Source organism: Halictus rubicundus, unplaced genomic scaffold (genome assembly GCF_050948215.1).
Source record: "Halictus rubicundus isolate RS-2024b unplaced genomic scaffold, iyHalRubi1_principal scaffold0050, whole genome shotgun sequence".
Taxonomy (NCBI): Eukaryota; Metazoa; Arthropoda; class Insecta; order Hymenoptera; family Halictidae; genus Halictus; species Halictus rubicundus.
The window spans coordinates 600,660-672,748 of NW_027488591.1; positions in this window are offsets into that span (position 1 = coordinate 600,660).

Below are 72,089 nucleotides of genomic sequence, written 5' to 3' on the forward strand. Positions count from 1 at the left end.
AGGATAGGATAGAGGATAGTATAGGATAGAGGATAGGATAGAGTAGAGGATAGGATAGGATAAAGGAGAGGATAGGATAGAGGATAGGATAGGATAGAGGATAGGATAGTATAGAGGATAGAATAGGATAGATGATATTATAGGATAGAGGATAGGATATGATAGAGTAAACGATATTCTAGAGGATAGGATAGGATAGAGGATCGGATAGATGATAGGATAGGATAGAGGATGGTATAGAGGATAGGATAGAGGATAGGATAGGATAGAGGATAGGATAGGATAGAGGATAGTATAGGATAGAGAATAGGATAGGATAGAGGATAGAGGATAGGATAGAGGATAGGATAGAACAGAGGATCGGATAGAAGATAGGATAGGATAGAGGAAAGGATAGGATAGAGGATAGGATAGGTAATTGGATAGGTTAGAGGATAGGATAAGGTAGAGGATAGTATAGGATAGAGGATAGGATAGGATAGAGGATAGGATAGGATAAAGGATAGGATAGGATAGAGGATAGGATAGGATAGAGGATAGGATAGGATAGAGGATCGGATAGAGGATAGTATAGGATAGAGGATCGGATAGAGGATAGGATAGGATAGAGGATAGGATAGAATAGAGGATAGGATAGGATAAAGGATAGGATAGGATAGGATAGGAAAGAGGATAGGATAGGATAGGATAGAGGATCGGATAGAGGATAGGATAGGATAGAGGAAAGGATAGGATAGAGGATATAATAGGTAATTGGATAGGATAGAGGATAGGATAAGGTAGAGGATAGTATAGGATAGAGGATAGGATAGGATAGAGGATAGGATAGGATAGAGGATAGGATAGGATAGGATAGAGGATAGGATAGGATAGAGGATAGGATAGGATAGAGGATCGGATAGAGGATAGGATAGGATAGAGGATCGGATAGAGGATAGGATAGGATAGAGGATAGAGTAGGATAGAGGATAGGATAGGGTAAAGGATAGGATTGGATAGAGGATCGGATAGAGGATAGAATAGGATAGAGGATAGGATAGGATAGAGGATAGTATAGGATAGAGGATAGGATAGGATAGGATAAAGGATAGGATAGGATAGAGGATAGGATAGGATAGGATAGAGGATAGGATAGGATAGGATAGAGGATAGGATAGAGGATAGGATAGGATAGAGGATCGGATAGAGGATAGGATAGGATAGAGGATAGGATAGGATAGGATAGAGGATAGAATAGGATTGAGAAGCGTTTAGGATAGAGGATAGGATATGATAGAGGATCGGATAGAGGATAGGATAGGATAGAGGATAGGATAGGATAGGATAGAGGATAGAATAGGATACGATAGAGGATAGGATAGGATAGGATAGAGGATAGGATAGGATAGAGGATAGAATAGGATACGATAGAGGATAGGATAGGATAGAGGATAGGATAGGATAGAGGATAGGATAGGATAGAGGATAGGATAGGATAGAGGATAGGATAGGATAAAGGATAGGATAGGATAGAGGATCGGATAGAGGATAGGATTGGATAGAGGATCGGATAGAGGATAGGATAGGATAGAGGATAGGATAGAATAGAGGATAGAGTAGGATAGAGGATAGGATAGGATAAAGGATAGGATTGGATAGAGGATCGGATAGAGGATAGAATAGGATAAAGGATAGGATAGGATAGAGGATAGTATAGGATAGAGGATAGGATAGAATAGAGGATAGGATAGGATAAAGGATAGGATAGGATAGAGGATCGGATAGAGGATAGGATAGGATAGAGGATCGGATAGAGGATAGGATAGGATAGAGGATAGGATAGGATAGAGGATAGAGTAGGATAGAGGATAGGATAGGATAAAGGATAGAGGATAGGATAGGATAGGATAGAGGATAGGATAGGATAGGATAGGATAGAGGATAGGATAGGATAGGATAGAGGATAGGATAGAGGATAGGATAGGACAGAGGATCGGATAGAGGATAGGATAGGATAGAGGATAGGATAGGATACAGGAAAGGATAGGATAGAAGATAGGATAGGATAGATGATAGGATAGGAAAGAGGGTAGGATAGGATAGAGGAGAGGATAGGATAGAGGATACGATAGGATAGAGGATAGGATAGGATAGAGGATAGAATAGGATAGATGATATTATAGGATAGAGGATAGGATATGATAGAGTAAACGATATTATAGAGGATAGGATAGGATAGAGGATCGGATAGAGGATAGGATAGGATAGAGGATGGTATAGAGGATAGGATAGAGGATAGGATACGATAGAGGATAGGATAGGAAAGAGGATAGGATAGGATACGATAGAGGATAGGATGGATGATAGGATAGGATAGGGGATCTGATAGAGGATACGATCGGATAGAGGATAGGATAGGATAGAGGATCGGATAGGTTATTGGATAGGATAGGGGAGAGGATAAGGTAGAGGCTAGTATAGGATAGAGGATCTGATAGAGGATAGGATAGGATGGAGGATAGGATAGGATCGAGGATAGGATAGGTAATTGGATAGGATAGAGGATAGGATATGGTAGAGGATAGTATAGGATAGAGGATAGGATAGAGGATCGGATTGGATAGGATAGATGATAGGATAGAGGATACGATAGAGGATCGGTTAGAGGATAGGATAGGATAGAGGAAAGGATAGGATAGAGGATAGGATAGGTAATTGGATAGGATAGAGGATAGGATAAGTTAGAGGATAGTATAGGATAGAGGATAGGATAGGATAGAGGATAGGATAGGATAAAGGATAGGATAGGATAGAGGATAGGATAGGATAGAGGATAGAATAGGATAGATGATAGGATAGGATAGAGAATAGGATAGGATAGAGGATAGGATAGGATAGAGGATAGGATAGAGGATAGGATAGGATAGAGGATAGGAAAGGATAGAGGATAGGATGGGATAGAGGATAGGATAGGATAGAGGATAGGATAGGATGGAGGATAGGATAGGATAGAGGATAGGATAGAGGATAGGATAGGATAGAGGATAGGATAGGTAATTGGATAGGATAGAGTATAGGATAAGGTAGAGGATAGGATAGGATAGGATAGAGGATAGGATAGGATAGAGGATAGGATAGGATAGAGGATAGGATAGGATAGAGGATAGGATAGAGGATCGGATAGAGGATGGGATAGAGGAAACGATAGGTAATTGGATAGGATAGAGGATAGGATAAGGTAGAGGATAGTATAAGATAGAGGATAGGATAGGATAGAGGATAGGATAGGATAGAGGAGAGGATAGGATAGAGGATACGATAGGATAGAGGATAGGATAGGATAGAGGATCGGATAGAGGATAGGATAGGATAGAGGATAGGATAGGATAGAGGATAGGATATGATAGAGTAAACGATATTATAGAGGATAGGATAGGATAGAGGATCGGATAGAGGATAGGATAGGATAGAGGATAGGATAGGATAGAGGATGGTATAGAGGATAGGATAGAGGATAGGATAGGATAGAGGATCGGATAGAGGATAGGATAGGATAGAGGATAGGATAGGATAGAGGATAGGATAGGATAGAGGAAAGGATAGGATAGAGGATAGGATAGGTAATTGGATAGGATAAAGGATAGGATAAGGTAGAGGATAGGATAGGATAGAGGATAGGATAGGATAGAGGATAGGATAGGATAGAGGATAGGATAGGATAGAAGATAGGATAGAGGACAGGATAGAGGATCGGATAGGTAATTGGATAGGATAGGGGAGAGGATAAGGTAGAGGCTAGTATAGGATAGAGGATCTGATAGAGGATAGGATAGGATGGAGGATAGGATAGGATCGAGGATAGGATAGGTAATTGGATAGGATAGAGGATAGGATATGGTAGAGGATAGTATAGGATAGAGGATAGTATAGAGGATCGGATAGGATAGGATAGGATAGAGGAAAGGATAGGATAGAGGATAGGATAGGTAATTGGATAGGATAGAGGATAGGATAAGTTAGAGGATAGTATAGGATAGAGGATAGGATAGGATAGAGGATAGGATAGGATAAAGGATAGGATAGGATAGAGGATAGGATAGGATAGAGGATAGAATAGGATAGATGATAGGATATGATAGAGAATAGGATAAGATAGGGAATAGGATAGGATAGGATAGAGGATAGGAAAGCATAGAGGATAGGATGGGATAGAGGATAGGATAGGATAGAGGATAGGATAGGATAGAGGATAGGATAGGATAGAGGATAGGATAGGATAGAGGATAGGATAGAGGATCGGATAGAGGATAGGATAGGATAGAGGATAGGATAGGATAGAGGATAGAGTAGGATAGAGGATAGGATAGGATAAAGGATAGGATTGGATAGAGGATAGGATAGGTAATTGGATAGGATAGAGGATAGGATAAGTTAGAGGATAGTATAGGATAGAGGATAGGATAGGATAGAGGATTGGATAGGATAAAAGATAGGATAGGATAGAGGATAGGATAGGATAGATGATATTATAGGATAGAGGATAGGATATGATAGAGTAAACGATATTATAGAGGATAGGATAAGATAGAGGATCGGATAGAGGATAGGAAAGCATAGAGGATAGGATGGGATAGAGGATAGGATAGGATAGAGGATAGGATAGGATAGAGGATAGGATAGGATAGAGGATAGGATAGGATAGAGGATAGGATAGAGGATCGGATAGAGGATAGGATAGGATAGAGGATAGGATAGGATAGAGGAAAGGATAGGATAGAAGATAGGATAGGATAGATGATAGGATAGGAAAGAGGGTAGGATAGGATAGATGATAGAGTATAGGATAGGATAGAGGATAGGATAGGATAGAGGATAGAATAGGATTGAGGAGCGTTTAGGATAGAGGATAGGATAGGATACGATAGAGGATATGATAGGATAGAGGATAGGATAGGATAGGATAGAGGATAGGATAGGATAGGATAGAGGATAGGATAGGATAGAGGATAGAGTATAGGATAGGAAAGAGGATAGGATAGGATAGAGTATAGGATAGGATAGAGGATAGAATAGGATACGATAGAGGATAGGATAGGATAGAGGATAGGATAGGATAGAGGATAGGATAGAGGATAGGATAGGATAGAGGATAGGATAGGTAATTGGATAGGATAGAGTATAGGATAAGGTAGAGGATAGGATAGGATAGGATAGAGGATAGGATAGGATAGAGGATAGGATAGGATAGAGGATAGGATAGAGGATCGGATAGAGGATAGGATAGGATAGAGGAAAGGATAGGATAGAGGATATAATAGGTAATTGGATAGGATAGAGGATAGGATAAGGTAGAGGATAGTATAGGATAGAGGATAGGATAGGATAGAGGATAGGATAGGATAAAGGATAGGATAGGATAGAGGATAGGATAGGATAGAGGATAGGATAGGATAGAGGATCGGATAGAGGATAGGATAGGATAGAGGATCGGATAGAGGATAGGATAGGATAGAGGATAGGATAGGATAGAGGATAGAGTAGGATAGAGGATAGGATAGGGTAAAGGATAGGATTGGATAGAGGATCGGATAGAGGATAGAATAGGATAGAGGATAGGATAGGATAGAGGATAGGATATGGTAGAGGATAGTATAGGATAGAGGATAGTATAGAGGATCGGATAGGATAGGATAGGATAGAGGAAAGGATAGGATAGAGGATAGGATAGGTAATTGGATAGGATAGAGGATAGGATAAGTTAGAGGATAGTATAGGATAGAGGATAGGATAGGATAGAGGATAGGATAGGATAAAGGATAGGATAGGATAGAGGATAGGATAGGATAGAGGATAGAATAGGATAGATGATAGGATATGATAGAGAATAGGATAAGATAGGGAATAGGATAGGATAGGATAGAGGATAGGAAAGCATAGAGGATAGGATGGGATAGAGGATAGGATAGGATAGAGGATAGGATAGGATAGAGGATAGGATAGGATAGAGGATAGGATAGAGGATCGGATAGAGGATAGGAAAGCATAGAGGATAGGATGGGATAGAGGATAGGATAGGATAGAGGATAGGATAGGATAGAGGATAGGATAGGATAGAGGATAGGATAGGATAGAGGATAGGATAGAGGATCGGATAGAGGATAGGATAGGATAGAGGATAGGATAGGATAGAGGAAAGGATAGGATAGAAGATAGGATAGGATAGATGATAGGATAGGAAAGAGGGTAGGATAGGATAGATGATAGAGTATAGGATAGGATAGAGGATAGGATAGGATAGAGGATAGAATAGGATTGAGGAGCGTTTAGGATAGAGGATAGGATAGGATACGATAGAGGATATGATAGGATAGAGGATAGGATAGGATAGGATAGAGGATAGGATAGGATAGGATAGAGGATAGGATAGGATAGAGGATAGAGTATAGGATAGGAAAGAGGATAGGATAGGATAGAGTATAGGATAGGATAGAGGATAGAATAGGATACGATAGAGGATAGGATAGGATAGAGGATAGGATAGGATAGAGGATAGGATAGGATAGAGGATAGGATAGGATAGAGGATAGGATAGGATAGAGGATAGGATAGGTAATTGGATAGGATAGAGTATAGGATAAGGTAGAGGATAGGATAGGATAGGATAGAGGATAGGATAGGATAGAGGATAGGATAGAGGATCGGATAGAGGATAGGATAGGATAGAGGAAAGGATAGGATAGAGGATATAATAGGTAATTGGATAGGATAGAGGATAGGATAAGGTAGAGGATAGTATAGGATAGAGGATAGGATAGGATAGAGGATAGGATAGGATAAAGGATAGGATAGGATAGAGGATAGGATAGGATAGAGGATAGGATAGGATAGAGGATCGGATAGAGGATAGGATAGGATAGAGGATCGGATAGAGGATAGGATAGGATAGAGGATAGGATAGGATAGAGGATAGAGTAGGATAGAGGATAGGATAGGGTAAAGGATAGGATTGGATAGAGGATCGGATAGAGGATAGAATAGGATAGAGGATAGGATAGGATAGAGGATAGTATAGGATAGAGGATAGGATAGGATAGGATAAAGGATAGGATAGGATAGAGGATAGGATAGGATAGGATAGAGGATAGGATAGGATAGGATAGAGGATATGATAGGATAGAGGATCGGATAGGTAATTGGATAGGATAGGGGAGAGGATAAGGTAGAGACTACTATAGGATAGAGGATCTGATAGAGGATAGGATAGGATGGAGGATAGGATAGGATCGAGGATAGGATAGTTAATTGGATAGGATAGAGGATAGGATATGGTAGAGGATAGTATAGGATAGAGGATAGGATAGAGGATCGGATAGGATAGGATAGAGGATAGGATAGGATAGGATAGGATAGAGGATAGGATAGGATAGGATAGAGGATAGGATAGAGGATCGGATAGGATAGGATAGAGGATAGGATAGGATAGGATAGGATAGAGGATAGGATAGGATAGGATAGAGGATAGGATAGAGGATAGGATAGGACAGAGGATCGGATAGAGGATAGGATAGGATAGAGGATAGGATAGGATACAGGAAAGGATAGGATAGAAGATAGGATAGGATAGATGATAGGATAGGAAAGAGGGTAGGATAGGATAGAGGAGAGGATAGGATAGAGGATACGATAGGATAGAGGATAGGATAGGATAGAGGATAGAATAGGATAGATGATATTATAGGATAGAGGATAGGATATGATAGAGTAAACGATATTATAGAGGATAGGATAGGATAGAGGATCGGATAGAGGATAGGATAGGATAGAGGATGGTATAGAGGATAGGATAGAGGATAGGATAGGATAGAGGATAGGATAGGAAAGAGGATAGGATAGGATACGATAGAGGATAGGATGGATGATAGGATAGGATAGGGGATCTGATAGAGGATACGATCGGATAGAGGATAGGATAGGATAGAGGATCGGATAGGTTATTGGATAGGATAGGGGAGAGGATAAGGTAGAGGCTAGTATAGGATAGAGGATCTGATAGAGGATAGGATAGGATGGAGGATAGGATAGGATCGAGGATAGGATAGGTAATTGGATAGGATAGAGGATAGGATATGGTAGAGGATAGTATAGGATAGAGGATAGGATAGAGGATCGGATAGGATAGGATAGATGATAGGATAGAGGATACGATAGAGGATCGGTTAGAGGATAGGATAGGATAGAGGAAAGGATAGGATAGAGGATAGGATAGGTAATTGGATAGGATAGAGGATAGGATAAGTTAGAGGATAGTATAGGATAGAGGATAGGATAGGATAGAGGATAGGATAGGATAAAGGATAGGATAGGATAGAGGATAGGATAGGATAGAGGATAGAATAGGATAGATGATAGGATAGGATAGAGAATAGGATAGGATAGAGGATAGGATAGGATAGAGGATAGGATAGAGGATAGGATAGGATAGAGGATAGGAAAGGATAGAGGATAGGATGGGATAGAGGATAGGATAGGATAGAGGATAGGATAGGATGGAGGATAGGATAGGATAGAGGATAGGATAGAGGATAGGATAGGATAGAGGATAGGATAGGTAATTGGATAGGATAGAGTATAGGATAAGGTAGAGGATAGGATAGGATAGGATAGAGGATAGGATAGGATAGAGGATAGGATAGAGGATCGGATAGAGGATGGGATAGAGGAAACGATAGGTAATTGGATAGGATAGAGGATAGGATAAGGTAGAGGATAGTATAAGATAGAGGATAGGATAGGATAGAGGATAGGATAGGATAGAGGAGAGGATAGGATAGAGGATACGATAGGATAGAGGATAGGATAGGATAGAGGATCGGATAGAGGATAGGATAGGATAGAGGATAGGATAGGATAGAGGATAGGATATGATAGAGTAAACGATATTATAGAGGATAGGATAGGATAGAGGATCGGATAGAGGATAGGATAGGATAGAGGATGGTATAGAGGATAGGATAGAGGATAGGATAGGATAGAGGATCGGATAGAGGATAGGATAGGATAGAGGATAGGATAGGATAGAGGATAGGATAGGATAGTGGAAAGGATAGGATAGAGGATAGGATAGGTAATTGGATAGGATAAAGGATAGGATAAGGTAGAGGATAGGATAGGATAGAGGATAGGATAGGATAGAGGATAGGATAGGATAGAGGATAGGATAGGATAGAAGATAGGATAGAGGACAGGATAGAGGATCGGATAGAGGATAGGATAGGATAGAGGAAAGGATAGGATAGAGGATAGGATAGGTAATTGGATAGGATAGAGGATAGGATAAGTTAGAGGATAGTATAGGATAGAGGATAGGATCGGATAGAGGATAGGATAGGATAGGGGAAAGGATAGGATAGAAGATAGGATAGGATAGATGATAGGATAGGAAAGAGGGTAGGATAGGATAGAGGATAGACTATAGGATAGGATAGAGGATAGGATAGGATAGAGGATAGGATAGGATAGAGGAGAGGATAGGATAGAGGATAGGATAGGATAAAGGATAGGATTGGATAGAGGATCGGATAGAGGATAGAATAGGATAGAGGATAGGATAGGATAGAGGATAGTATATGTTAGACGATAGGATAGAATAGAGGATAGGATATGATAGAGTAAACGATATTATAGAGGATACGATAGGATAGAGGATCGGATAGAGGATAGGATAGGATAGAGGATGGTATAGAGGATAGGATAGAGGATAGTATAGGATAGAGGACAGGATAGAGTAGAGGATAGGATAGGATAAAGGAGAGGATAGGATAGAGGATAGGATAGGATAGAGGATAGGATAGTATAGAGGATAGAATAGGATAGATGATATTATAGGATAGAGGATAGGATATGAAAGAGTAAACGATATTCTAGAGGATAGGATAGGATAGAGGATCGGATAGAGGATAGGATAGGATAGAGGATGGTATAGAGGATAGGATAGAGGATAGGATAGGATAGAGGATAGGATAGGAAAGAGGATAGGATAGGGTACGATAGAGGATAGGATAGATGATAGGATAGGATAGAGGATCTGATAGAGGATACGATCGGATAGAGGATTGGATAGGATAGAGGATCGGATAGGTAATTGGATAGGATAGGGGAGAGGATAAGGTAGATGCTAGTATAGGATAGAGGATCTGATAGAGGATAGGATAGGATGGAGGATCGGATAGGTAATTGGATAGTATAGGATAGAGGATAGGATAGGATAGAGGATAGAATAGGATAGATGATAGGATAGGATAGAGAATAGGATAGGATAGAGGATAGGATAGGACAGAGGATACGATAGAGGATAGGATAGGATAGAGGATAGGAAAGGATAGAGGATAGGATGGGATAGAGGATAGGATAGGATAGAGGATAGGATAGGATAGAGGATAGGATAGGATGGAGGATAGGATAGGATAGAGGATAGGATAGAGGATAGGATAGGATAGGTAATTGGATAGGATAGAGTATAGGATAAGGTAGAGGATAGGATAAGATAGGATAGAGGATAGGATAGGATAGAGGATAGGATAGAGGATCGGATAGAGGATAGGATAGGATAGAGGAAAGGATAGGATAGAGGATATAATAGGTAATTGGATAGGATAGAGGATAGGATAAGGTAGAGGATAGTATAGGATAGAGGATAGGATAGGATAGAGGATAGGATAGGATAAAGGATAGGATAGGATAGAGGATAGGATAGGATAGAGGATAGGATAGGATAGAGGATCGGATAGAGGATAGGATAGGATAGAGGATCGGATAGAGGATAGGATAGGATAGAGGATAGGCTAGGATAGAGGATAGAGTAGGATAGAGGATAGGATAGGGTAAAGGATAGGATTGGATAGAGGATCGGATAGAGGATAGAATAGGATAGAGGATAGGATAGGATAGAGGATAGTATAGGATAGAGGATAGGATAGTATAGAGGATAGAATAGGATAGATGATATTATAGGATAGAGGATAGGATATGATAGAGTAAACGATATTCTAGAGGATAGGATAGGATAGAGGATCGGATAGAGGATAGGATAGGATAGAGGATGGTATAGAGGATAGGATAGAGGATAGAGGATGGTATAGAGGATAGGATAGAGGATAGGATAGGATAGAGGATAGGATAGGAAAGAGGATAGGATAGGGTACGATAGAGGATAGGATAGATGATAGGATAGGATAGAGGATCTGATAGAGGATACGATCGGATAGAGGATTGGATAGGATAGAGGATCGGATAGGTAATTGGATAGGATAGGGGAGAGGATAAGGTAGATGCTAGTATAGGATAGAGGATCTGATAGAGGATAGGATAGGATGGAGGATCGGATAGGTAATTGGATAGTATAGGATAGAGGATAGGATAGGATAGAGGATAGGATAGTATAAAGGATAGGATAGGATAGAGGATAGGATAGGATAGAGGATAGAATAGGATAGATGATAGGATAGGATAGAGAATAGGATAGGATAGAGGATAGGATAGGACAGAGGATACGATAGAGGATAGGATAGGATAGAGGATAGGAAAGGATAGAGGATAGGATGGGATAGAGGATAGGATAGGATAGAGGATAGGATAGGATAGAGGATAGGATAGGATGGAGGATAGGATAGGATAGAGGATAGGATAGAGGATAGGATAGAGGATAGGATAGGATAGGTAATTGGATAGGATAGAGTATAGGATAAGGTAGAGGATAGGATAGGATAGGATAGAGGATAGGATAGGATAGAGGATAGGATAGAGGATTGGATAGAGGATAGGATAGGATAGAGGAAAGGATAGGATAGAGGATATAATAGGTAATTGGATAGGATAGAGGATAGGATAAGGTAGAGGATAGTATAGGATAGAGGATAGGATAGGATAGAGGATAGGATAGGATAAAGGATAGGATAGGATAGAGGATCGGATAGAGGATAGGATAGGATAGAGGATAGGATAGGATAGAGGAAAGGATAGGATAGAAGATAGGATAGGATAGATGATAGGATAGGAAAGAGGGTAGGATAGGATAGAGGATAGAGTATAGGATAGGATAGAGGATAGGATAGGATAGAGGATAGGATAGGATAGAGGAGAGGATATTATAGAGGATAGAGGATCGGATAGAGGATAGGATAGGATAGAGGATAGGGTAGGATAGAGGATAGAGTAGGATAGAGGATAGGATAGGATAAAGGATAGGATTGGATAGAGGATCGGATAGAGGATAGAATAGGATAGAGGATAGGATAGGATAGACGATAGTATAGGATAGAGGACAGGATAGAATAGAGGATAGGATAGGATAAAGGATAGGATAGGATAGAGGATAGGATAGGATAGGATAGAGGATAGGATAGGATAGGATAGAGGATAGGATAGGATAGGATAGAGGATAGGATAGAGGATAGGATAGGATAGAGGATAGGATAGGAAAGAGGATAGGATAGGGTAAAGGATAGGATTGGATAGAGGATCGGATAGAGGATAGAATAGGATAGAGGATAGGATAGGATAGAGGATAGTATAGGATAGAGGATAGGATAGAATAGAGGATAGGATAGGATAAAGGATAGGATAGGATAGAGGATAGGATAGGATAGAGGATAGGATAGGATAGAGGAAAGGATAGGATAGAGGATAGGGTAGGATAGAGGATAGGATAGGATAGAGGATAGGATAGAAGATCGGATAGAGGATAGGATAGGATAGAGGATAGGATAGGATAGAGGATCGGATAGAGGATAGGATAGGATAGAGGATCGGATAGAGGATAGGATAGGATAGAGGATAGGATAGGATAGAGGATAGAGTAGGATAGAGGATAGGATAGGATAAAGGATAGGATTGGATAGAGGATCGGATAGAGGATAAGATAGGATAGACGATAGTATAGGATAGAGGACAGGATAGAATAGAGGATAGGATAGGATAAAGGATAGGATAGGATAGAGGATAGGATAGGATAGGATAGAGGATAGGATAGGATAGAGGATAGAATAGGATACGATAGAGGATAGGATAGGATAGAGGATAGGATAGGATAGAGGATAGGATAGGATAGAGGATAGGATAGGATAGAGGATAGGATAGGATAGAGGATAGGATAGGATAGAGGATAGGATAGGATAGAGGATAGGATAGGATAGAGGATAGGATAGGATAGAGGATAGGATAGGTAATTGGATAGGATAGGATAGAGGATAGGATAGGATAGAGGATAGATTAGGATAGATGATAGGATAGGATAGAGAATAGGATAGGATAGAGGATAGGATAGGATAGAGGATAGGATAGAGGATAGGATAGGATAGAGGATAGGAAAGGATAGAGGATAGGATGGGATAGAGGATAGGATAGGATAGAGGATAGGATAGGATAGAGGATAGGATAGGATAGAGGATAGGATAGGATAGAGGATAGGATAGAGGATCGGATAGAGGATAGGATAGGATAGAGGACAGGATAGGATAGAGGATAGGATAGGTAATTGGATAGGATAGAGGATAGGATAAGGTAGAGGATAGTATAGGATAGAGGATCGGATAGAGGATAGGATAGGATAGAGGATCGGATAGAGGATAGGATAGGATAGAGGATAGGGTAGGATAGAGGATAGAGTAGGATAGAGGATAGGATAGGATAAAGGATAGGATTGGATAGAGGAAAGGATAGAGGATAGGATGGGATAGAGGATAGGATAGGATAGAGGATAGGATAGGATAGAGGATAGGATAGGATAGAGGATAGGATAGGATAGAGGATAGGATAGAGGATAGGATAGGATAGAGGATAGGATAGGTAATTGGATAGGATAGGATAGAGGATAGGATAGGATAGAGGATAGATTAGGATAGATGATAGGATAGGATAGAGAATAGGATAGGATAGAGGATAGGATAGGATAGAGGATAGGATAGGATAGAGGATAGGAAAGGATAGAGGATAGGATGGGATAGAGGATAGGATAGGATAGAGGATAGGATAGGATAGAGGATAGGATAGGATAGAGGATAGGATAGGATAGAGGATAGGATAGAGGATCGGATAGAGGATAGGATAGGATAGAGGACAGGATAGGATAGAGGATAGGATAGGTAATTGGATAGGATAGAGGATAGGATAAGGTAGAGGATAGTATAGGATAGAGGATAGGATAGGATAGAGGATAGGATAGGATAAAGGATAGGATAGGATAGAGGATAGGATAGGATAGAGGATAGGATAGGATAGAGAATCGGATAGAGGATAGGATAGGATAGAGGATCGGATAGAGGATAGGATAGGATAGAGGATAGGGTAGGATAGAGGATAGAGGAGGATAGAGGATAGGATAGGATAAAGGATAGGATTGGATAGAGGATCGGATAGAGGATAGAATAGGATAGAGGATAGGATAGGATAGACGATAGTATAGGATAGAGGACAGGATAGAATAGAGGATAGGATAGGATAAAGGATAGGATAGGATAGAGGATAGGATAGGATAGGATAGAGGATAGGATAGGATAGGATAGAGGATAGGATAGGATAGGATAGAGGATAGGATAGAGGATAGGAGAGGACAGAGGATCGGATAGAGGATAGGATAGGATAGAGGATAGGATGGGATAGAGGAAAGGATAGGATAGAAGATAGGATAGGATAGATGATAGGATAGGAAAGAGGGTAGGATAGGATAGAGGATAGACTATAGGATAGGATAGAGGATAGGATAGGATAGAGGAGAGGATAGGATAGAGGATACGATAGGATAGAGGATAGGATAGGATAGAGGATAGGATAGGACAGAGGATAGGATAGAGGATAGGATAGAGGATAGGATAGGATAGAGGAAAGGATAGGATAGAGGATAGGATAGGTAATTGGATAGGATAGAGGATAGGATAAGGTAGAGGATAGTATAGGATAGAGGATAGGATAGGATAGAGGATAGGATAGGATAAAGGATAGGATAGGATAGAGGACAGGATAGGATAGAGGATAGGATAGGATAGAGGATCGGATAGAGGATAGGATAGGATAGAGGATCGGATAGAGGATAGGATATAATAGAGGATCGGATAGAGGATAGGATAGGATAGATGATAGGATAGGATAGAGGATAGGATAGGATAGAGGATAGGATAGGTAATTGGATAGGATAGAGTATAGGATAAGGTAGAGGATAGGATAGGATAGGATAGAGGATAGGATAGGATAGAGGATAGGATAGAGGATCGGATAGAGGATAGGATAGGATAGAGGAAAGGATAGGATAGAGGATATAATAGGTAATTGGATAGGATAGAGGATAGGATAAGGTAGAGGATAGTATAGGATAGAGGATAGGATAGGATAGAGGATAGGATAGGATAAAGGATAGGATAGGATAGAGGATAGGATAGGATAGAGGATAGGATAGGATAGAGGATCGGATAGAGGATAGGATAGGATAGAGGATCGGATAGAGGATAGGATAGGATAGAGGATAGGATAGGATAGAGGATAGAGTAGGATAGAGGATAGGATAGGGTAAAGGATAGGATTGGATAGAGGATCGGATAGAGGATAGAATAGGATAGAGGATAGGATAGGATAGAGGATAGTATAGGATAGAGGATAGGATAGGATAGGATAAAGGATAGGATAGGATAGAGGATAGGATAGGATAGGATAGAGGATAGGATAGGATAGGATAGAGGATATGATAGGATAGAGGATCGGATAGGTAATTGGATAGGATAGGGGAGAGGATAAGGTAGAGACTAGTATAGGATAGAGGATCTGATAGAGGATAGGATAGGATGGAGGATAGGATAGGATCGAGGATAGGATAGTTAATTGGATAGGATAGAGGATAGGATATGGTAGAGGATAGTATAGGATAGAGGATAGGATAGAGGATCGGATAGGATAGGATAGAGGATAGGATAGGATAGGATAGGATAGAGGATAGGATAGGATAGGATAGAGGATAGGATAGAGGATCGGATAGGATAGGATAGAGGATAGGATAGGATAGGATAGGATAGAGGATAGGATAGGATAGGATAGAGGATAGGATAGAGGATAGGATAGGACAGAGGATCGGATAGAGGATAGGATAGGATAGAGGATAGGATAGGATACAGGAAAGGATAGGATAGAAGATAGGATAGGATAGATGATAGGATAGGAAAGAGGGTAGGATAGGATAGAGGAGAGGATAGGATAGAGGATACGATAGGATAGAGGATAGGATAGGATAGAGGATAGAATAGGATAGATGATATTATAGGATAGAGGATAGGATATGATAGAGTAAACGATATTATAGAGGATAGGATAGGATAGAGGATCGGATAGAGGATAGGATAGGATAGAGGATGGTATAGAGGATAGGATAGAGGATAGGATAGGATAGAGGATAGGATAGGAAAGAGGATAGGATAGGATACGATAGAGGATAGGATGGATGATAGGATAGGATAGGGGATCTGATAGAGGATACGATCGGATAGAGGATAGGATAGGATAGAGGATCGGATAGGTTATTGGATAGGATAGGGGAGAGGATAAGGTAGAGGCTAGTATAGGATAGAGGATCTGATAGAGGATAGGATAGGATGGAGGATAGGATAGGATCGAGGATAGGATAGGTAATTGGATAGGATAGAGGATAGGATATGGTAGAGGATAGTATAGGATAGAGGATAGGATAGAGGATCGGATAGGATAGGATAGATGATAGGATAGAGGATACGATAGAGGATCGGTTAGAGGATAGGATAGGATAGAGGAAAGGATAGGATAGAGGATAGGATAGGTAATTGGATAGGATAGAGGATAGGATAAGTTAGAGGATAGTATAGGATAGAGGATAGGATAGGATAGAGGATAGGATAGGATAAAGGATAGGATAGGATAGAGGATAGGATAGGATAGAGGATAGAATAGGATAGATGATAGGATAGGATAGAGAATAGGATAGGATAGAGGATAGGATAGGATAGAGGATAGGATAGAGGATAGGATAGGATAGAGGATAGGAAAGGATAGAGGATAGGATGGGATAGAGGATAGGATAGGATAGAGGATAGGATAGGATGGAGGATAGGATAGGATAGAGGATAGGATAGAGGATAGGATAGGATAGAGGATAGGATAGGTAATTGGATAGGATAGAGTATAGGATAAGGTAGAGGATAGGATAGGATAGGATAGAGGATAGGATAGGATAGAGGATAGGATAGAGGATCGGATAGAGGATGGGATAGAGGAAACGATAGGTAATTGGATAGGATAGAGGATAGGATAAGGTAGAGGATAGTATAAGATAGAGGATAGGATAGGATAGAGGATAGGATAGGATAGAGGAGAGGATAGGATAGAGGATACGATAGGATAGAGGATAGGATAGGATAGAGGATCGGATAGAGGATAGGATAGGATAGAGGATAGGATAGGATAGAGGATAGGATATGATAGAGTAAACGATATTATAGAGGATAGGATAGGATAGAGGATCGGATAGAGGATAGGATAGGATAGAGGATGGTATAGAGGATAGGATAGAGGATAGGATAGGATAGAGGATCGGATAGAGGATAGGATAGGATAGAGGATAGGATAGGATAGAGGATAGGATAGGATAGTGGAAAGGATAGGATAGAGGATAGGATAGGTAATTGGATAGGATAAAGGATAGGATAAGGTAGAGGATAGGATAGGATAGAGGATAGGATAGGATAGAGGATAGGATAGGATAGAGGATAGGATAGGATAGAAGATAGGATAGAGGACAGGATAGAGGATCGGATAGAGGATAGGATAGGATAGAGGAAAGGATAGGATAGAGGATAGGATAGGTAATTGGATAGGATAGAGGATAGGATAAGTTAGAGGATAGTATAGGATAGAGGATAGGATCGGATAGAGGATAGGATAGGATAGGGGAAAGGATAGGATAGAAGATAGGATAGGATAGATGATAGGATAGGAAAGAGGGTAGGATAGGATAGAGGATAGACTATAGGATAGGATAGAGGATAGGATAGGATAGAGGATAGGATAGGATAGAGGAGAGGATAGGATAGAGGATAGGATAGGATAAAGGATAGGATTGGATAGAGGATCGGATAGAGGATAGAATAGGATAGAGGATAGGATAGGATAGAGGATAGTATATGTTAGACGATAGGATAGAATAGAGGATAGGATATGATAGAGTAAACGATATTATAGAGGATACGATAGGATAGAGGATCGGATAGAGGATAGGATAGGATAGAGGATGGTATAGAGGATAGGATAGAGGATAGTATAGGATAGAGGACAGGATAGAGTAGAGGATAGGATAGGATAAAGGAGAGGATAGGATAGAGGATAGGATAGGATAGAGGATAGGATAGTATAGAGGATAGAATAGGATAGATGATATTATAGGATAGAGGATAGGATATGAAAGAGTAAACGATATTCTAGAGGATAGGATAGGATAGAGGATCGGATAGAGGATAGGATAGGATAGAGGATGGTATAGAGGATAGGATAGAGGATAGGATAGGATAGAGGATAGGATAGGAAAGAGGATAGGATAGGGTACGATAGAGGATAGGATAGATGATAGGATAGGATAGAGGATCTGATAGAGGATACGATCGGATAGAGGATTGGATAGGATAGAGGATCGGATAGGTAATTGGATAGGATAGGGGAGAGGATAAGGTAGATGCTAGTATAGGATAGAGGATCTGATAGAGGATAGGATAGGATGGAGGATCGGATAGGTAATTGGATAGTATAGGATAGAGGATAGGATAGGATAGAGGATAGAATAGGATAGATGATAGGATAGGATAGAGAATAGGATAGGATAGAGGATAGGATAGGACAGAGGATACGATAGAGGATAGGATAGGATAGAGGATAGGAAAGGATAGAGGATAGGATGGGATAGAGGATAGGATAGGATAGAGGATAGGATAGGATAGAGGATAGGATAGGATGGAGGATAGGATAGGATAGAGGATAGGATAGAGGATAGGATAGGATAGGTAATTGGATAGGATAGAGTATAGGATAAGGTAGAGGATAGGATAAGATAGGATAGAGGATAGGATAGGATAGAGGATAGGATAGAGGATCGGATAGAGGATAGGATAGGATAGAGGAAAGGATAGGATAGAGGATATAATAGGTAATTGGATAGGATAGAGGATAGGATAAGGTAGAGGATAGTATAGGATAGAGGATAGGATAGGATAGAGGATAGGATAGGATAAAGGATAGGATAGGATAGAGGATAGGATAGGATAGAGGATAGGATAGGATAGAGGATCGGATAGAGGATAGGATAGGATAGAGGATCGGATAGAGGATAGGATAGGATAGAGGATAGGCTAGGATAGAGGATAGAGTAGGATAGAGGATAGGATAGGGTAAAGGATAGGATTGGATAGAGGATCGGATAGAGGATAGAATAGGATAGAGGATAGGATAGGATAGAGGATAGTATAGGATAGAGGATAGGATAGTATAGAGGATAGAATAGGATAGATGATATTATAGGATAGAGGATAGGATATGATAGAGTAAACGATATTCTAGAGGATAGGATAGGATAGAGGATCGGATAGAGGATAGGATAGGATAGAGGATGGTATAGAGGATAGGATAGAGGATAGAGGATGGTATAGAGGATAGGATAGAGGATAGGATAGGATAGAGGATAGGATAGGAAAGAGGATAGGATAGGGTACGATAGAGGATAGGATAGATGATAGGATAGGATAGAGGATCTGATAGAGGATACGATCGGATAGAGGATTGGATAGGATAGAGGATCGGATAGGTAATTGGATAGGATAGGGGAGAGGATAAGGTAGATGCTAGTATAGGATAGAGGATCTGATAGAGGATAGGATAGGATGGAGGATCGGATAGGTAATTGGATAGTATAGGATAGAGGATAGGATAGGATAGAGGATAGGATAGTATAAAGGATAGGATAGGATAGAGGATAGGATAGGATAGAGGATAGAATAGGATAGATGATAGGATAGGATAGAGAATAGGATAGGATAGAGGATAGGATAGGACAGAGGATACGATAGAGGATAGGATAGGATAGAGGATAGGAAAGGATAGAGGATAGGATGGGATAGAGGATAGGATAGGATAGAGGATAGGATAGGATAGAGGATAGGATAGGATGGAGGATAGGATAGGATAGAGGATAGGATAGAGGATAGGATAGAGGATAGGATAGGATAGGTAATTGGATAGGATAGAGTATAGGATAAGGTAGAGGATAGGATAGGATAGGATAGAGGATAGGATAGGATAGAGGATAGGATAGAGGATTGGATAGAGGATAGGATAGGATAGAGGAAAGGATAGGATAGAGGATATAATAGGTAATTGGATAGGATAGAGGATAGGATAAGGTAGAGGATAGTATAGGATAGAGGATAGGATAGGATAGAGGATAGGATAGGATAAAGGATAGGATAGGATAGAGGATCGGATAGAGGATAGGATAGGATAGAGGATAGGATAGGATAGAGGAAAGGATAGGATAGAAGATAGGATAGGATAGATGATAGGATAGGAAAGAGGGTAGGATAGGATAGAGGATAGAGTATAGGATAGGATAGAGGATAGGATAGGATAGAGGATAGGATAGGATAGAGGAGAGGATATTATAGAGGATAGAGGATCGGATAGAGGATAGGATAGGATAGAGGATAGGGTAGGATAGAGGATAGAGTAGGATAGAGGATAGGATAGGATAAAGGATAGGATTGGATAGAGGATCGGATAGAGGATAGAATAGGATAGAGGATAGGATAGGATAGACGATAGTATAGGATAGAGGACAGGATAGAATAGAGGATAGGATAGGATAAAGGATAGGATAGGATAGAGGATAGGATAGGATAGGATAGAGGATAGGATAGGATAGGATAGAGGATAGGATAGGATAGGATAGAGGATAGGATAGAGGATAGGATAGGATAGAGGATAGGATAGGAAAGAGGATATGATAGGGTAAAGGATAGGATTGGATAGAGGATCGGATAGAGGATAGAATAGGATAGAGGATAGGATAGGATAGAGGATAGTATAGGATAGAGGATAGGATAGAATAGAGGATAGGATAGGATAAAGGATAGGATAGGATAGAGGATAGGATAGGATAGAGGATAGGATAGGATAGAGGAAAGGATAGGATAGAGGATAGGGTAGGATAGAGGATAGGATAGGATAGAGGATAGGATAGAAGATCGGATAGAGGATAGGATAGGATAGAGGATAGGATAGGATAGAGGATCGGATAGAGGATAGGATAGGATAGAGGATCGGATAGAGGATAGGATAGGATAGAGGATAGGATAGGATAGAGGATAGAGTAGGATAGATTATAGGATAGGATAAAGGATAGGATTGGATAGAGGATCGGATAGAGGATAAGATAGGATAGACGATAGTATAGGATAGAGGACAGGATAGAATAGAGGATAGGATAGGATAAAGGATAGGATAGGATAGAGGATAGGATAGGATAGGATAGAGGATAGGATAGGATAGAGGATAGAATAGGATACGATAGAGGATAGGATAGGATAGAGGATAGGATAGGATAGAGGATAGGATAGGATAGAGGATAGGATAGGATAGAGGATAGGATAGGATAGAGGATAGGATAGGATAGAGGATAGGATAGGATAGAGGATAGGATAGGATAGAGGATAGGATAGGATAGAGGATAGGATAGGTAATTGGATAGGATAGGATAGAGGATAGGATAGGATAGAGGATAGATTAGGATAGATGATAGGATAGGATAGAGAATAGGATAGGATAGAGGATAGGATAGGATAGAGGATAGGATAGAGGATAGGATAGGATAGAGGATAGGAAAGGATAGAGGATAGGATGGGATAGAGGATAGGATAGGATAGAGGATAGGATAGGATAGAGGATAGGATAGGATAGAGGATAGGATAGGATAGAGGATAGGATAGAGGATCGGATAGAGGATAGGATAGGATAGAGGACAGGATAGGATAGAGGATAGGATAGGTAATTGGATAGGATAGAGGATAGGATAAGGTAGAGGATAGTATAGGATAGAGGATCGGATAGAGGATAGGATAGGATAGAGGATCGGATAGAGGATAGGATAGGATAGAGGATAGGGTAGGATAGAGGATAGAGTAGGATAGAGGATAGGATAGGATAAAGGATAGGATTGGATAGAGGAAAGGATAGAGGATAGGATGGGATAGAGGATAGGATAGGATAGAGGATAGGATAGGATAGAGGATAGGATAGGATAGAGGATAGGATAGGATAGAGGATAGGATAGAGGATAGGATAGGATAGAGGATAGGATAGGTAATTGGATAGGATAGGATAGAGGATAGGATAGGATAGAGGATAGATTAGGATAGATGATAGGATAGGATAGAGAATAGGATAGGATAGAGGATAGGATAGGATAGAGGATAGGATAGAGGATAGGATAGGATAGAGGATAGGAAAGGATAGAGGATAGGATGGGATAGAGGATAGGATAGGATAGAGGATAGGATAGGATAGAGGATAGGATAGGATAGAGGATAGGATAGGATAGAGGATAGGATAGAGGATCGGATAGAGGATAGGATAGGATAGAGGACAGGATAGGATAGAGGATAGGATAGGTAATTGGATAGGATAGAGGATAGGATAAGGTAGAGGATAGTATAGGATAGAGGATAGGATAGGATAGAGGATAGGATAGGATAAAGGATAGGATAGGATAGAGGATAGGATAGGATAGAGGATAGGATAGGATAGAGAATCGGATAGAGGATAGGATAGGATAGAGGATCGGATAGAGGATAGGATAGGATAGAGGATAGGGTAGGATAGAGGATAGAGGAGGATAGAGGATAGGATAGAGGATAGAATAGGATAGAGGATAGGATAGGATAGACGATAGTATAGGATAGAGGACAGGATAGAATAGAGGATAGGATAGGATAAAGGATAGGATAGGATAGAGGATAGGATAGGATAGGATAGAGGATAGGATAGGATAGGATAGAGGATAGGATAGGATAGGATAGAGGATAGGATAGAGGATAGGAGAGGACAGAGGATCGGATAGAGGATAGGATAGGATAGAGGATAGGATGGGATAGAGGAAAGGATAGGATAGAAGATAGGATAGGATAGATGATAGGATAGGAAAGAGGGTAGGATAGGATAGAGGATAGACTATAGGATAGGATAGAGGATAGGATAGGATAGAGGAGAGGATAGGATAGAGGATACGATAGGATAGAGGATAGGATAGGATAGAGGATAGGATAGGACAGAGGATAGGATAGAGGATAGGATAGAGGATAGGATAGGATAGAGGAAAGGATAGGATAGAGGATAGGATAGGTAATTGGATAGGATAGAGGATAGGATAAGGTAGAGGATAGTATAGGATAGAGGATAGGATAGGATAGAGGATAGGATAGGATAAAGGATAGGATAGGATAGAGGACAGGATAGGATAGAGGATAGGATAGGATAGAGGATCGGATAGAGGATAGGATAGGATAGAGGATCGGATAGAGGATAGGATATAATAGAGGATCGGATAGAGGATAGGATAGGATAGATGATAGGATAGGATAGAGGATAGAGTAGGATAGAGGATAGGATAGGATAAAGGATAGGATTGGATAGAGGATCGGATAGAGGATAGAATAGGATAGAGGATAGGATAGGATAGAGGATAGGATAGGATAGGATAGAGGATAGGATAGAGGATAGGATAGGACAGAGGATCGGATAGAGGATAGGATAGGATAGAGGATAGGATAGGATAGAGGAAAGGATAGGATAGAAGATAGGATAGGATAGATGATAGGATAGGAAAGAGGGTAGGATAGGATAGAGGATAGACTATAGGATAGGATAGAGGAGAGGATAGGATAGAGGATAGGATAGGATAGAGGATAGGATAGGATAGAGGATAGGATAGGATAGAGGATAGGATAGGATAGGATAGAGGATAGGATAGGATAGAGGATAGGATAGGATAGAGGATAGGATAATATAGGATAGAGGATAGAGTATAGGATAGGATAGAGGATAGGATAGGATAGAGGAGAGGATAGGATAGAGGATAGGATAGGATAGAGGATAGGATAGGATAGAGGATAGGATAGGATAGAGGATAGGATAGGATAGGATAGAGGAGAGGATAGGATAGAGGATAGGATAGGATAGAGGATAGGATAGGATAGAGGATAGGATAGGATAGGATAGAGGATAGGATAGGATAGAGGATAGAATACGATACGATAGAGGATAGGATAGGATAGAGGATAGGATAGGATAGAGGATAGGATAGGTAATTGGATAGGATAAAGGATAGGATAAGTTAGAGGATAGTATAGGATAGAGGATAGGATAGGATAGAGGATAGGATAGGATAAAGGATAGGATAGGATAGAGGATAGGATAGGGTAGAGGATAGAATAGGATAGATGATAGGATAGGATAGAGAATAGGATAGGATAGAGGATAGGATAGGATAGAGGATAGGATAGAGGATAGGATAGGATAGAGGATAGGAAAGGATAGAGGATAGGATGGGATAGAGGATAGGATAGGATAGACGATAGGATAGGATAGAGGATAGGATAGGATAGAGGATAGGATAGAGGATAGGATAGAGGATAGGATAGGATAGAGGATAGAGGATAGGATAGAGGATAGGATAGGACAGAGGATCGGATAGAAGATAGGATAGGATAGAGGATAGGATAGGATAGAGGATAGGATAGGATAGAGGATAGAATAGGATAGAGGATAGGATATGATAGAGTAAACGATATTATAGAGGATAGGATAGGATAGAGGATCGGATAGAGGATAGGATAGGATAGAGAATGGTATAGAGGATAGGATAGAGGATAGGATAGGATAGAGGATAGGATAGGATAGAGGATAGTATAGGATAGAGAATAGGATAGAATACAGGATAGGATAGGATAGGATAGAGGATAGGATAGAGGATAGGATAGGATAGAGGATCGGATAGAGGATCGGATAGAGGATAGGATAGGATAAAGGATAGGATTGGATAGAGGATCGGATAGAGGATAGAATAGGATAGAGGATAGGATAGGATAGAGGATAGGATAGGATAGAGGATAGGATAGGATAGGATAGAGGATAGGATAGAGGATAGGATAGGACAGAGGATCGGATAGAGGATAGGATAGGATAGAGGATAGGATAGGATAGAGGAAAGGATAGGATAGAAGATAGGATAGGATAGATGATAGGATATGAAAGAGGGTAGGATAGGATAGAGGATAGAGTATAGGATAGGATAGAGGATAGGATAGGATAGAGGATAGGATAGGATAGAGGATAGGATAGGTAATTGGATAGGATAGGATAGAGGATAGGATAGGATAGAGGATAGATTAGGATAGATGATAGGATAGGATAGAGAATAGGATAGGATAGAGGATAGGATAGGATAGAGGATAGGATAGAGGATAGGATAGGATAGAGGATAGGAAAGGATAGAGGATAGGATGGGATAGAGGATAGGATAGGATAGAGGATAGGATAGGATAGAGGATAGGATAGGATAGAAGATAGGATAGGATAGAGGATAGGATAGAGGATCGGATAGAGGATAGGATAGGATAGAGGACAGGATAGGATAGAGGATAGGATAGGTAATTGGATAGGATAGAGGATAGGATAAGGTAGAGGATAGTATAGGATAGAGGATAGGATAGGATAGAGGATAGGATAGGATAAAGGATAGGATAGGATAGAGGATAGGATAGGATAGAGGATAGGATAGGATAGAGGATCGGATAGAGGATAGGATAGGATAGAGGATCGGATAGAGGATAGGATAGGATAGAGGATAGGGTAGGATAGAGGATAGAGTAGGATAGAGGATAGGATAGGATAAAGGATAGGATTGGATAGAGGATCGGATAGAGGATAGAATAGGATAGAGGATAGGATAGGATAGACGATAGTATAGGATAGAGGACAGGATAGAATAGAGGATAGGATAGGATAAAGGATAGGATAGGATAGAGGATAGGATAGGATAGGATAGAGGATAGGATAGGATAGGATAGAGGATAGGATAGGATAGGATAGAGGATAGGATAGAGGATAGGAGAGGACAGAGGATCGGATAGAGGATAGGATAGGATAGAGGATAGGATGGGATAGAGGAAAGGATAGGATAGAAGATAGGATAGGATAGATGATAGGATAGGAAAGAGGGTAGGATAGGATAGAGGATAGACTATAGGATAGGATAGAGGATAGGATAGGATAGAGGATAGGATAGGTAATTGGATAGGATAAAGGATAGGATAAGTTAGAGGATAGTATAGGATAGAGGATAGGATAGGATAGAGGATAGGATAGGATAAAGGATAGGATAGGATAGAGGATAGGATAGGGTAGAGGATAGAATAGGATAGATGATAGGATAGGATAGAGAATAGGATAGGATAGAGGATAGGATAGGATAGAGGATAGGATAGAGGATAGGATAGGATAGAGGATAGGAAAGGATAGAGGATAGGATGGGATAGAGGATAGGATAGGATAGACGATAGGATAGGATAGAGGATAGGATAGGATAGAGGATAGGATAGAGGATAGGATAGAGGATAGGATAGGATAGAGGATAGAGGATAGGATAGAGGATAGGATAGGACAGAGGATCGGATAGAAGATAGGATAGGATAGAGGATAGGATAGGATAGAGGATAGGATAGGATAGAGGATAGAATAGGATAGATGATATTATAGGATAGAGGATAGGATATGATAGAGTAAACGATATTATAGAGGATAGTATAGGATAGAGGATCGGATAGAGGATAGGATAGGATAGAGAATGGTATAGAGGATAGGATAGAGGATAGGATAGGATAGAGGATAGGATAGGATAGAGGATAGTATAGGATAGAGAATAGGATAGAATACAGGATAGGATAGGATAGGATAGAGGATAGGATAGAGGATAGGATAGGATAGAGGATCGGATAGAGGATCGGATAGAGGATAGGATAGGATAGAGGATAGGATAGGATAGAGGAAAGGATAGGATAGAAGATAGGATAGGATAGATGATAGGATAGGAAAGAGGGTAGGATAGGATAGAGGATAGAGTATAGGATAGGATAGAGGATAGGATAGGATAGAGGAGAGGATAGGATAGAGGATAGGATAGGATAGAGGATAGGATAGGATAGAGGATAGGATAGGATAGGATAGAGGATAGGATAGGATAGAGGATAGGATAGGATAGGATAGAGGATAGGATAGAAGATAGGATAGGATAGATGATAGGATAGGAAAGAGGGTAGGATAGGATAGAGGATAGACTATAGGATAGGATAGAGTATAGGATAGGATAGAGGAGAGGATAGGATAGATGATACGATAGGATAGAGGATAGGATAGGATAGAGGATAGAATAGGATAGATGATATTATAGGATAGAGGATAGGATATGATAGAGTAAACGATATTATAGAGGATAGGATAGGATGGAGGATCGGATAGAGGATAGGATAGGATAGAGGATGGTATAGAGGATAGGATAGAGGATAGGATAGGATAGAGGATAGGATAGGAAAGAGGATAGAATAGGATACGATAGAGGATAGGATAGATGATAGGATAGGATAGAGGATAGGACAGAGGATCGGATAGAGGATAGGATAGGATAGAGGATAGGATAGGATAGAGGAAAGGATAGGATAGAAGATAGGATAGGATAGATGATAGAATAGGAAAGAGGGTAGGATAGGACAGAGGATAGACTAATGGATAGGATAGGGGAGAGGATAGGATAGAGGATAGGATAGGATAGAGGATAGGATAGGATAGAGGATAGGATAGGATAAAGGATAGGATAGGATAGAGGATAGGATAGGATAGAGGATAGGATAGGTTAGAGGATAGGATAGGATACAGGATAGGATAGAGGATAGGATAGGTAATTGGATAGGATAGAGTATAGGATAAGGTAGAGGATAGGATAGGATAGAGGATATAATAGGGTAGAGGATAGGATAGGATAGAGGATAGGATAGGAAAGAGGATAGGATAGGATAGAGGGTAGGATAGGATAGAGGATAGGATAGAGGATAGGATAGGATAGAGGATAGGATAGGATAGAGGATGGGATAGGATACAGGATAGGATATGATAGAGGATAGGATAGGACAGAGGATCGGATAGAGGATAGGATAGGATAGAGGATCTTATAGAGGATAGGATTGGATAGAGGATAGGATAGGATAGAGGATAGAGTAGGATAGAGGATAGGATAGGATAAAGGATAGGATTGGATAGAGGATCGGATAGAGGATAGAATAGGATAGAGGATAGGATAGGATAGAGGATAGTATGGGATAGAGGATAGGATAGAATAGAGGATAGGATAGGATAAAGGATAGGATAGGATAGAGGATAGGATAGGATAGGATAGAGGATAGGATAGGATAGGATAGAGGATAGGATAGGAAAGAGGGTAGGATAGGATAGAGGATAGACTATAGGATAGGATAGAGGATAGGATAGGATAGAGTATAGACTATAGGATAGGATAGAGGATAGGATAGGATAGAGGAGAGGATAGGATAGAAGATAGGATAGGATGGATGATAGGATAGGAAAGACTGTAGGATAGGATAGAGGATAGAGTATAGGATAGGATAGAGGATAGGATAGGATAGAGGAGAGGATAGGATAGAGGATAGGATAGGATAGAGGATAGGATAGGATAGAGGATAGGATAGGATAGGATAGAGGATAGGATAGGATAGAGGATAGAATAGGATTGAGGAGCGTTTAGGATAGAGGATAGGATATGATAGAGGATAGGATAGGATACGATAGAGGATAGGATAGGATAGAGGATAGGATAGGATAGAGGATAGGATAGGATAGAGGATAGGATAGGATAGAGGATAGGATAGGATAGGATAGAGGATAGGATAGGATAGGATAGAGGATAGGATAGGATAGAGGATAGAGTATAGGATAGGATAGAGGATAGTATAGGATAGAGGATAGGATAGGATAGAGGATAGAGTAGGATAGAGGATAGGATAGGATAAAGGATAGGATTGGATAGAGGATCGGATAGAGGATAGGATAGGATAGAGGATAGGATAGGATAGATGATATTATAGGATAGAGGATAGGATATGATAGAGTAAACGATATTATAGAGGATAGGATAGGATACAGGATCGGATAGAGGATAGGATAGGATAGAGGATGGTATAGAGGATAGGATAGAGGATAGGATAGGATAGAGGATAGGACAGGAACGAGGATAGGATAGGATACGATAGAGGATAGGATAGATGATAGGATAGGATAGAGGATCTGATAGAGGATACGATCGGATAGAGGATAGGATAGGATAGAGGATCGGATAGGTAATTGGATAGGATAGGGGAGAGGATAAGGTGGAGGCTAGTATAGGATAGAGGATCTGATAGAGGATAGGATAGGATGGAGGATAGGATAGGATCGAGGATAGGATAGGTAATTGGATAGGATAGAGGATAGGATAAGGTAGAGGATAGTATAGGATAGAGGATAGGATAGAGGATCGGATAGGATAGGATAGAGGATAGGATAGAGGATAGGGTAGAGGATCGGATAGAGGATAGGATAGGATAGAGGAAAGGATAGGATAGAGGATAGGATAGGTAATTGGATAGGATAGAGGATAGGATAAGTTAGAGGATAGTATAGGATAGAGGATAGGATAGGATAGAGGATAGGATAGGATAAAGGATAGGATAGTATAGAGGATAGGATAGGATAGAGGATAGAATAGGATAGATGATAGGATAGGATAGAGAATAGGATAGGATAGAGGATAGGATAGGATAGAGGATAGGATAGGATAGAGGATAGGATAGGATAGAGGATAGGATAGGATAGATAATAGGATAGGATAGAGGATAGGATAGAGGATAGGATAGAGGATCGGATAGAGGATAGGATAGGATAGAGGATAGGATATGATAGAGGATAGGATAGGATACGATAGAGGATAGGATAGGATAGAGGATAGGATAGGATAGGATAGAGGATAGGATAGGATAGAGGATAGAGTATAGGATAGGATAGAGGATAGGATAGGATAGAGGAGAGGATAGGATAGAGGATAGGATAGGATAGAGGATAGGATAGGATAGAGGATAGGATAGGTAATTGGATAGGATAGAGGATAGGATAAGTTAGAGGATAGTATAGGATAGAGGATAGGATAGGATAGAGGATAGGATAGGATAAAGGATAGGATAGGATAGGATAGGATAGATGATAGGATAGGATAGAGGATAGAGTAGGATAGAGGATAGGATAGGATAAAGGATAGGATTGGATAGAGGATCGGATAGAGGATAGAATAGGATACAGGATAGGATAGGATAGAGGATAGGATAGGATGGGATAGAGGATAGGATAGAGGATAGGATAGGACAGAGGATCGGATAGAGGATAGGATAGGATAGAGGATAGGATAGGATAGAGGAAAGGATAGGATAGAAGATAGGATAGGATAGATGATAGGATAGGAAAGAGGGTAGGATAGGATAGAGGATAGACTATAGGATAGGATAGGGGAGAGGATAGGATAGAGGATAGGATAGGATAGAGGATAGGATAGGATAGAGGATAGGATAGGATAAAGGATAGGATAGGATAGAGGATAGGATAGGATAGAGGATAGGATAGGTTAGAGGATAGGATAGGATACAGGATAGGATAGAGGATAGGATAGGTAATTGGATAGGATAGAGTATAGGATAAGGTAGAGGATAGGATAGGATAGAGGATATAATAGGGTAGAGGATAGGATAGGATAGAGGATAGGATAGGAAAGAGGATAGGATGGGATAGAGGAAAGGATAGGATAGAAGATAGGATAGAATAGATGATAGGATAGGAAAGAGGGTAGGATAGGATAGAGGATAGACTATAGGATAGGATAGAGGATAGGATAGGATAGAGGAGAGGATAGGATAGAGGATACGATAGGATAGAGGATAGGATAGGATAGAGGATAGGATAGGATAGAGGATAGGATAGAGGATAGGATAGAGGATAGGATAGGATAGAGGATAGGATAGGATAGAGGATAGGATAGGATAGGATAGAGGATAGGATAGGATAGAGGATAGAATAGGATTGAGGAGCGTTTAGGATAGAGGATAGGATATGATAGAGGATAGGATAGGATACGATAGAGGATAGGATAGGATAGAGGATAGGATAGGATAGGATAGAGGATAGGATAGGATAGAGGATAGAGTATAGGATAGGATAGAGGATAGGATAGGATAGAGGAGAGGATAGGATAGAGGATAGGATAGGATAGAGGATAGGATATTATAGAGGATAGGATAGGTAATTGGATAGGATAGAGGATAGGATAAGTTAGAGGATAGTATAGGATAGAGGATAGGATAGGATAGAGGATAGGATAGGATAAAGGATAGGATAGGATAGGATAGGATAGATGATAGGATAGGATAGAGGATAGAGTAGGATAGAGGATAGGATAGGATAAAGGATAGGATTGGATAGAGGATCGGATAGAGGATAGAATAGGATACAGGATAGGATAGGATAGAGGATAGGATAGGATGGGATAGAGGATAGGATAGAGGATAGGATAGGACAGAGGATCGGATAGAGGATAGGATAGGATAGAGGATAGGATAGGATAGAGGAAAGGATAGGATAGAAGATAGAATAGGAAAGAGGGTAGGATAGGACAGAGGATAGACTATAGGATAGGATAGGGGAGAGGATAGGATAGAGGATAGGATAGGATAGAGGATAGGATAGGATAGAGGATAGGATAGGATAAAGGATAGGATAGGATAGAGGATAGGATAGGATAGAGGATAGGATAGGTTAGAGGATAGGATAGGATACATTATAGGATAGAGGATAGGATAGGTAATTGGATAGGATAGAGTATAGGATAAGGTAGAGGATAGGATAGGATAGAGGATATAATAGGGTAGAGGATAGGATAGGATAGAGGATAGGATAGGAAAGAGGATAGGATAGGATAGAGGGTAGGATAGGATAGAGGATAGGATAGAGGATAGGATAGGATAGAGGATAGGATAGGATAGAGGATGGGATAGGATACAGGATAGGATATGATAGAGGATAGGATAGGACAGAGGATCGGATAGAGGATAGGATAGGATAGAGGATCTTATAGAGGATAGGATTGGATAGAGGATAGGATAGGATAGAGGATAGAGTAGGATAGAGGATAGGATAGGATAAAGGATAGGATTGGATAGAGGATCGGATAGAGGATAGAATAGGATAGAGGATAGGATAGGATAGAGGATAGTATGGGATAGAGGATAGGATAGAATAGAGGATAGGATAGGATAAAGGATAGGGTAGGATAGAGGATAGGATAGGATAGGATAGAGGATAGGATAGGATAGGATAGAGGATAGGATAGGAAAGAGGGTAGGATAGGATAGAGGATAGACTATAGGATAGGATAGAGGATAGGATAGGATAGAGTATAGACTATAGGATAGGATAGAGGATAGGATAGGATAGAGGAGAGGATAGGATAGAAGATAGGATAGGATGGATGATAGGATAGGAAAGACTGTAGGATAGGATAGAGGATAGAGTATAGGATAGGATAGAGGATAGGATAGGATAGAGGAGAGGATAGGATAGAGGATAGGATAGGATAGAGGATAGGATAGGATAGAGGATAGGATAGGATAGGATAGAGGATAGGATAGGATAGAGGATAGAATAGGATTGAGGAGCGTTTAGGATAGAGGATAGGATATGATAGAGGATAGGATAGGATACGATAGAGGATAGGATAGGATAGAGGATAGGATAGGATAGAGGATAGGATAGGATAGAGGATAGGATAGGATAGAGGATAGGATAGGATAGGATAGAGGATAGGATAGGATAGGATAGAGGATAGGATAGGATAGAGGATAGAGTATAGGATAGGATAGAGGATAGTATAGGATAGAGGATAGGATAGGATAGAGGATAGAGTAGGATAGAGGATAGGATAGGATAAAGGATAGGATTGGATAGAGGATCGGATAGAGGATAGGATAGGATAGAGGATAGGATAGGATAGATGATATTATAGGATAGAGGATAGGATATGATAGAGTAAACGATATTATAGAGGATAGGATAGGATACAGGATCGGATAGTGGATAGGATAGGATAGAGGATGGTATAGAGGATAGGATAGAGGATAGGATAGGATAGAGGATAGGACAGGAACGAGGATAGGATAGGATACGATAGAGGATAGGATAGATGATAGGATAGGATAGAGGATCTGATAGAGGATACGATCGGATAGAGGATAGGATAGGATAGAGGATCGGATAGGTAATTGGATAGGATAGGGGAGAGGATAAGGTGGAGGCTAGTATAGGATAGAGGATCTGATAGAGGATAGGATAGGATGGAGGATAGGATAGGATCGAGGATAGGATAGGTAATTGGATAGGATAGAGGATAGGATAAGGTAGAGGATAGTATAGGATAGAGGATAGGATAGAGGATCGGATAGGATAGGATAGAGGATAGGATAGAGGATAGGGTAGAGGATCGGATAGAGGATAGGATAGGATAGAGGAAAGGATAGGATAGAGGATAGGATAGGTAATTGGATAGGATAGAGGATAGGATAAGTTAGAGGATAGTATAGGATAGAGGATAGGATAGGATAGAGGATAGGATAGGATAAAGGATAGGATAGTATAGAGGATAGGATAGGATAGAGGATAGAATAGGATAGATGATAGGATAGGATAGAGAATAGGATAGGATAGAGGATAGGATAGGATAGAGGATAGGATAGGATAGAGGATAGGATAGGATAGAGGATAGGATAGGATAGATAATAGGATAGGATAGAGGATAGGATAGAGGATAGGATAGAGGATCGGATAGAGGATAGGATAGGATAGAGGAAAGGATAGGATAGAGGATAGGATAGGTAATTGGATAGGATAGAGGATAGGATAAGGTAGAGGATAGTATAGGATAGAGGATAGGATGGGATAGAGGATAGGATAGGATAAAGGATAGGATAGGACAGATGATAGGATAGGATAGAGAATAGGATAGGATACAGGATAGGATAGGATAGAGGATAGGATAGAGGATAGGATAGGATAGAGGATAGGATAGGATAGAGGATAGGAAAGGATAGAGGATAGGATGGGGTAGAGGATAGGATAGGATAGAGGATAGGATAGGATAGAGGATAGGATAGGATAGAGGATAGGATAGGAAAGAGGATAGGATAGAGGATAGGATAGGATAGAGGATAGGATAGGATAGAGGATAGGATAGGATAGAGGATAGGATAGGTAATTGGATAGGATAGAGGATAGAGTAGGATAGAGGATAGGATAGAGGAGAGGATAGGATAGAGGATAGGATAGGATAGAGAATAGGATAGGATAGAGGATAGGATAGGTAATTGGATAGGATAGAGGATAGGATAAGGTAGAGGATAGTATAGGATAGAGGATAGGATAGGATAGAGGATAGGATAGGATAAAGGATAGGATAGGATAGAGGATAGGATAGAGGATAGAATAGGATAGATGATAGGATAGGATAGAGAATAGGATAGGATAGAGGATAGGATAGGTTAGAGGATAGGATAGAGGATAGGATAGAGGATAGGATAGAGGATAGGATAGAGGATAGGATAGGATAGAGGATAGGAAAGGATAGAGGATAGGATGGGATAGAGGATAGGATAGGATAGAGGATAGGATAGGATAGAGGATAGGATAGGATAGAGTATAGGATAGGATAGAGGATAGGATAGGATAGAGGATAGGATAGGTAATTGGATAGGATAGAGGATAGAGTAGGATAGAGGATAGGATAGAGGAGAGGATAGGATAGAGGATAGGATAGGATAGAGGATAGGATAGGATAGAGGATAGAGTAGGATAGAGGATAGGATAGGATAAAGGATAGGATTGGATAGAGGATCGGATAGAGGATAGAATAGGATAGAGGATAGGATAGGATAGAGGATAGTATAGGATAGAGGATAGGATAGAATAGAGGATAGGATAAGATAAAGGATAGGATAGGATAGAGGATAGGATAGGATAGGATAGAGGATAGGATAGGATAGGATAGGATAGGATAGAGGATAGGATAGGATAGGATAGAGGATAGGATAGGATAGGATAGAGGATAGGATAGAGGATAGGATAGGACAGAGGATCGGATAGAGGATAGGATAGGATAGGGGATAGGATATGATAGAGTAAACGATATTATAGAGGATAGGATAGGACAGAGGATCGGATAGAGGATAGGATAGGATAGAGGATGGCATAGAGGATAGGATAGAGGATAGGATAGGATAGAGGATAGGATAGGAAAGAGGATAGGATAGGATACGATAGAGGATAGGATAGATGATAGGATAGGATAGAGGATCTGATAGAGGATACGATCGGATAGAGGATCGGATAGAGGATAGGATAGGATAGAGGATAGGATAGGATAGAGGATAGGATAGGATCGAGGATAGAGTAGGATAGAGGATAGGATAGGATAAAGGATAGGATTGGATAGAGGATCGGATAGAGGATAGAATAGGATAGAGGATAGGATAGGATAGAGGATCGGATAGAGGATAGGATAGAATAGAGGATAGGATAGGATAAAGTATAGGATAGGATAGAGGATAGGATAGGATAGGATAGAGGATAGGATAGGATAGAGGATAGGATAGGATAAAGGATAGGATAGGATAGAGGATAGGATAAGATAGAGGATAGGATAGGATAGAGGATCGGATAGAGGATAGGATAGGATAGAGGATCGGATAGAGGATAGGATAGGATAGAGGATAGGATAGGATAGAGGATAGAGTAGGATAGAGGATAGGATACGATAAAGGATAGGATTGGATAGAGGATCGGATAGAGGATAGAATAGGATAGAGGATAGGATAGGATAGAGGATAGTATAGAGGATAGGATAGAATAGAGGATAGGATAGGATAAAGTATAGGATAGGATAGAGGATAGGATAGGATAGGATAGAGGATAGGATAGGATAGAGGATAGGATAGGATAAAGGATAGGATAGGATAGAGGATAGGATAAGATAGAGGATAGGATAGGATAAAGGATCGGATAGAGGATAGGATAGGATAGAGGATCGGATAGAGGATAGGATAGGATAGAGGATAGGATAGGATAGAGGATAGAGTAGGATAGAGGATAGGATACGATAAAGGATAGGATTGGATAGAGGATCGGATAGAGGATAGAATAGGATAGAGGATAGGATAGGATAGAGGATAGTATAGGATAGAGGATAGGATAGAATAGAGGATAGGATAGGATAAAGGATAGGATAGGATAGAGGATAGGATAGGATAGGATAGAGGATAGGATAGAAGATAGGATAGGATAGATGATAGGATAGGAAAGAGGGTAGGATAGGATAGAGGATAGACTATAGGATAGGATAGAGTATAGGATAGGATAGAGGAGAGGATAGGATAGATGATACGATAGGATAGAGGATAGGATAGGATAGAGGATAGAATAGGATAGATGATATTATAGGATAGAGGAGAGGATATGATAGAGTAAACGATATTATAGAGGATAGGATAGGATGGAGGATCGGATAGAGGATAGGATAGGATAGAGGATGGTATAGAGGATAGGATAGAGGATAGGATAGGATAGAGGATAGGATAGGAAAGAGGATAGAATAGGATACGATAGAGGATAGGATAGATGATAGGATAGGATAGAGGATAGGATAGAGGATAGGATAGAGGATAGGATAGGATAGAGGATAGGATAGGTAATTGGATAGGATAGAGTATAGGATAAGGTAGAGGATAGGATAGGATAGGATAGAGGATAGGATAGGATAGAGGATAGGATAGGATAGAGGATAGTATAGGATAGAGGATAAGATAGAATAGAGGATAGGATAGGATAAAGGATAGGATAGGATAGAGGATAGGATAGGATAGAGGATCGGATAGAGGATAGGATAGGATAGAGGATAGGCTAGGATAGAGGATAGAGTAGGATAGAGGATAGGATAGGGTAAAGGATAGGATTGGATAGAGGATCGGATAGAGGATAGAATAGGATAGAGGATAGGATAGGATAGAGGATAGTATAGGATAGAGGATAGGATAGAATAGAGGATAAAGGATAGGATAGGATAGAGGATAGGATAGGATAGGATAGAGGATAGGATAGGATAGGATAGAGGATAGGATAGGATAGAGGATAGGATAGGATAGAGGATAGGATAGGATAGAGGATAGGATAGGATAGAGGATAGGATAGGATAGAGGATAGGATAGGATAGAGGATCGGATAGAGGATAGGATAGGATAGAGGATCGGATAGAGGATAGGATAGGATAGAGGATCGGATAGAGGATAGGATAGGATAGAGGATCGGATAGAGGATAGGATAGGATAGAGGATAGGATAGGATATAGGATAGAGTAGGATAGAGGATAGGATAGGGTAAAGGATAGGATTGGATAGAGGATCGGATAGAGGATAGAATAGGATAGAGGATAGGATAGGATAGAGGATAGTATAGGATAGAGGATAGGATAGGATAGGATAAAGGATAGGATAGGATAGAGGATAGGATAGGATAGGATAGAGGATAGGATAGGATAGGATAGAGGATAGGATAGAGGATAGGATAGGATAGAGGATCGGATAGAGGATAGGATAGGATAGAGGATAGGATAGGATAGAGGAAAGGATAGGATAGAAGATAGGATAGGATAGATGATAGGATAGGAAAGAGGGTAGGATAGGATAGAGGATAGAGTATAGGATAGGATAGAGGATAGGATAGGATAGAGGAGAGGATAGGATAGAGGATAGGATAGGATAGAGTATAGGATAGGATAGAGGATAGGATAGGATAGGATAGAGGATAGGATAGGATAGAGGATAGAATAGGATTGAGGAGCGTTTAGGATAGAGGATAGGATTGGATACGATAGAGGATATGATAGGATAGAGGATAGGATAGGATAGAGGATAGGATAGGATAGAGGATAGGATAGGATAGGATAGAGGATAGGATAGGATAGGATAGAGGATAGGATAGGATAGAGGATAGAGTATAGGATAGGATAGAGGATAGGATAGGATAGAGGAGAGGATAGGATAGAGGATAGGATAGGATAGAGGATAGGATAGGATAGAGGATAGGATAGGATAGGATAAAGGATAGGATAGGATAGAGGATAGGATAGCATAGGATAGAGGATAGGATAGGATAGGATAGAGGATAGGATAGAGGATAGGATAGGATAGAGGATCGGATAGAGGATAGGATAGGATAGAGGATAGGATAGGATAGAGGATCGGATAGAGGATAGGATAGGATAGAGGATAGGATAGGATAGAGGAAAGGATAGGATAGAAGATAGGATAGGATAGATGATAGGATAGGAAAGAGGGTAGGATAGGATAGAGGATAGAGTATAGGATAGGATAGAGGATAGGATAGGATAGAGGAGAGGATAGGAAAGAGGATAGGATAGGATAGAGTATAGGATAGGATAGAGGATAGGATAGGATAGGATAGAGGATAGGATAGGATAGAGGATAGAATAGGATTGAGGAGCGTTTAGGATAGAGGATAGGATTGGATACGATAGAGGATATGATAGGATAGAGGATAGGATAGGATAGAGGATAGGATAGGATAGAGGATAGGATAGGATAGAGGATAGGATAGGATAGGATAGAGGATAGGATAGGATAGGATAGAGGATAGGATAGGATAGAGGATAGCGTATAGGATAGGATAGAGGATAGGATAGGATAGAGGAGAGGATAGGATAGAGGATAGGATAGGATAGAGGATAGGATAGGATAGAGGATAGGATAGGATAGGATAGAGGATAGGATAGGATAGAGGATAGAATAGGATACGATAGAGGATAGGATAGGATAGGATAGAGGATAGGATAGGATAGAGGATAGAATAGGATACGATAGAGGATAGGATAGGATAGAGGATAGGATAGGATAGATGATAGGATAGGATAGAGGATAGGATAGGATAGAGGATAGGATAGGTAATTGGATAGGATAGAGGATAGGATAAGTTAGAGGATAGTATAGGATAGAGGATAGGATAGGATAGAGGATAGGATAGGATAAAGGAGAGGATAGGATAGAGGATAGGATAGGATAGAGGATAGAATAGGATAGATGATAGGATAGGATAGAGAATAGAATAGGATAGAGGATAGGATAGGATAGAGGATAGGATAGAGGATAGGATAGGATAGAGGATAGGAAAGGATAGAGGATAGGATGGGATAGAGGATAGGATAGGATAGAGGATAGGATAGCATAGAGGATAGGATAGGATGGAGGATAGGATAGGATAGAGGATAGGATAGAGGATAGGATAGGATAGAGGATAGGATAGGTAATTGGATAGGATAGAGTATAGGATAAGGTAGAGGATAGGATAGGATAGGATATAGGATAGGATAGAGGATCGGATAGAGGATAGGATAGGATAGAGGAAAGGATAGGATAGAGGATAGGATAGGTAATTGGATAGGTTAGAGGATAGGATAAGGAAGAGGATAGTATAGGATAGAGGATAGGATAGGATAGAGGATAGGATAGGATAAAGGATAGGATAGGATAGAGGATAGGATAGGATAGAGGATAGAATAGGATAGATGATAGGATAGGATAGAGAATAGGATAGGATAGAGGATAGGATAGGATAGAGGATAGGATAGAGGATAGGATAGGATAGAGTATAGGAAAGGATAGAGGATAGGATGGGATAGAGGATAGGATAGGATAGAGGATAGGATAGGATAGAGGATAGGATAGGATAGAGGATAGGATAGGATAGAGGATAGGATAGAGGATATGATAGGATAGAGGATAGGATAGGTAATTGGATAGGATAGAGTATAGGATAAGGTAGAGGATAGGATAGGATAGGATAGAGGATAGGATAGGATAGAGGATAGGATAGAGGATCGGATAGAGGATAGGATAGAGGAAACGATAGGTAATTGGATAGGATAGAGGATAGGATAAGGTAGAGGATAGTATAAGATAGAGGATAGGATAGGATAGAGGATAGGATAGGATAGAGGAGAGGATAGGATAGAGGATACGATAGGATATAGGATAGGATAGGATAGAGGATCGGATAGAGGATAGGATAGGATAGAGGATAGGATAGGATAGAGGATAGGATATGATAGAGTAAACGATATTATAGAGGATAGGATAGGATAGAGGATCGGATAGAGGATAGGATAGGATAGAGGATGGTATAGAGGATAGGATAGAGGATAGGATAGGATAGAGGATCGGATAGAGGATAGGATAGGATAGAGGATAGGATAGGATAGAGGAAAGGATAGGATAGAGGATAGGATAGGTAATTGGATAGGATAAAGGATAGGATAAGGTAGAGGATAGGATAGGATAGAGGATAGGATAGGATAGAGGATAGGATAGGATAGAGGATAGGATAGGATAGAAGATAGGATAGAGGACAGGATAGAGGATCGGATAGAGGATAGGATAGGATAGAGGAAAGGATAGGATAGAGGATAGGATAGGTAATTGGATAGGATAGAGGATAGGATAAGTTAGAGGATAGTATAGGATAGAGGATAGGATCGGATAGAGGATAGGATAGGATAGGGGAAAGGATAGGATAGAAGATAGGTTAGGATAGATGATAGGATAGGAAAGAGGGTAGGATAGGATAGAGGATAGACTATAGGATAGGATAGAGGATAGGATAGGATAGAGGATAGGATAGGATAGAGGAGAGGATAGGATAGAGGATAGGATAGGATAAAGGATAGGATTGGATAGAGGATCGGATAGAGGATAGAATAGGGGATCGGATAGAGGAAAGGATAGGATAGAGGATAGGATAGGTAATTGGATAGGATAGAGGATAGGATAAGTTAGAGGATAGTATAGGATAGAGGATAGGATAGGATAGAGGATAGGATAGGATAAAGGAGAGGATAGGATAGAGGATAGGATAGGATAGAGGATAGAATAGGATAGATGATAGGATAGGATAGAGAATAGAATAGGATAGAGGATAGGATAGGATAGAGGATAGGATAGAGGATAGGATAGGATAGAGGATAGGAAAGGATAGAGGATAGGATGGGATAGAGGATAGGATAGGATAGAGGATAGGATAGCATAGAGGATAGGATAGGATGGAGGATAGGATAGGATAGAGGATAGGATAGAGGATAGGATAGGATAGAGGATAGGATAGGTAATTGGATAGGATAGAGTATAGGATAAGGTAGAGGATAGGATAGGATAGGATAGAGGATAGGATAGAGGATCGGATAGAGGATAGGATAGGATAGAGGAAAGGATAGGATAGAGGATAGGATAGGTAATTGGATAGGTTAGAGGATAGGATAAGGTAGAGGATAGTATAGGATAGAGGATAGGATAGGATAGAGGATAGGATAGGATAAAGGATAGGATAGGATAGAGGATAGGATAGGATAGAGGATAGAATAGGATAGATGATAGGATAGGATAGAGAATAGGATAGGATAGAGGATAGGATAGGATAGAGGATAGGATAGAGGATAGGATAGGATAGAGTATAGGAAAGGATAGAGGATAGGATGGGATAGAGGATAGGATAGGATAGAGGATAGGATAGGATAGAGGATAGGATAGGATAGAGGATAGGATAGGATAGAGGATAGGATAGAGGATATGATAGGATAGAGGATAGGATAGGTAATTGGATAGGATAGAGTATAGGATAAGGTAGAGGATAGGATAGGATAGGATAGAGGATAGGATAGGATAGAGGATAGGATAGAGGATCGGATAGAGGATAGGATAGAGGAAACGATAGGTAATTGGATAGGATAGAGGATAGGATAAGGTAGAGGATAGTATAAGATAGAGGATAGGATAGGATAGAGGATAGGATAGGATAGAGGAGAGGATAGGATAGAGGATACGATAGGATATAGGATAGGATAGGATAGAGGATCGGATAGAGGATAGGATAGGATAGAGGATAGGATAGGATAGAGGATAGGATATGATAGAGTAAACGATATTATAGAGGATAGGATAGGATAGAGGATCGGATAGAGGATAGGATAGGATAGAGGATGGTATAGAGGATAGGATAGAGGATAGGATAGGATAGAGGATCGGATAGAGGATAGGATAGGATAGAGGATAGGATAGGATAGAGGAAAGGATAGGATAGAGGATAGGATAGGTAATTGGATAGGATAAAGGATAGGATAAGGTAGAGGATAGGATAGGATAGAGGATAGGATAGGATAGAGGATAGGATAGGATAGAGGATAGGATAGGATAGAAGATAGGATAGAGGACAGGATAGAGGATCGGATAGAGGATAGGATAGGATAGAGGAAAGGATAGGATAGAGGATAGGATAGGTAATTGGATAGGATAGAGGATAGGATAAGTTAGAGGATAGTATAGGATAGAGGATAGGATCGGATAGAGGATAGGATAGGATAGGGGAAAGGATAGGATAGAAGATAGGATAGGATAGATGATAGGATAGGAAAGAGGGTAGGATAGGATAGAGGATAGACTATAGGATAGGATAGAGGATAGGATAGGATAGAGGATAGGATAGGATAGAGGAGAGGATAGGATAGAGGATAGGATAGGATAAAGGATAGGATTGGATAGAGGATCGGATAGAGGATAGAATAGGATAGAGGATAGGATAAGATAGAGGATAGTATATGTTAGACGATAGGATAGAATAGAGGATAGGATATGATAGAGTAAACGATATTATAGAGGATAGGATAGGATAGAGGATCGGATAGAGGATAGGATAGGATAGAGGATGGTATAGAGGATAGGATAGAGGATAGTATAGAATAGAGGATAGGATAGAGTAGAGGATAGGATAGGATAAAGGAGAGGATAGGATAGAGGATAGGATAGGATAGAGGATAGGATAGTATAGAGGATAGAATAGGATAGATGATATTATAGGATAGAGGATAGGATATGATAGAGTAAACGATATTCTAGAGGATAGGATAGGATAGAGGATGGTATAGAGGATAGGATAGGAAAGAGGATAGGATAGGGTACGATAGAGGATAGGATAGATGATAGGATAGGATAGAGGATAGGATAGGATAGAGGATAGGATAGGATAGAGGATAGGATAGAGGATATGATAGGATAGAGGATAGGATAGGTAATTGGATAGGATAGAGTATAGGATAAGGTAGAGGATAGGATAGGATAGGATAGAGGATAGGATAGGATAGAGGATAGGATAGAGGATCGGATAGAGGATAGGATAGAGGAAACGATAGGTAATTGGATAGGATAGAGGATAGGATAAGGTAGAGGATAGTATAAGATAGAGGATAGGATAGGATAGAGGATAGGATAGGATAGAGGAGAGGATAGGATAGAGGATACGATAGGATATAGGATAGGATAGGATAGAGGATCGGATAGAGGATAGGATAGGATAGAGGATAGGATAGGATAGAGGATAGGATATGATAGAGTAAACGATATTATAGAGGATAGGATAGGATAGAGGATCGGATAGAGGATAGGATAGGATAGAGGATGGTATAGAGGATAGGATAGAGGATAGGATAGGATAGAGGATCGGATAGAGGATAGGATAGGATAGAGGATAGGATAGGATAGAGGAAAGGATAGGATAGAGGATAGGATAGGTAATTGGATAGGATAAAGGATAGGATAAGGTAGAGGATAGGATAGGATAGAGGATAGGATAGGATAGAGGATAGGATAGGATAGAGGATAGGATAGGATAGAAGATAGGATAGAGGACAGGATAGAGGATCGGATAGAGGATAGGATAGGATAGAGGAAAGGATAGGATAGATGATAGGATAGGAAAGAGGGTAGGATAGGATAGAGGATAGACTATAGGATAGGATAGAGGATAGGATAGGATAGAGGATAGGATAGGATAGAGGAGAGGATAGGATAGAGGATAGGATAGGATAAAGGATAGGATTGGATAGAGGATCGGATAGAGGATAGAATAGGATAGAGGATAGGATAAGATAGAGGATAGTATATGTTAGACGATAGGATAGAATAGAGGATAGGATATGATAGAGTAAACGATATTATAGAGGATAGGATAGGATAGAGGATCGGATAGAGGATAGGATAGGATAGAGGATGGTATAGAGGATAGGATAGAGGATAGTATAGAATAGAGGATAGGATAGAGTAGAGGATAGGATAGGATAAAGGAGAGGATAGGATAGAGGATAGGATAGGATAGAGGATAGGATAGTATAGAGGATAGAATAGGATAGATGATATTATAGGATAGAGGATAGGATATGATAGAGTAAACGATATTCTAGAGGATAGGATAGGATAGAGGATGGTATAGAGGATAGGATAGGAAAGAGGATAGGATAGGGTACGATAGAGGATAGGATAGATGATAGGATAGGATAGAGGATCTGATAGAGGATACGATCGGATAGAGGATAGGATAGGATAGAGGATCGGATAGGTAATTGGATAGGATAGGGGAGAGGATAAGGTAGATGCTAGTATAGGATAGAGGATCTGATAGAGGATAGGATAGGATGGAGGATAGGATAGGATCGAGGATAGGATAGGTAATTGGATAGGATAGAGGATAGGATATGGTAGAGGATAGTACAGGATAGAGGATAGGATAGAGGATCGGATAGGATAGGATAGAGGATAGGATAGAGGATAGGATAGGGGATCGGATAGAGGAAAGGATAGGATAGAGGATAGGATAGGTAATTGGATAGGATAGAGGATAGGATAAGTTAGAGGATAGTATAGGATAGAGGATAGGATAGGATAGAGGATAGGATAGGATAAAGGATAGGATAGGATAGAGGATAGGATAGGATAGAGGATAGAATAGGATAGATGATAGGATAGGATAGAGAATAGGATAGGATAGAGGATAGGATAGGATAGAGGATAGGATAGAGGATAGGATAGGATAGAGGATAGGAAAGGATAGAGGATAGGATGGGATAGAGGATAGGATAGTATAGAGGATAGGATAGGATAGAGGATAGGATAGAGGATATGATAGGATAGAGGATAGGATAGGTAATTGGATAGGATAGAGGATAGGATAGAGGATCGGATAGAGGATAGGATAGAGGAAACGATAGGTAATTGGATAGGATAGAGGATAGAATAAGGTAGAGGATAGTATAAGATAGAGGATAGGATAGGATAGAGGATAGGATAGGATAGAGGAGAGGATAGGATAGAGGATAGGATAGGATAAAGGATAGGATTGGATAGAGGATCGGATAGAGGATAGAATAGGATAGAGGATAGGATAGGATAGAGGATAGTATATGGTAGAGGATAGGATAGAATAGAGGATAGGATATGATAGAGTAAACGATATTATAGAGGATAGGATAGGATAGAGGATCGGATAGAGGATAGGATAGGATAGAGGATGGTATAGAGGATAGGATAGAGGATAGGATAGGATAGAGGATAGTATAGGATAGAGAATAGGATAGAATAGAGGATAGGATAGGATAAAGGATAGGATAGGATAGAGGATAGGATAGGATAGGATAGAGGATAGGATAGGATAGGATAGAGGATAGGATAGGATAGATGATCGGATAGAGGATAGGATAGGATAGAGGATAGGATAGGATAGAGGAAAGGATAGGATAGAGGACAGGATAGAATAGAGGATAGGATAGGATAAAGGATAGGATAGGATAGAGGATAGGATAGGATAGGATAGAGGATAGGATAGGATAGGATAGAGGATAGGATAGGATAGGATAGAGGATAGGATAGAGGATAGGAGAGGACAGAGGATCGGATAGAGGATAGGATAGGATAGAGGATAGGATGGGATAGAGGAAAGGATAGGATAGAAGATAGGATAGGATAGATGATAGGATAGGAAAGAGGGTAGGATAGGATAGAGGATAGACTATAGGATAGGATAGAGGATAGGATAGGATAGAGGAGAGGATAGGATAGAGGATACGATAGGATAGAGGATAGGATAGGATAGAGGATAGGATAGGATAGAGGATAGGATAGAGGATAGGATAGAGGATAGGATAGGATAGAGGAAAGGATAGGATAGAGGATAGGATAGGTAATTGGATAGGATAGAGGATAGGATAAGGTAGAGGATAGTATAGGATAGAGGATAGGATAGGATAGAGGATAGGATAGGATAAAGGATAGGATAGGATAGAGGATAGGATAGGATAGAGGATAGGATAGGATAGAGGATCGGATAGAGGATAGGATAGGATAGAGGATCGGATAGAGGATAGGATAGGATAGATGATAGGATAGGATAGAGGATAGAGTAGGATAGAGGATAGGATAGGATAAAGGATAGGATTGGATAGAGGAGCGGATAGAGGATAGAATAGGATAGAGGATAGGATAGGATAGAGGATAGGATAGGATAGGATAGAGGATAGGATAGAGGATAGGATAGGACAGAGGATCGGATAGAGGATAGGATAGGATAGAGGATAGGATAGGATAGAGGAAAGGATAGGATAGAAGATAGGATAGGATAGATGATAGGATAGGAAAGAGGGTAGGATAGGATAGAGGATAGACTATAGGATAGGATAGAGGAGAGGATAGGATAGAGGATAGGATAGGATAGAGGATAGGATAGGTTAGGATAGAGGATAGGATAGGATAGAGGATAGGATAGGATAGAGGATAGGATAGGATAGAGGATAGGATAATATAGGATAGAGGATAGAGTATAGGATAGGATAGAGGATAGGATAGGATAGAGGAGAGGATAGGATAGAGGATAGGATAGGATAGAGGATAGGATAGGATAGAGGATAGGATAGGATAGGATAGAGGAGAGGATAGGATAGAGGATAGGATAGGATAGAGGATAGGATAGGATAGGATAGAGGATAGGATAGGATAGAGGATAGAATACGATACGATAGAGGATAGGATAGGATAGAGGATAGGATAGGATAGAGGATAGGATAGGTAATTGGATAGGATAAAGGATAGGATAAGTTAGAGGATAGTATAGGATAGAGGATAGGATAGGATAGAGGATAGGATAGGATAAAGGATAGGATAGGATAGAGGATAGGATAGGGTAGAGGATAGAATAGGATAGATGATAGGATAGGATAGAGAATAGGATAGGATAGAGGATAGGATAGGATAGAGGATAGGATAGAGGATAGGATAGGATAGAGGATAGGAAAGGATAGAGGATAGGATGGGATAGAGGATAGGATAGGATAGACGATAGGATAGGATAGAGGATAGGATAGGATAGAGGATAGGATAGGTAATTGGATAGGATAGAGGATAGGATAAGGTAGAGGATAGTATAGGATAGAGGATAGGATAGGATAGAGGATCGGATAGAGGATAGGATATGATAGAGGATAGGATAGGATAGAGGATAGGATAGAGGATAGGATAGGATAGAGGATCGGATAGAGGATAGGATAGGATAGAGGATAGGATAGGATAGAGGAAAGGATAGGATAGAAGATAGGATAGGATAGATGATAGGATAGGAAAGAGGGTAGGATAGGATAGAGGATAGAGTATAGGATAGGATAGAGGATAGGATAGGATAGAGGAGAGGATAGGATAGAGGATAGGATAGGATAGAGTATAGGATAGGATAGAGGATAGGATAGGATAGGATAGAGGATAGGATAGGATAGAGGATAGAATAGGATTGAGGAGCGTTTAGGATAGAGGATAGGATAGGATACGATAGAGGATATGATAGGATAGAGGATAGGATAGGATAGAGGATAGGATAGGATAGAGGATAGGATAGGATAGGATAGAGGATAGGATAGGATAGGATAGAGGATAGGATAGGATAGAGGATAGAGTATAGGATAGGATAGAGGATAGGATAGGATAGAGGAGAGGATAGGATAGAGGATAGGATAGGATAGAGGATAGGATAGGATAGAGGATAGGATAGGATAGGATAGAGGATAGGATAGGATAGAGGATAGAATAGGATACGATAGAGGATAGGATAGGATAGGATAGAGGATAGGATAGGATAGAGGATAGAATAGGATACGATAGAGGATAGGATAGGATAGAGGATAGGATAGGATAGAGGATAGGATAGGATAGAGGATAGGATAGGATAGAGGATAGGATAGGATAGAGGATAGGATAGGTAATTGGATAGGATAGAGGATAGGATAAGTTAGAGGATAGTATAGGATAGAGGATAGGATAGGATAGAGGATAGGATAGGATAAAGGAGAGGATAGGATAGAGGATAGGATAGGATAGAGGATAGAATAGGATAGATGATAGGATAGGATAGAGAATAGAATAGGATAGAGGATAGGATAGGATAGAGGATAGGATAGAGGATAGGATAGGATAGAGGATAGGAAAGGATAGAGGATAGGATGGGATAGAGGATAGGATAGGATAGAGGATAGGATAGCATAGAGGATAGGATAGGATGGAGGATAGGATAGGATAGAGGATAGGATAGAGGATAGGATAGGATAGAGGATAGGATAGGTAATTGGATAGGATAGAGTATAGGATAAGGTAGAGGATAGGATAGGATAGGATAGAGGATAGGATAGGATAGAGGATAGGATAGAGGATCGGATAGAGGATAGGATAGGATAGAGGATAGGATAGGATAGAGGATAGGATAGGTAATTGGATAGGATAGAGGATAGGATAAGTTAGAGGATAGTATAGGATAGAGGATAGGATAGGATAAAGGATAGGATAGGATAGAGGATAGGATAGGATAGAGGATAGGATAGGATAGAGGATCCGATAGAGGATAGTATAGGATAGAGGATCGGATAGAGGATAGGATAGGATAGAGGATAGGATAGGATAGAGGATAGAGTAGGATAGAGGATAGGATAGGATAAAGGATAGGATTGGATAGAGGATCGGATAGAGGATAGAACAGGATAGAGGATAGGATAGGATAGAGGATAGTATAGGATAGAGGATAGGATAGGATAGTGGATAGGGTAGGATAGAGGATAGGATAGGATAGAGGATAGGATAGAAGATCGGATAGAGGATAGGATAGGATAGAGGATAGGATAGGATAGAGGATCGGATAGAGGATAGGATAGGATAGAGGATCGGATAGAGGATAGGATAGGATAGAGGATAGGATAGGATAGAGGATAGAGTAGGATAGAGGATAGGATAGGATAAAGGATAGGATTGGATAGAGGATCGGATAGAGGATAGGATAGGATAGACGATAGTATAGGATAGAGGACAGGATAGAATAGAGGATAGGATAGGATAAAGGATAGGATAGGATAGAGGATAGGATAGGATAGGATAGAGGATAGGATAGGATAGAGGATAGAATAGGATACGATAGAGGATAGGATAGGATAGAGGATAGGATAGGATAGAGGATAGGATAGGATAGAGGATAGGATAGGATAGAGGATAGGATAGGATAGAGGATAGGATAGGATAGAGGATAGGATAGGATAGAGGATAGGATAGGTAATTGGATAGGATAGGATAGAGGATAGGATAGGATAGAGGATAGATTAGGATAGATGATAGGATAGGATAGAGAATAGGATAGGATAGAGGATAGGATAGGATAGAGGATAGGATAGAGGATAGGATAGGATAGAGGATAGGAAAGGATAGAGGATAGGATGGGATAGAGGATAGGATAGGATAGAGGATAGGATAGGATAGAGGATAGGATAGGATAGAGGATAGGATAGGATAGAGGATAGGATAGAGGATCGGATAGAGGATAGGATAGGATAGAGGACAGGATAGGATAGAGGATAGGATAGGTAATTGGATAGGATAGAGGATAGGATAAGGTAGAGGATAGTATAGGATAGAGGATAGGATAGGATAGAGGATAGGATAGGATAAAGGATAGGATAGGATAGAGGATAGGATAGGATAGAGGATAGGATAGGATAGAGGATCGGATAGAGGATAGGATAGGATAGAGGATCGGATAGAGGATAGGATAGGATAGAGGATAGGGTAGGATAGAGGATAGAGTAGGATAGAGGATAGGATAGGATAAAGGATAGGATTGGATAGAGGATCGGATAGAGGATAGAATAGGATAGAGGATAGGATAGGATAGACGATAGTATAGGATAGAGGACAGGATAGAATAGAGGATAGGATAGGATAAAGGATAGGATAGGATAGAGGATAGGATAGGATAGGATAGAGGATAGGATAGGATAGGATAGAGGATAGGATAGGATAGGATAGAGGATAGGATAGAGGATAGGAGAGGACAGAGGATCGGATAGAGGATAGGATAGGATAGAGGATAGGATGGGATAGAGGAAAGGATAGGATAGAAGATAGGATAGGATAGATGATAGGATAGGAAAGAGGGTAGGATAGGATAGAGGATAGACTATAGGATAGGATAGAGGATAGGATAGGATAGAGGAGAGGATAGGATAGAGGATACGATAGGATAGAGGATAGGATAGGATAGAGGATAGGATAGGATAGAGGATAGGATAGAGGATAGGATAGAGGATAGGATAGGATAGAGGAAAGGATAGGATAGAGGATAGGATAGGTAATTGGATAGGATAGAGGATAGGATAAGGTAGAGGATAGTATAGGATGGAGGATAGGATAGGATAGAGGATAGGATAGGATAAAGGATAGGATAGGATAGAGGATAGGATAGGATAGAGGATAGGATAGGATAGAGGATCGGATAGAGGATAGGATAGGATAGAGGATCGGATAGAGGATAGGATAGGATAGATGATAGGATAGGATAGAGGATAGAGTAGGATAGAGGATAGGATAGGATAAAGGATAGGATTGGATAGAGGATCGGATAGAGGATAGAATAGGATAGAGGATAGGATAGGATAGAGGATAGGATAGGATAGAGGAAAGGATAGGATAGAAGATAGGATAGGATAGATGATAGGATAGGAAAGAGGGTAGGATAGGATAGAGGATAGACTATAGGATAGGATAGAGGAGAGGATAGGATAGAGGATAGGATATGATAGAGGATAGGATAGGATAGAGGATAGGATAGAATAGGATAGAGGATAGGATAGGATAGAGGATAGGATAGGATAGAGGATAGGATAATACAGGATAGAGGATAGAGTATAGGATAGGATAGAGGATAGGATAGGATAGAGGAGAGGATAGGATAGAGGATAGGATAGGATAGAGGATAGGATAGGATAGAGGATAGGATAGGATAGAGGATAGGATAGGATAGGATAGAGGAGAGGATAGGATAGAGGATAGGATAGGATAGAGGATAGGATAGGATAGAGGATAGGATAGGATAGAGGATAGGATAGGATAGGATAGAGGATAGGATAGGATAGAGGATAGAATACGATACGATAGAGGATAGGATAGGATAGAGGATAGGATAGGATAGAGGATAGGATAGGTAATTGGATAGGATAAAGGATAGGATAAGTTAGAGGATAGTATAGGATAGAGGATAGGATAGGATAGAGGATAGGATAGGATAAAGGATAGGATAGGATAGAGGATAGGATAGGGTAGAGGATAGAATAGGATAGATGATAGGATAGGATAGAGAATAGGATAGGATAGAGGATAGGATAGGATAGAGGATAGGATAGAGGATAGGATAGGATAGAGGATAGGAAAGGATAGAGGATAGGATGGGATAGAGGATAGGATAGGATAGACGATAGGATAGGATAGAGGATAGGATAGGATAGAGGATAGGATAGAGGATAGGATAGAGGATAGGATAGGATAGAGGATAGAGGATAGGATAGAGGATAGGATAGGACAGAGGATCGGATAGAAGATAGGATAGGATAGAGGATAGGATAGGATAGAGGATAGGATAGGATAGAGGATAGAATAGGATAGATGATATTATAGGATAGAGGATAGGATATGATAGAGTAAACGATATTATAGAGGATAGGATAGGATAGAGGATCGGATAGAGGATAGGATAGGATAGAGAATGGTATAGAGGATAGGATAGAGGATAGGATAGGATAGAGGATAGGATAGGATAGAGGATAGTATAGGATAGAGAATAGGATAGAATACAGGATCGGATAGGATAGGATAGAGGATAGGATAGAGGATAGGATAGGATAGAGGATCGGATAGAGGATCGGATAGAGGATAGGATAGGATAGAGGATAGGATAGGATAGAGGAAAGGATAGGATAGAAGATAGGATAGGATAGATGATAGGATAGGAAAGAGGGTAGGATAGGATAGAGGATAGAGTATAGGATAGGATAGAGGATAGGATAGGATAGAGGAGAGGATAGGATAGAGGATAGGATAGGATAGAGGATAGGATAGGATAGAGGATAGGATAGGATAGGATAGAGGATAGGATAGGATAGAGGATAGAATAGGATTGAGGAGCGTTTAGGATAGAGGATAGGATATGATAGAGGATAGGATAGGATACGATAGAGGATAGGATAGGATAGAGGATAGGATAGGATAGGATAGAGGATAGGATAGGATAGAGGATAGAGTATAGGATAGGATAGAGGATAGGATAGGATAGAGGAGAGGATAGGATAGAGGATAGGATAGGATAGAGGATAGGATAGGATAGAGGATAGGATAGGTAATTGGATAGGATAGAGGATAGGATAAGTTAGAGGATAGTATAGGATAGAGGATAGGATAGGATAGAGGATAGGATAGGATAAAGGATAGGATAGGATAAGATAGGATAGATGATAGGATAGGATAGAGGATAGAGTAGGATAGAGGTTAGGATAGGATAGAGGATAGGATAGGATAGAGGATAGGATAGGTAATTGGATAGGATAGGATAGAGGATAGGATAGGATAGAGGATAGATTAGGATAGATGATAGGATAGGTTAGAGAATAGGATAGGATAGAGGATAGGATAGGATAGAGGATAGGATAGAGGATAGGATAGGATAGAGGATAGGAAAGGATAGAGGATAGGATGGGATAGAGGATAGGATAGGATAGAGGATAGGATAGGATAGAGGATAGGATAGGATAGAAGATAGGATAGGATAGAGGATAGGATAGAGGATCGGATAGAGGATAGGATAGGATAGAGGACAGGATAGGATAGAGGATAGGATAGGTAATTGGATAGGATAGAGGATAGGATAAGGTAGAGGATAGTATAGGATAGAGGATAGGATAGGATAGAGGATAGGATAGGATAAAGGATAGGATAGGATAGAGGATAGGATAGGATAGAGGATAGGATAGGATAGAGGATCGGATAGAGGATAGGATAGGATAGAGGATCGGATAGAAGATAGGATAGGATAGAGGATAGGGTAGGATAGAGGATAGAGTAGGATAGAGGATAGGATAGGATAAAGGATAGGATTGGATAGAGGATCGGATAGAGGATAGAATAGGATAGAGGATAGGATAGGATAGACGATAGTATAGGATAGAGGACAGGATAGAATAGAGGATAGGATAGGATAAAGGATAGGATAGGATAGAGGATAGGATAGGATAGGATAGAGGATAGGATAGGATAGGATAGAGGATAGGATAGGATAGGATAGAGGATAGGATAGAGGATAGGAGAGGACAGAGGATCGGATAGAGGATAGGATAGGATAGAGGATAGGATGGGATAGAGGAAAGGATAGGATAGAAGATAGGATAGGATAGATGATAGGATAGGAAAGAGGGTAGGATAGGATAGAGGATAGACTATAGGATAGGATAGAGGATAGGATAGGATAGAGGAGAGGATAGGATAGAGGATACGATAGGATAGAGGATAGGATAGGATAGAGGATAGGATAGGATAGAGGATAGGATAGAGGATAGGATAGGATAGAGGATAGGATAGGATAGAGGATAGGATAGGATAGGATAGAGGATAGGATAGGATAGAGGATAGAATAGGATTGAGGAGCGTTTAGGATAGAGGATAGGATATGATAGAGGATAGGATAGGATACGATAGAGGATAGGATAGGATAGAGGATAGGATAGGATAGGATAGAGGATAGGATAGGATAGAGGATAGACTATAGGATAGGATAGGGGAGAGGATAGGATAGAGGATAGGATAGGATAGAGGATAGGATAGGATAGAGGATAGGATAGGATAAAGGATAGGATAGGATAGAGGATAGGATAGGATAGAGGATAGGATAGGTTAGAGGATAGGATAGGATACAGGATAGGATAGAGGATAGGATAGGTAATTGGATAGGATAGAGTATAGGATAAGGTAGAGGATAGGATAGGATAGAGGATATAATAGGGTAGAGGATAGGATAGGATAGAGGATAGGATAGGAAAGAGGATAGGATGGGATAGAGGAAAGGATAGGATAGAAGATAGGATAGGATAGATGATAGGATAGGAAAGAGGGTAGGATAGGATAGAGGATAGACTATAGGATAGGATAGAGGATAGGATAGGATAGAGGAGAGGATAGGATAGAGGATACGATAGGATAGAGGATAGGATAGGATAGAGGATAGGATAGGATAGAGGATAGGATAGAGGATAGGATAGAGGATAGGATAGGATAGAGGATAGGATAGGATAGAGGATAGGATAGGATAGGATAGAGGATAGGATAGGATAGAGGATAGAATAGGATTGAGGAGCGTTTAGGATAGAGGATAGGATATGATAGAGGATAGGATAGGATACGATAGAGGATAGGATAGGATAGAGGATAGGATAGGATAGGATAGAGGATAGGATAGGATAGAGGATAGAGTATAGGATAGGATAGAGGATAGGATAGGATAGAGGAGAGGATAGGATAGAGGATAGGATAGGATAGAGGATAGGATAGGATAGAGGATAGGATAGGTAATTGGATAGGATAGAGGATAGGATAAGTTAGAGGATAGTATAGGATAGAGGATAGGATAGGATAGAGGATAGAGTAGGATAGAGGATAGGATAGGATAAAGGATAGGATTGGATAGAGGATCGGATAGAGGATAGAATAGGATACAGGATAGGATAGGATAGAGGATAGGATAGGATGGGATAGAGGATAGGATAGAGGATAGGATAGAGGATAGGATAGGACAGAGGATCGGATAGAGGATAGGATAGGATAGAGGATAGGATAGGATAGAGGAAAGGATAGGATAGAAGATAGGATAGGATAGATGATAGGATAGGAAAGAGGGTAGGATAGGATAGAGGATAGACTATAGGATAGGATAGGGGAGAGGATAGGATAGAGGATAGGATAGGATAGAGGATAGGATAGGATAGAGGATAGGATAGGATAAAGGATAGGATAGGATAAAGGATAGGATAGGATAGAGGATAGGATAGGATAGAGGATAGGATAGGTTAGAGGATAGGATAGGATACAGGATAGGATAGAGGATAGGATAGGTAATTGGATAGGATAGAGTATAGGATAAGGTAGAGGATAGGATAGGATAGAGGATATAATAGGGTAGAGGATAGGATAGGATAGAGGATAGGATAGGAAAGAGGATAGGATGGGATAGAGGAAAGGATAGGATAGAAGATAGGATAGGATAGATGATAGGATAGGAAAGAGGGTAGGATAGGATAGAGGATAGACTATAGGATAGGATAGAGGATAGGATAGGATAGAGGAGAGGATAGGATAGAGGATACGATAGGATAGAGGATAGGATAGGATAGAGGATAGGATAGGATAGAGGATAGGATAGAGGATAGGATAGAGGATAGGATAGGATAGAGGATAGGATAGGATAGAGGATAGGATAGGATAGGATAGAGGATAGGATAGGATAGAGGATAGAATAGGATTGAGGAGCGTTTAGGATAGAGGATAGGATATGATAGAGGATAGGATAGGATACGATAGAGGATAGGATAGGATAGAGGATAGGATAGGATAGGATAGAGGATAGGATAGGATAGAGGATAGAGTATAGGATAGGATAGAGGATAGGATAGGATAGAGGAGAGGATAGGATAGAGGATAGGATAGGATAGAGGATAGGATAGGATAGAGGATAGGATAGGTAATTGGATAGGATAGAGGATAGGATAAGTTAGAGGATAGTATAGGATAGAGGATAGGATAGGATAGAGGATAGAGTAGGATAGAGGATAGGATAGGATAAAGGATAGGATTGGATAGAGGATCGGATAGAGGATAGAATAGGATACAGGATAGGATAGGATAGAGGATAGGATAGGATGGGATAGAGGATAGGATAGAGGATAGGATAGAGGATAGGATAGGACAGAGGATCGGATAGAGGATAGGATAGGATAGAGGATAGGATAGGATAGAGGAAAGGATAGGATAGAAGATAGGATAGGATAGATGATAGGATAGGAAAGAGGGTAGGATAGGATAGAGGATAGACTATAGGATAGGATAGGGGAGAGGATAGGATAGAGGATAGGATAGGATAGAGGATAGGATAGGATAGAGGATAGGATAGGATAAAGGATAGGATAGGATAGAGGATAGGATAGGATAGAGGATAGGATAGGTTAGAGGATAGGATAGGATACAGGATAGGATAGAGGATAGGATAGGTAATTGGATAGGATAGAGTATAGGATAAGGTAGAGGATAGGATAGGATAGAGGATATAATAGGGTAGAGGATAGGATAGGATAGAGGATAGGATAGGAAAGAGGATAGGATGGGATAGAGGAAAGGATAGGATAGAAGATAGGATAGGATAGATGATAGGATAGGAAAGAGGGTAGGATAGGATAGAGGATAGACTATAGGATAGGATAGAGGATAGGATAGGATAGAGGAGAGGATAGGATAGAGGATACGATAGGATAGAGGATAGGATAGGATAGAGGATAGGATAGGATAGAGGATAGGATAGAGGATAGGATAGAGGATAGGATAGGATAGAGGATAGGATAGGATAGAGGATAGGATAGGATAGGATAGAGGATAGGATAGGATAGAGGATAGAATAGGATTGAGGAGCGTTTAGGATAGAGGATAGGATATGATAGAGGATAGGATAGGATACGATAGAGGATAGGATAGGATAGAGGATAGGATAGGATAGGATAGAGGATAGGATAGGATAGAGGATAGAGTATAGGATAGGATAGAGGATAGGATAGGATAGAGGAGAGGATAGGATAGAGGATAGGATAGGATAGAGGATAGGATAGGATAGAGGATAGGATAGGTAATTGGATAGGATAGAGGATAGGATAAGTTAGAGGATAGTATAGGATAGAGGATAGGATAGGATAGAGGATAGGATAGGATAAAGGATAGGATAGGATAGGATAGGATAGATGATAGGATAGGATAGAGGATAGAGTAGGATAGAGGATAGGATAGGATAAAGGATAGGATTGGATAGAGGATAGGATAGGAAAGAGGATAGGATAGGATAGAGGGTAGGATAGGATAGAGGATAGGATAGAGGATAGGATAGGATAGAGGATAGGATAGGATAGAGGATGGGATAGGATACAGGATAGGATATGATAGAGGATAGGATAGGACAGAGGATCGGATAGAGGATAGGATAGGATAGAGGATCTTATAGAGGATAGGATTGGATAGAGGATAGGATCGGATAGAGGATAGAGTAGGATAGAGGATAGGATAGGATAAAGGATAGGATTGGATAGAGGATCGGATAGAGGATAGAATAGGATAGAGGATAGGATAGGATAGAGGATAGTATGGGATAGAGGATAGGATAGAATAGAGGATAGGATAGGATAAAGGATAGGATAGGATAGAGGATAGGATAGGATAGGATAGAGGATAGGATAGGATAGGATAGAGGATAGGATAGGAAAGAGGGTAGGATAGGATAGAGGATAGACTATAGGATAGGATAGAGGATAGGATAGGATAGAGTATAGACTATAGGATAGGATAGAGGATAGGATAGGATAGAGGAGAGGATAGGATAGAAGATAGGATAGGATGGATGATAGGATAGGAAAGAGGGTAGGATAGGATAGAGGATAGAGTATAGGATAGGATAGAGGATAGGATAGGATAGAGGAGAGGATAGGATAGAGGATAGGATAGGATAGAGGATAGGATAGGATAGAGGATAGGATAGGATAGGATAGAGGATAGGATAGGATAGAGGATAGAATAGGATTGAGGAGCGTTTAGGATAGAGGATAGGATATGATAGAGGATAGGATAGGATACGATAGAGGATAGGATAGGATAGAGGATAGGATAGGATAGAGGATAGGATAGGATAGAGGATAGGATAGGATAGAGGATAGGATAGGATAGAGGATAGGATAGAATAGGATAGAGGATAGGATAGGATAGGATAGAGGATAGGATAGGATAGAGGATAGAGTATAGGATAGGATAGAGGATAGTATAGGATAGAGGATAGGATAGGATAGAGGATAGAGTAGGATAGAGGATAGGATAGGATAAAGGATAGGATTGGATAGAGGATCGGATAGAGGATAGGATAGGATAGAGGATAGGATAGGATAGATGATATTATAGGATAGAGGATAGGATATGATAGAGTAAACGATATTATAGAGGATAGGATAGGATACAGGATCGGATAGAGGATAGGATAAGATAGAGGATGGTATAGAGGATAGGATAGAGGATAGGATAGAGGATAGGACAGGAACGAGGATAGGATAGGATACGATAGAGGATAGGATAGATGATAGGATAGGATAGAGGATCTGATAGAGGATACGATCGGATAGAGGATAGGATAGGATAGAGGATCGGATAGGTAATTGGATAGGATAGGGGAGAGGATAAGGTGGAGGCTAGTATAGGATAGAGGATCTGATAGAGGATAGGATAGGATGGAGGATAGGATAGGATCGAGGATAGGATAGGTAATTGGATAGGATAGAGGATAGGATAAGGTAGAGGATAGTATAGGATAGAGGATAGGATAGAGGATCGGATAGGATAGGATAGAGGATAGGATAGAGGATAGGGTAGAGGATCGGATAGAGGATAGGATAGGATAGAGGAAAGGATAGGATAGAGGATAGGATAGGTAATTGGATAGGATAGAGGATAGGATAAGTTAGAGGATAGTATAGGATAGAGGATAGGATAGGATAGAGGATAGGATAGGATAAAGGATAGGATAGTATAGAGGATAGGATAGGATAGAGGATAGAATAGGATAGATGATAGGATAGGATAGAGAATAGGATAGGATAGAGGATAGGATAGGATAGAGGATAGGATAGGATAGAGGATAGGATAGGATAGAGGATAGGATAGGATAGATAATAGGATAGGATAGAGGATAGGATAGAGGATAGGATAGAGGATCGGATAGAGGATAGGATAGGATAGAGGAAAGGATAGGATAGAGGATAGGATAGGTAATTGGATAGGATAGAGGATAGGATAAGGTAGAGGATAGTATAGGATAGAGGATAGGATGGGATAGAGGATAGGATAGGACAAAGGATAGGATAGGACAGATGATAGGATAGGATAGAGAATAGGATAGGATACAGGATAGGATAGGATAGAGGATAGGATAGAGGATAGGATAGGATAGAGGATAGGATAGGATAGAGGATAGGAAAGGATAGAGGATAGGATGGGGTAGAGGATAGGATAGGATAGAGGATAGGATAGGATAGAGGATAGGATAGGATAGAGGATAGGATAGGAAAGAGGATAGGATAGAGGATAGGATAGGATAGAGGATAGGATAGGATAGAGGATAGGATAGGTAATTGGATAGGATAGAGGATAGGATAAGTTAGAGGATAGTATAGGATAGAGGATAGGATAGGATAGAGGATAGGATAGGATAAAGGATAGGATAGGATAGGATAGGATAGATGATAGGATAGGATAGAGGATAGAGTAGGATAGAGGATAGGATAGGATAAAGGATAGGATTGGATAGAGGATAGGATAGGAAAGAGGATAGGATAGGATAGAGGGTAGGATAGGATAGAGGATAGGATAGAGGATAGGATAGGATAGAGGATAGGATAGGATAGAGGATGGGATAGGATACAGGATAGGATATGATAGAGGATAGGATAGGACAGAGGATCGGATAGAGGATAGGATAGGATAGAGGATCTTATAGAGGATAGGATTGGATAGAGGATAGGATAGGATAGAGGATAGAGTAGGATAGAGGATAGGATAGGATAAAGGATAGGATTGGATAGAGGATCGGATAGAGGATAGAATAGGATAGAGGATAGGATAGGATAGAGGATAGTATGGGATAGAGGATAGGATAGAATAGAGGATAGGATAGGATAAAGGATAGGATAGGATAGAGGATAGGATAGGATAGGATAGAGGATAGGATAGGATAGGATAGAGGATAGGATAGGAAAGAGGGTAGGATAGGATAGAGGATAGACTATAGGATAGGATAGAGGATAGGATAGGATAGAGTATAGACTATAGGATAGGATAGAGGATAGGATAGGATAGAGGAGAGGATAGGATAGAAGATAGGATAGGATGGATGATAGGATAGGAAAGAGGGTAGGATAGGATAGAGGATAGAGTATAGGATAGGATAGAGGATAGGATAGGATAGAGGAGAGGATAGGATAGAGGATAGGATAGGATAGAGGATAGGATAGGATAGAGGATAGGATAGGATAGGATAGAGGATAGGATAGGATAGAGGATAGAATAGGATTGAGGAGCGTTTAGGATAGAGGATAGGATATGATAGAGGATAGGATAGGATACGATAGAGGATAGGATAGGATAGAGGATAGGATAGGATAGAGGATAGGATAGGATAGAGGATAGGATAGGATAGAGGATAGGATAGGATAGAGGATAGGATAGAATAGGATAGAGGATAGGATAGGATAGGATAGAGGATAGGATAGGATAGAGGATAGAGTATAGGATAGGATAGAGGATAGTATAGGATAGAGGATAGGATAGGATAGAGGATAGAGTAGGATAGAGGATAGGATAGGATAAAGGATAGGATTGGATAGAGGATCGGATAGAGGATAGGATAGGATAGAGGATAGGATAGGATAGATGATATTATAGGATAGAGGATAGGATATGATAGAGTAAACGATATTATAGAGGATAGGATAGGATACAGGATCGGATAGAGGATAGGATAAGATAGAGGATGGTATAGAGGATAGGATAGAGGATAGGATAGGATAGAGGATAGGACAGGAACGAGGATAGGATAGGATACGATAGAGGATAGGATAGATGATAGGATAGGATAGAGGATCTGATAGAGGATACGATCGGATAGAGGATAGGATAGGATAGAGGATCGGATAGGTAATTGGATAGGATAGGGGAGAGGATAAGGTGGAGGCTAGTATAGGATAGAGGATCTGATAGAGGATAGGATAGGATGGAGGATAGGATAGGATCGAGGATAGGATAGGTAATTGGATAGGATAGAGGATAGGATAAGATAGAGGATAGTATAGGATAGAGGATAGGATAGAGGATCGGATAGGATAGGATAGAGGATAGGATAGAGGATAGGGTAGAGGATCGGATAGAGGATAGGATAGGATAGAGGAAAGGATAGGATAGAGGATAGGATAGGTAATTGGATAGGATAGAGGATAGGATAAGTTAGAGGATAGTATAGGATAGAGGATAGGATAGGATAGAGGATAGGATAGGATAAAGGATAGGATAGTATAGAGGATAGGATAGGATAGAGGATAGAATAGGATAGATGATAGGATAGGATAGAGAATAGGATAGGATAGAGGATAGGATAGGATAGAGGATAGGATAGGATAGAGGATAGGATAGGATAGAGGATAGGATAGGATAGATAATAGGATAGGATAGAGGATAGGATAGAGGATAGGATAGAGGATCGGATAGAGGATAGGATAGGATAGAGGAAAGGATAGGATAGAGGATAGGATAGGTAATTGGATAGGATAGAGGATAGGATAAGGTAGAGGATAGTATAGGATAGAGGATAGGATGGGATAGAGGATAGGATAGGACAAAGGATAGGATAGGACAGATGATAGGATAGGATAGAGAATAGGATAGGATACAGGATAGGATAGGATAGAGGATAGGATAGAGGATAGGATAGGATAGAGGATAGGATAGGATAGAGGATAGGAAAGGATAGAGGATAGGATGGGGTAGAGGATAGGATAGGATAGAGGATAGGATAGGATAGAGGATAGGATAGGATAGAGGATAGGATAGGAAAGAGGATAGGATAGAGGATAGGATAGGATAGAGGATAGGATAGGATAGAGGATAGGATAGGATAGAGGATAGGATAGGATAGAGGATAGGATAGGTAATTGGATAGGATAGAGGATAGAGTAGGATAGAGGATAGGATAGAGGAGAGGATAGGATAGAGGATAGGATAGGATAGAGGATAGGATAGGATAGAGGATAGGATAGGTAATTGGATAGGATAGAGGATAGGATAAGGTAGAGGATAGTATAGGATAGAGGATAGGATAGGATAGAGGATAGGATAGGATAAAGGATAGGATAGGATAGAGGATAGGATAGAGGATAGGATAGAGGATAGAATAGGATAGATGATAGGATAGGATAGAGAATAGGATAGGATAGAGGATAGGATAGGTTAGAGGATAGGATAGAGGATAGGATAGAGGATAGGATAGAGGATAGGATAGGATAGAGGATAGGAAAGGATAGAGGATAGGATGGGATAGAGGATAGGATAGGATAGAGGATAGGATAGGATAGAGGATATTATAGGATAGAGGATAGGATAGAATAGAGGATAGGATAGGATAAAGTATAGGATAGGATAGAGGATAGGATAGGATAGGATAGAGGATAGGATAGGATAGAGGATAGGATAGGATAAAGGATAGAGGATAGGATAGAAGATAGGATAGGATAGATGATAGGATAGGAAAGAGGGTGGGATAGGATAGAGGATAGGATAGGATAAAGGATAGGATAGGATAGAGGATAGGATAGGATAGGATAGAGGATAGGATAGAAGATAGGATAGGATAGATGATAGGATAGGAAAGAGGGTGGGATAGGATAGAGGATAGACTATAGGATAGGATAGAGTATAGGATAGGATAGAGGAGAGGATAGGATAGATGATACGATAGGATAGAGGATAGGATAGGATAGAGGATAGAATAGGATAGATGATATTATAGGATAGAGGATAGGATATGATAGAGTAAACGATATTATAGAGGACAGGATAGGATGGAGGATCGGATAGAGGATAGGATAGGATAGAGGATGGTATAGAGGATAGGATAGAGGATAGGATAGGATAGAGGATAGGATAGGAAAGAGGATAGGATAGGATACGATAGAGGATAGGATAGGATAGAGGATAGGATAGGTAATTGGATAGGATAGAGTATAGGATAAGGTAGAGGATAGGATAGGATAGGATAGAGGATAGGATAGGATAGAGGATAGGATAGGATAGAGGATAGTATAGGATAGAGGATAAGATAGAATAGAGGATAGGATAGGATAAAGGATAGGATAGGATAGAGGATAGGATAGGATAGGATAGAGGATAGGATAGGATAGAGGATAGGATAGGATAAAGGATAGGATAGGATAGAGGATAGGATAGGATAGAGGATAGGATAGGATAGAGGATAGGATAGGATAGAGGATAGGATAGGTAATTGGATAGGATAGAGGATAGGATAAGGTAGAGGATAGTATAGGATAGAGGATAGGATAGGATAGAGGATAGGATAGGATAAAGGATAGGATAGGATAGAGGATAGGATAGAGGATAGGATAGAGGATAGAATAGGATAGATGATAGGATAGGATAGAGAATAGGATAGGATAGAGGATAGGATAGGTTAGAGGATAGGATAGAGGATAGGATAGAGGATAGGATAGAGGATAGGATAGGATAGAGGATAGGAAAGGATAGAGGATAGGATGGGATAGAGGATAGGATAGGATAGAGGATAGGATAGGATAGAGGATATTATAGGATAGAGGATAGGATAGAATAGAGGATAGGATAGGATAAAGTATAGGATAGGATAGAGGATAGGATAGGATAGGATAGAGGATAGGATAGGATAGAGGATAGGATAGGATAAAGGATAGAGGATAGGATAGAAGATAGGATAGGATAGATGATAGGATAGGAAAGAGGGTGGGATAGGATAGAGGATAGGATAGGATAAAGGATAGGATAGGATAGAGGATAGGATAGGATAGGATAGAGGATAGGATAGAAGATAGGATAGGATAGATGATAGGATAGGAAAGAGGGTGGGATAGGATAGAGGATAGACTATAGGATAGGATAGAGTATAGGATAGGATAGAGGAGAGGATAGGATAGATGATACGATAGGATAGAGGATAGGATAGGATAGAGGATAGAATAGGATAGATGATATTATAGGATAGAGGATAGGATATGATAGAGTAAACGATATTATAGAGGACAGGATAGGATGGAGGATCGGATAGAGGATAGGATAGGATAGAGGATGGTATAGAGGATAGGATAGAGGATAGGATAGGATAGAGGATAGGATAGGAAAGAGGATAGGATAGGATACGATAGAGGATAGGATAGGATAGAGGATAGGATAGGTAATTGGATAGGATAGAGTATAGGATAAGGTAGAGGATAGGATAGGATAGGATAGAGGATAGGATAGGATAGAGGATAGGATAGGATAGAGGATAGTATAGGATAGAGGATAAGATAGAATAGAGGATAGGATAGGATAAAGGATAGGATAGGATAGAGGATAGGATAGGATAGGATAGAGGATAGGATAGGATAGAGGATAGGATAGGATAAAGGATAGGATAGGATAGAGGATAGGATAGGATAGAGGATAGGATAGGATAGAGGATCGGATAGAGGATAGGATAGGATAGAGGATCGGATAGAGGATAGGATAGGATAGAGGATCGGATAGAGGATAGGATAGGATAGAGGATAGGATAGGATAGAGGATAGAGTAGGATAGAGGATAGGATAGGATAAAGGATAGGATTGGATAGAGGATCGGATAGAGGATAGAATAGGATAGAGGATAGGATAGGATAGAGGATAGTATAGGATAGAGGATAGGATAGAATAGAGGATAGGATAGGATAAAGGATAGGATAGGATAGGATAGAGGATAGGATAGGACAGAGGATCGGATAGAGGATAGGATAGGATAGAGGATAGGATAGGATAGAGGAAAGGATAGGATAGAAGATAGGATAGGATAGATGATAGGATAGGAAAGAGGGTAGGATAGGATAGAGGATAGACTATAGGATAGGATAGAGGATAGGATAGGATAGAGGAGAGGATAGGATAGATGATACGATAGGATAGAGGATAGGATAGGATAGAGGATAGAATAGGATAGATGATATTGTAGGATAGAGGATAGGATAGGATAGAGGATCGGATAGGTAATTGGATAGGATAGGGGAGAGGATAAGGTAGGACAGAGGATCGGATAGAGGATAGGATAGGATAGAGGATAGGATATGATAGAGTAAACGATATTATAGAGGATAGGATAGGGTAGAGGATCGGATAGAGGATAGGATAGGATAGAGGATGGCATAGAGGATAGGATAGAGGATAGGATAGGATAGAGGATAGGATAGGAAAGAGGATAGGATAGGATACGATAGAGGATAGGATAGATGATAGGATAGGATAGAGGATCTGATAGAGGATACGATCGGATAGAGGATAGGATAGGATAGAGGATCGGATAGGTAATTGGATAGGATAGGGGAGAGGATAAGGTAGAGACTAGTATAGGATAGAGGATCTGATAGAGGATAGGATAGGATGGAGGATAGGATAGGATCGAGGATAGGATAGGTAATTGGATAGGATAGAGGATAGGATATGGTAGAGGATAGTATAGGATAGAGGATAGGATAGAGGATCAGATAGGATAGGATAGAGGATAGGATAGAGGATACGATAGAGCATCGGATAGAGGATAGGATAGGATAGAGGAAAGGATAGGATAGAGGATAGGATAGGTAATTGGATAGGTTAGAGGATAGGATAAGTTAGAGGATAGTATAGGATGGAGGATAGGATAGGATAGAGGATAGGATAGGATAAAGGATAGGATAGGATAGAGGATAGGATAGGATAGAGGATAGAATAGGTTAGATGATAGGATAGGATAGAGGATAGGATAGGATAGAGGATAGGATATAGGATCGGATAGAGGATAGGATAGGATAGAGGAAAGGATAGGATAGAGGATAGGATAGGTAATTGGATAGGATAGAGGATAGGATAAGGTAGAGGATAGTATAGGATAGAGGATAGGATAGGATAGAGGATAGGATAGGATAAAGGATAGGATAGGATAGAGGATCGGATAGAGGATAGGATAGGATAGAGGATCGGATAGAGGATAGGATAGGATAGAGGATAGGATAGGATAGAGGATAGAGTAGCATAGAGGATAGGATAGGATAAAGGATAGGACTGGATACAGGATCGGATAGAGGATAGAATAGGATAGAGGATAGGATAGGATAGAGGATAGTATCGGATAGAGGATAGGATAGAATAGAGGATAGGATAGGATAAAGGATAGGATAGGATAGAGGATAGGATAGGATAGGATAGAGGATAGGATAGGATAGGATAGGATAGAGGATAGGATAGGATAGGATAGGATAGGATAGAGGATAGGATAGGATAGGATAGAGGATAGGATAGAGGATAGGATAGGACAGAGGATCGGATAGAGGATAGGATAGGATAGAGGATAGGATAGGATACAGGAAAGGATAGGATAGAAGATAGGATAGGATAGATGATAGGATAGGAAAGAGGGTAGGATAGGATAGAGGATAGACTATAGGATAGGATAGAGGATAGGATAGGATAGAGGAGAGGATAGGATAGAGGATACGATAGGGTAGAGGATAGGATAGGATAGAGGATAGAATAGGATAGATGATATTATAGGATAGAGGATAGGATATGATAGAGTAAACGATATTATAGAGGATAGGTTGGATAGAGGATCGGATAGAGGATAGGATAGGATAGAGGATGGTATAGAGGATAGGATAGGATAGAGGATAGGATAGGATAGAGGAAAGGATAGGATAGAAGATAGGATAGGATAGATGATAGGATAGGAAAGAGGGTAGGATAGGATAGAGGATAGAGTATAGGATAGGATAGAGGATAGGATAGGATAGAGGATAGGATAGGATAGAGGATAGGATAGGATAGAGGAGAGGATATTATAGAGGATAGGATAGGATAGAGGATAGGATAGGATAGGATAGAGGATAGGATAGGATAGAGGATAGAATAGGATTGAGGAGCGTTTAGGATAGAGGATAGGATATGATAGAGGATAGGATAGGATACGATAGAGGATAGGATAGGATAGAGGATAGGATAGGATAGAGGATAGGATAGGATAGAGGATAGGATAGGATAGAGGATAGGATAGGATAGAGGATAGGATAGGATAGAGGATAGGATAGGATAGAGGATAGGATAGGATAGAGGATAGGATAGGATAGAGGATAGGATAGGATAGAGGATAGGATAGGATAGAGGATAGGATAGGTAATTGGATAGGATAGAGGATAGGATAAGGTAGAGGATAGTATAGGATAGAGGATAGGATAGGATAGAGGATAGGATAGGATAAAGGATAGGATAGGATAGAGGATAGGATAGGATAGAGGATAGGATAGAGGATAGGATAGGATAGAGTATAGGAAAGGATAGAGGATAGGATGGGATAGAGGATAGGATAGGATAGAGGATAGGATAGGATAGAGGATAGGATAGGATAGAGGATAGGATAGAGGATATGATAGGATAGAGGATAGGATAGGTAATTGGATAGGATAGAGTATAGGATAAGGTAGAGGATAGGATAGGATAGGATAGAGGATAGGATAGGATAGAGGATAGGATAGAGGATCGGATAGAGGATAGGATAGAGGAAACGATAGGTAATTGGATAGGATAGAGGATAGGATAAGGTAGAGGATAGTATAAGATAGAGGATAGGAAAGGATAGAGGATAGGATAGGATAGAGGAGAGGATAGGATAGAGGATACGATAGGATAGAGGATAGGATAGGATAGAGGATCGGATAGAGGATAGAATAGGATAGAGGATAGGATAGGATAGAGGATAGGATATGATAGAGTAAACGATATTATAGAGGATAGGATAGGATAGAGGATCGGATAGAGGATAGGATAGGATAGAGGATGGTATAGAGGATAGGATAGAGGATAGGATAGGATAGAGGATCGGATAGAGGATAGGATAGGATAGAGGATAGGATAGGATAGAGGAAAGGATAGGATAGAGGATAGGATAGGTAATTGGATAGGATAAAGGATAGGATAAGGTAGAGGATAGGATAGGATAGAGGATAGGATAGGATAGAGGATAGGATAGGATAGAGGATAGGATAGGATAGAAGATAGGATAGAGGACAGGATAGAGGATCGGATAGAGGATAGGATAGGATAGAGGAAAGGATATGATAGAGGATAGGATAGGTAATTGGATAGGATAGAGGATAGGATAAGTTAGAGGATAGTATAGGATAGAGGATAGGATCGGATAGAGGATAGGATAGGATAGGGGAAAGGATAGGATAGAAGATAGGATAGGATAGATGATAGGATAGGAAAGAGGGTAGGATAGGATAGAGGATAGACTATAGGATAGGATAGAGGATAGGATAGGATAGAGGATAGGATAGGATAGAGGAGAGGATAGGATAGAGGATAGGATAGGATAAAGGATAGGATTGGATAGAGGATCGGATAGAGGATAGGATAGGATAGAGGATAGGCTAGGATAGAGGATAGAGTAGGATAGAGGATAGGATAGGGTAAAGGATAGGATTGGATAGAGGATCGGATAGAGGATAGAATAGGATAGAGGATAGGATAGGATAGAGGATAGTATAGGATAGAGGATAGGATAGAATAGAGGATAGGATAGGATAAAGGATAGGATAGGATAGAGGATAGGATAGGATAGGATAGAGGATAGGATAGGATAGGATAGAGGATAGGATAGAGGATAGGATAGGATAGAGGATCGGATAGAGGATAGGATAGGATAGAGGATAGGATAGGATAGAGGAAAGGATAGGATAGAAGATAGGATAGGATAGATGATAGGATAGGAAAGAGGGTAGGATAGGATAGAGGATAGAGTATAGGATAGGATAGAGGATAGGATAGGATAGAGGATAGGATAGGATAGAGGAGAGGATAGGATAGAGGATAGGATAGGATAGAGTATAGGATAGGATAGAGGATAGGATAGGATATGATAGAGGATAGGATAGGATAGAGGATAGAATAGGATTGAGGAGCGTTTAGGATAGAGGATAGGATTGGATACGATAGAGGATATGATAGGATAGAGGATAGGATAGGATAGAGGATAGGATAGGATATAGGATAGGATAGGATAGGATAGAGGATAGGATAGGATAGGATAGAGGATAGGATAGGATAGAGGATAGAGTATAGGATAGGATAGAGGATAGGATAGGATAGAGGAGAGGATAGGATAGAGGATAGGATAGGATAGAGGATAGGATAGGATAGAGGATAGGATAGGATAGGATAAAGGATAGGATAGGATAGAGGATAGGATAGGATAGGATAGAGGATAGGATAGGATAGGATAGAGGATAGGATAGAGGATAGGATAGGATAGAGGATCGGATAGAGGATAGGATAGGATAGAGGATAGGATAGGATAGAGGATCGGATAGAGGATAGGATAGGATAGAGGATAGGATAGGATAGAGGAAAGGATAGGATAGAAGATAGGATAGGATAGATGATAGGATAGGAAAGAGGGTAGGATAGGATAGAGGATAGAGTATAGGATAGGATAGAGGATAGGATAGGATAGAGGAGAGGATAGGATAGAGGATAGGATAGGATAGAGGATAGAATAGGATTGAGGAGCGTTTAGGATAGAGGATAGGATTGGATACGATAGAGGATATGATAGGATAGAGGATAGGATAGGATAGAGGATAGGATAGGATAGAGGATAGGATAGGATAGGATAGAGGATAGGATAGGATAGGATAGAGGATAGGATAGGATAGAGGATAGAGTATAGGATAGGATAGAGGATAGGATAGGATAGAGGAGAGGATAGGATAGAGGATAGGATAGGATAGAGGATAGGATAGGATAGAGGATAGGATAGGATAGGATAGAGGATAGGATAGGATAGAGGATAGAATAGGATACGATAGAGGATAGGATAGGATAGGATAGAGGATAGGATAGGATAGAGGATAGAATAGGATACGATAGAGGATAGGATAGGATAGAGGATAGGATAGGATAGAGGATAGGATAGGATAGAGGATAGGATAGGATAGAGGATAGGATAGGTAATTGGATAGGATAGAGGATAGGATAAGTTAGAGGATAGTATAGGATAGAGGATAGGATAGGATAGAGGATAGGATAGGATAAAGGAGAGGATAGGATAGAGGATAGGATAGGATAGAGGATAGAATAGGATAGATGATAGGATATGATAGAGAATAGAATAGGATAGAGGATAGGATAGGATAGTGGATAGGATAGAGGATAGGATAGGATAGGATAGAGGATAGGATAGAGGATAGGATAGGATAGAGGATCGGATAGAGGATAGGATAGGATAGAGGATAGGATAGGATAGAGGATCGGATAGAGGATAGGATAGGATAGAGGATAGGATAGGATAGAGGAAAGGATAGGATAGAAGATAGGATAGGATAGATGATAGGATAGGAAAGAGGGTAGGATAGGATAGAGGATAGAGTATAGGATAGGATAGGATAGAGGAGAGGATAGGATAGAGGATAGGATAGGATAGAGTATAGGATAGGATAGAGGATAGGATAGGATAGGATAGAGGATAGGATAGGATAGAGGATAGAATAGGATTGAGGAGCGTTTAGGATAGAGGATAGGATAGAGGATAGGATAGGATAGAGGATAGGATAGGATAGGATAGAGGATAGGATAGGATAGGATAGAGGATAGGATAGGATAGAGGATAGAGTATAGGATAGGATAGAGGATAGGATAGGATAGAGGAGAGGATAGGATAGAGGATAGGATAGGATAGAGGATAGGATAGGATAGAGGATAGGATAGGATAGGATAGAGGATAGGATAGGATAGAGGATAGAATAGGATACTATAGAGGATAGGATAGGATAGGATAGAGGATAGGATAGGATAGAGGATAGAATAGGATACGATAGAGGATAGGATAGGATAGAGGATAGGATAGGATAGAGGATAGGATAGGATAGAGGATAGGATAGGTAATTGGATAGGATAGAGGATAGGATAAGTTAGAGGATAGTATAGGATAGAGGATAGGATAGGATAGAGGATAGGATAGGATAAAGGAGAGGATAGGATAGAGGATAGGATAGGATAGAGGATAGAATAGGATAGATGATAGGATAGGATAGAGAATAGAATAGGATAGAGGATAGGATAGGATAGAGGATAGGATAGAGGATAGGATAGGATAGAGGATAGGAAAGGATAGAGGATAGGATGGGATAGAGGATAGGATAGGATAGAGGATAGGATAGCATAGAGGATAGGATAGGATGGAGGATAGGATAGGATAGAGGATAGGATAGAGGATAGGATAGGATAGAGGATAGGATAGGTAATTGGATAGGATAGAGTATAGGATAAGGTAGAGGATAGGATAGGATAGGATAGAGGATAGGATAGAGGATCGGATAGAGGATAGGATAGGATAGAGGAAAGGATAGGATAGAGGATAGGATAGGTAATTGGATAGGTTAGAGGATAGGATAAGGTAGAGGATAGTATAGGATAGAGGATAGGATAGGATAGAGGATAGGATAGGATAAAG